This window comes from Coregonus lavaretus (assembly GCF_964263955.1).
Source record: "Coregonus lavaretus genome assembly, chromosome: 5".
NCBI lineage: Eukaryota > Metazoa > Chordata > Actinopteri > Salmoniformes > Salmonidae > Coregonus > Coregonus lavaretus.
Genome location: NC_139992.1, coordinates 9765875 through 9837963, shown reverse-complemented (window position 1 = coordinate 9837963; position 72089 = coordinate 9765875). Strand labels below are relative to the sequence as shown.

The following is a 72089-nucleotide window of genomic DNA, read 5'->3' as shown; positions in this document are numbered from 1 at the left end:
ACAATTTACCAAGAGAGTTTTCATCTATATTTTTCATAGCTGTCTATTTACCACCACAAACCAATGCTGGCATTAAGATTGCACTGAATGAGCTGTATAAGGCCATAAGTCAACAGGAAAACGCTCATCCAGATGCAGCGCTCCTAGTAGCCGGGGACTTTAATGCAGGGAAACTTAAATCCGTTCTACCTAATTTCTACCAGCATGTTAAATGTGCAACCAGAGGAAAAAAAACTCTAGACCACCTTTACTCCACACACAGAGACGCATACAAAGCTCTCCCTCGCCCTCCATTTGGCAAATCTGACCATAACTCTATCCTCCTGATTCCTGCTTATAAGCAAAAACTAAAGCAGGAAGCACCAGTGACTCGGTTAATAAAAAAGTGGTCAGATGATGCAGATGCTAAGCTACAGGACTGTTTTGCTAGCACAGACTGGAACATGTTCCGGGATTCTTCAGATAGCATTGAGGAGTACACCACATCAGTCACTGGCTTCATCAATAAGTGCATCGATGATGTCGTCCCCACAGTGACCGTACGTACATACCCCAACCAGAAGCCATGGATTACAGGAAACATCCGCACTGAGCTAAAGGGTAGAGCTGCCGCTTTCAAGGAGCGGGACTCTAACCCGGACGCTTATAAGAAATCCCGCTATGCCCTCCGACGAACCATCAAACAGGCAAAGAGTCAATACAGGACTAAGATTGAATCGTACTACACTGGCTCTGATGCTCATCGGATGTGGCAGGGCTTGAAAACTATTACAGACTACAAAGGGAAGCACAGCTCGCTTCGAGGCAAGCAACACTGAAGCATGCATGAGAGCACCAGCTGTTCCGGATGACTATGTGATCACGCTCTCCGTAGCCGATGTGAGTAAGACTTTTAAGCAGGTCAACATTCACAAGGCCGCAGGGCCAGACGGATTACCAGGACGTGTACTCCGAGCATGTGCTGACCAACTGGCAAGTGTCTTCACTGACAATTTCAAGCAGACCACCATAGTCCCCGTGCCCAAGGACTCTAAGTTAACCTGCCTAAATGACTACCGACCCGTAGCACTGACGTCTGTAGCCATGAAGTGCTTTGAAAGGCTGGTCATGGCTCACATTAACAGCATTATCCCAGAAACCCTAGACCCACTCCAATTTGCATACCGCCCCAAGAGATCCACAGATGATGCAATCTCTATTGCACTCCACACTGCCCTTTCCCACCTGGACAAGAGGAACACCTACGTGAGAATGCTATTCATTGACTACAGCTCAGCATTCAACACCATAGTGCCCTCAAAGCTCATCACTAAGCTAAGGATCCTGGGACTAAACACCTCCCTCTGCAACTGGATCCTGGACTTCTTGACGGGCCGCCCCCAGGTGGTAAGGGTAGGTAACAACACATCTGCCACACTGATCCTCAACACGGGGGCCCCTCAGTGGTGCGTGCTCAGACCCCTCCTGTACTCCCTGTTCACCCATGACTGCATGGCCAGGCACGACTCCAACACCATCATTAAGTTTGCCGACGACACAACAGTGGTAGGCCTGATCACAGACAACGATGAGACATCCTATAGGGAGGAGGTCAGAGCCTGGCCGTGTGGTGCCTGGATAACAACCTCTCCCTCAACGTGACCAAGACAAAGGAGATGATTGTGGACTACAGGAAAAAAAAGAGGACTGAGCACGCCCCCATTCTCATCGACGGGGCTGTAGTGGAACAGGTTGAGAGCTTCAAGTTCCTTGGTGTCCACATCACCAACGAACTATGATGGTCCAAACACACCAAGACAGTCGTGAAGAGGGCATGACAAAGCCTATTCCCCCTCAGGAGACTGAAAAGATTTGGCATGGGTCCTCAGATCCTCAAAAAATTATACAGCTGCACCATCGAGAGCATCCTGACTGGTTGCATCACCGCCTGGTATGGCAACTGCTTGGCCTCCGACTGCAAGGCACTACAGAGGGTAGTGAGTACGGCCCAGTACATCACTGGGGCCAAGCTTCCTGCCATCCAGGACCTCTATACCAGGCGTTGTCAGAGGAAGGCCCTCAAAATTGTCAAAGACTCCAGCCACCCTAGTCATAGACTGTTCTCTCTGCTACCGCATGGCAAGCGGTACCGGAGTGCAAAGTCTAGGTCCAAAAGACTTCTCAACAGCTTCTACCCCCAAGCCATAAGACTCCTGAACAGCTAATCATGGCTACCCGGACTATTTGCACTGCCCCCCCACCCCATCCGTTTACGCTGCTGCTACTCTGTTAATTATTTATGCAGTATCACTTTAACTCTACCCACATGTACATATTACTTCAACTACCTCAACTAGCCGGTGCCCCCGCACATTGACTCTGCACCGGTACCCCCCTGTATATATAGCCTCCCTACTGTTATTTTATTTTACTTCTGCTCTTTTTTTCTCAACACTTTTTTTGTTGTTGTTTTATTTTTACTTTTTTGTTAAAAATAAATGCACTGTTGGTTAAGGGCTGTAAGTAAGCATTTCACTGTAATGTCTGCACCTGTTGTATTCGGCGCATGTGGCCAATAACATTTGATTTGATTTGATTTGAATAGGTCTCCTGAGGGGGAATAGGCTTTGTCGTGCCCTCTTCACGACTGTCTTGGTGGGTTTGGACCATGATAGTTTGTTGGTGATGTGGACACCAAGGAACTTCAAGCTCCCAACCTGCTCCACTACAGCCCCGTCGATGAGAATGGGGGCGTGCTCGGTCCTCTTTTTCCTTTAGTCCACAATCATCTCCTTTGTCTTGATCACATTGAGGGAGAGGTTGTTATCCTGGCACCACACGGCCAGGTCTCTGACCTCCTCCCTATAGGTTGTCTCATCGTTGTCTGTGATCAGGCCTACCACTGTTGTGTCGTCGGCAAACTTAATGATGGTGTTGGAGTCGTGCCTGGCCATGCAGTCATGGGTGAACAGGGAGTACAGGAGGGGACTGAGCACGCACCCCTGAGGGGCCCCCATGTTGAGGATCAGCGTGGCAGATGTGTTGTTATCTACCCTTACCACCTGGGGGGCGGCCCTTCAGGAAGTCCAGGATCCAGTTGCAGAGGGAGGTGTATATTTACAGGGTCCTTAGCTTAGTGATGAGCTTTGAGGGCACTATGGTGTTGAACGCTGAGCTGTAGTCAATGATTAGCATTCTCACGTAGGTGTTCCTTTTGTCCAGGTGGGAAAGGGCAGTGTGGAGTGCAATAGAGATTGCATCATCTGTGGATCTGTTGGGGCGGTATGCAAATTGGAGTGGGTCTAGGGTTTCTGGGATAAGCATGTCTCCCCTCCCCATCTCCTCTCCTCTCTAGTCTATTCTTCTATTCCAGTATGTCTCCTCTCGTCTCCTCCTCTCTTCTCCTCTCCTCTCCTCTCCTCGCTCCCCTCCCTCTCTTCTCCTTTAGTCTCCTCCTCTCCTCTCCTCTCCTCTCCTCTCCTCTCCTCTCCTCTCCTCTCCTCTCCTCTCCTCTCCTCTCCTCTCCTCTCCTCTCCTCTCCCCCTCTCTCCCCCATTCCTTGATATTGGCAGACCCTGGCCGTGACCCTGCTCTCAGAGGGTCCTCTGGATAAGAACTCCTGGTAAATGTAATACACACTTGTACATCCTGTGAAATAGGACAAATATAAGCACCCACCAAATATGTATTCTCCTCTCTTCTCTTCAATCTCTTTCTCTCCAATTTATTTTTGGTTCCCTCCTCCCTGTTCCTTGTGTGTTCTCTCCTCCCCTGAGCTACAGAGGTCAGGGGTCAGATGTGCTGCATGCTGTTCAGACCCAGGGGGCCACTGAAGGCCTTTCTTTTGTCCCCACTCCCCTCCCCCCCCACAGAGAAACAGGAAGTGTTGTTGTATTTTTTAACAGTTCCTGGAAAGGACTGTCACATTGCTATAAAATAAGTACTATGACATACCATGCCCGTGATTACACTGGCATCCTCTAGCAGCAATTAGGACCTTGAAAGGATGGCGATGGAGCTGAGAGGGAAGAGGAGGGAGTAGGTACAGAAATCACAGGGAAAACAAGGTGAGCCACAGTACATATCCGCCAGGAAACTTTTTATTTAAGTGCTCTGAACGAGAATAGAGGAGGGGGCATTTGTGTGGCTTTGTCAAGCATAGGTACGGCAGTAGACAAAACGTTTCTGTAAGAAAGTAATTTGCAAACGGTCCAATGTGTTTAAATGACTGTTGTTAGATATAAAAATGTGATCACTTTGATGAAGTCTGTTGAAATAATCGTTTCTTTTTCTTTTGGGTAATAACAGGAGACTGGAGAGGGACAAAACGGAACCATAATTTTGCCGAGTTATGTTATGCGACTGAATTTTGTATGAGTCAGAGATTCCAGGTGTTTTTAATCAGTAGTTTAGGAAGGCAAGCAAGCCATCATAGAACACTAAGAGTTATGAAAAATCTTTGATGTAAGATTTGTGTAGTCAAAAGTGACACATAACTCATTCTGCTTCATTCTTGATGTTTCTGTGCACTTTATCCTACTTTAATTATTATTAATAAGCTAAGCTCTGAACAAAGTTTTAATGGGTGTTTGTTTTACAGGTTTTTAACCATCTGGCAATAATCATTGGTTTCCATGAGAACGCTATATCAACAGTGTGTGATGATGTGTTTGTTGAGAAGCCGAGTCATCCCATCGTGTCTGCGGTTTGGGTTTTAATGTAATGGAGAGCAGCAATTAAGCCAGAGCCCAGCAATGCCGCTGTATTGTGGATTCGTGTGAATAATTGGATCTGGGGAGAAAGATGGTGTTGCGTGGTTGTTTTTGCTTGTAAATGATCCCTTTCTTGTGCCAGGCAAGGCAAACAATATTCATTTTGACGCTGCAGCTGCATAACCTGTGGTATGAAACTGTGCTGAAATACGCTATGTTTTATGTGTACTGTAAGTTGCTCTGGATAAGAGCTTCTGATAAAATGTCAAATGTAAATGTAAAATGTTTACTTAATACAATAAGTTGTAGGTGTTAAGCTTGGTCTTCTGCCAGTCTGGGCAAGCCTTTTTCTGACACAATAATAATAATAATAATAATAATAATAATATGCCATTTAGCAGACGCTTTTATCCAAAGCGACTTACAGTCATGTGTGCATACATTTTCACGTATGGGTGGTCCTGGGGATCGAACCCACTACCCTGGCGTTACAAGCACCGTGCTCTACCAATTGAGCTACAGAGGACCAAGCTGCAATATGTCACTTTTTGGGCGACCTGACCAAAATCACATAAAGATTTCAGTTATAGATGTGTCATTCTCATTGAGAGCAAGTCTAAAAAGCAGTAGATCTGTTCTATGTGCGTTATTTCTATGCTTCCCGTTCTTAAGATTTGTTTGTGTGTCTTTTACTTTAGGTTTTGTACACCAGCTTCAAACAGCTGAAAATACAATATCTTTGTTCGTTAATGAAAATATATTTCACAGCGGTTTAGATGGTAAAATGATTCTCTACACTATACATTGCTTGTTTTGTCACATTAACTGAAATTAGGCTAACTATTAGAATTTTTGCAACCAGGAAATCACGGAGAGATTTCTACATATTGCACCTTCAACGGGAAAAAACGACAGGCACAAGCAAGAGTATGAAAGAGTCGCAGGAAGAAAATAAAACCAATCAATCCAGCGAGATTTAAGTGACAAGTGGATTTTGCACCCCTCAAACACAGGAAATAGATTGCTGAAAAAGACAGATCCTCAGGTGGGCGGGGCATGCAGGTTGCTAGTGTAAAGACATTGGGAGATTCTCAATTGGAGGAAGAAAGTCTGTCTTCTCCTTGACTCATCAGTGGTCGTGTGGTCGAGGAGAGTGTAAATTCATTAGTAGGTGAATGGAGAAGTGTCCTCCACTCCTCCATTGACTCCTCTCTCTGAGGATACTAATGAGTATCCTTTTGCCGGCTAGTGCGGAAGTGAATTAAACACATCCCCTTTGAATCAGATGTTGTTTTCTCAACATTTAAAACTATTCACTACTTATACTTTATAAAATGTCTTCACAACCAGGGATTCACTTTTAAGTGCCGATATTGTTTAGATTTAGGTGCAGGCACACTGGGCACAGACGTTAATTCAACATCAGGAGTCCCTGAAAGCTATTGTCATCAAGCATTCAAAGGCATCTGGTGCATGTGTAGGAGCTTTGACAAAGAATGTCACAATGACTATGGAAGAAGGGATTTGTTACAGTTTTGCTACGGGTTCTTGACTGTACTCTACGTAGTTGGTTGCAAAGCACTGTGCCATTTACGTTCAAAAATAAAATAAGTGAGTTGAAACATTTACCACAGTGGTCTGTCTTATCTTGGGTAGAAATATTTTGGAAGGAAGTATGTCTTTCCCCACTGAAGTGTCTTCTGGGTAATAATAATAAGCAGATAATTAGTTTGACTTAACTGAAAGGTCAAGCAGAATGAAGTGCCACAAGATAATCTCCTCAACCCAAATAGTTTCACTCAGGATGGCGAGAGAAACACAGAAACATTTTAGAGGAAAAGGTAATGAATAATATGAAGGAGGTAATGAAATGTGAACTGGAGTAGGAAGTTGCATTCATCATCCTAGTGACATAAGCAGGCAGAGACTACTGTTTTTGTGATATAAAAAGTGTTAAGAAGGAACCAAATACATTATAAAGTAATAGGATAGGACAGACTGAAAGACTACATTTTACTAAGAGCAGACATTTCGGTAATGAGCCCCATCTATCTTTACAATATTAAGTAGGTATACTATAGGATTATTAATTATCACTATTATCACATTATTACATGTCACATCATATTCATGGTTTTATAAATCAGATAAATAAGGGCGATATGGGGACTATGCAGAGCAAAATTCTGTGAAGATTTTGTGCTCCAATGTGTTCTCATCTGTACATCCAAAACTAACAGCTAAAAAGCTCATGGCAGTAGTTATACTATCCTTTCTGAAATTCCAAATAAATTAGGTATCAAGGTACCAAGGCATCATTCTTTGACTTCTGACTGTCCTCTAGTGGACACTTTCAACAAAGTCAGTACGTAAGTATAATGAGCTGTTTTGCTTATGACGTTACCATCCTGCTTCGAGCAAACTGTATGCTGGCCTATGCTCCCACCTAGTGATTTTAAGTTGGAAACACCAAACATATTTGTATAATTCTAACGCCTCATCACACCGACAATGTTTTTTATTTTTGGTACTTCAGAAATACATTAATGTCCATTGGAACGCTGTATTTGCTTTGCAGCATTGCAGTTGCACACTTCCAGATGATGCTGTGTACCGTTTTGCGCAAAGACTCAAAGTGTAATCGAGGCATTATGATGTATGTCCACCAAATGCACTAGAGTTTTGCCTTATTTAGTTTTCGCAGATGACTAGTCCGCATTTTCCTTACTTGATGCACAGGTTCTTCACAAGGCTGCAGAAAGGTTTGCAGCATGGAGAAAGTCATTTTCGATGTCTCTGGGTTTCATGCCGTGTTCGACCGAAGCGCAGATTGCTACCAGGACCTCCATGCTAAAAATGCTGCATGGAAACACACTGCCAATAGGATTGGATTACCTGGTCAGTTGAAAGTGGAAGCTAGGTGCTGTCAATTTCTTAGTTAAGCTATCTAGCAAAGTGGTTAGCTTTGTAGTTAGATAGCTAGCTAACAGGCCGACTGATGAACTTCCGTTCGTACCACCACAGGAGTTGAAAATATTGAACAGCCTAGTGCGGCATACCCAATGCAGTGTTGCGGACTGCTCGATTGACAATGAATGACTTCCGTCGGAACGCAAAGAGTTAACACATCTGGTGGACATGAGGCTTTAAACTCTTAACAGTAGCTTTCATGTCCCCTTCCCGGTTCATAAATGAAAATACCATATTCGCTCTTTTAGGGTCCTTACTGCTGAATAGTGTCTCTTCCAGGTACATATGAGTCAAAATAAGAATAATGGAAGAGATGCAGACCCGCACACTGTCAAAAAAATAATCATAATCCAAAACTGAGGCTTGAATGCAAAATAAAGATGTTTATTAAAACTTAATTCTGCCCCCAAAAAATAATTGTGCAAGAAAGTTCATAAATAAAAGGTGAAAACAAAACACAAACGTTTCGGCCTCAGGCCATCGTCAGTGGAAATCGTCCGAACACACCTGGCTTCTATTTCAAGGATTTGAATCATTACCTAGTACAGTAAAATGCTTGATCTGAATTATATACAAAATATACAAAAGCAGACAAAGAAATATCATCATTTATTGCCTTTACATACACCATGTGAACATTTCCTCAGACAGAATAAATAACACAGGATTATAGGAGTAGGGAGCTAGAGATACCACTAGATGGGGGTATCGAACAACAATAATAGGCAATATACCAGTTACAGAAAATACTTAAACAACAATTCTTCATTCATGCCTGATGGGTGGAGAGTGTTTAAATAGAACATCCACCTGCATTCTGTCTGGAGAAGACAATGTTCAAGATTATCACCCTTACGTGAAAGTTCTATCTTCTGTATAGCACAGGACATGGAGGAGACTGGGTGACCGGCCTCTGAGAAATGATGTGCAATAGGGGATTTAGTCATTTCCAAATCAAAATCAAATCAAATGTATTGGTCACATACACATGGTTAGCAGATGTTATTGCGACTGTAGCGAAATGCTTGTGGTTCTAGTTCCGACAGTGCAGTTATATCTAGCAAGTAATATCTAACAGTTCCACAACAAAAACTTAATACACACAAATCTAAGTAAAGGAATGGAATAAGAATATATAAATATATGGATGCACTCGTGTGTTCTATAATACGTGTTATTGCATGGACAAGAGATAAGGTGTATGACGTTAGAAGAGCTGCATGTGAGGAACAGTTTGATAGGGTATTGTTTGCCAGTGGCAGAGCATGCTAAATACGCTCTCTTTTTTACAGGAATCCCTACAACTATGACCAGTCACCTCGTCCAGTCTTCCATCATTTATTTTCGGGGGACATGAGTGTCAGCCCGAACAATGAAGTCCTTGACATTCCTGGCCCTTTAGTGTGAAATTAGAGGAGGGTCAGAGAAAATATTTTGGCAAGCAGGATCAGCCATGAGCAGGATCAGCCATGAGCGCATTTCAATGTTTTTTAATCGCTCCCTTGATGTCATCACTCAAAGGACAATATGTTGTGGTACAGACACATTCATGTTTAAAAAAAAAAACTTTTATCCCTTCTGGTTGAGGTCTCATCAATGAGAGCATCATCAAGCCATTCTTAAGGGGATGAGCAGGCCTCAAACTGTCTATACATTTTCATAGCCTCAAACTCTGTTTTACCAGTACAAAATGCTTTTCAGTCTCAGAAATTGTGTGAATGGTAATCCCTTCTTCACAAATGTGGGATGTGCACTAGAGGCATGTAGGATACTGTTCTTGTCTGTAGGCTTTGTACACAAAGTGGTGGACAAAGAGCCTGAGTCAAGGCGCACAACGGTGTCAAGGAAGGATATCTCGCTATGACTAATCTCGGCTGTGAACTTGATAGATTGAATCATATCATTAAGGTAAGCGAGAAAATCATCAAACACATTGAGGGGACCCTTCCAAACGAGAAACACATTAGCAAAATATATATTTTTCACATAAGTATATGTTGGGAGAAAGGGTTACTGTGCCGAATGAACTTGTCTTCCAGATAACCCACAAATAGACATGCATAGTCAGGGGAGAAAATGGAGCCCATAGCCGCTCCCTGTTTTTGTAAATAGTAACGGTCTTCAAAGAAAAAAAAGTTTTTGTACTTAAGGACAGTCGCCAGCTCCAACAAAAAAACCTGTAGAGGGTGTTGTGTCCCCTCTCTGTTCCCAAAATAACTTCAAAGCCTCCAGTCCTTTGTCATGTGGTGCATTAGTATATGAAGAAACAACATGTAGGGTAATGAGAGAGATATCCAAATAGTCATCACCAATTTCAAGTTCAGATAGTTGTTTAATGAAATCGCCAGTGTCTCTCAAGTATGAGGGCAATTGCGCCACAATAGGATGTAGGATCCAGTCAACTCAATTGGTAATAGGTTCAGTTAAACTGCCATTACATGCTGTCCAGGGGGCTTCTCTAGTGATTTGTGAACCTTAGGAAGGCAGTACATAAGAGGGACTGAAGGCAGGTCTTTTGCAAGATGTTTAAATCAACAAAAGCCAGACAAAAAGCTACTCTTGCTAGGCTAGCAGACCCCGATTTCTATCAGCTTGTCTCTGCTGCCCCCTGTGTGGTTGACAATGGAAGTACAGACAGCACAGAGTCATCTGAAGTGAATCATGACCTCATCAGCTGTCCTACCTCAGACTTTTCGCTGGTCCTTGGGGAGAAGAATTTGTATTATTATTGGACTCCAGGTAATGCTTTAGCTTTAACACTGGCAAGCGTTTCCATATATTTGTTGTATTATTTAATTATTTGTATCGTTCTTTGTATTATTTAATTTGTATTATTGTATTATTTAATTACAATTTTAATTATAATTATGCGAATGTGGGAAAAAAGAAATGACAACATTTCCAATAAATGAGCAGGATAAAACTTTATTGTTCAATAAAACTTTTCCTCTGTGACAAAGAGGTACCACATAGTCTTATATGTGTTCTACATAAATATACATACAGTAGTGTTTACATCATCTGTAATACCATTGAAATATTTACAATCAGACACATGATTCTACTCTCAAACTGTTCACAGGTGTAATTTACATTAAGATTATGTGTCTAGACGAGTGTGAGTGTGTGTGTGTGTGTTTTAGAAAAGCAGAAAGCTAGGGTTTGTGTCAGCCCGTGCAAAGTTAATCAGTGGAAAGGGCTAGTATTGCTATAATATAACTTCATAAAATGATTAGTAGAAGACATTGCTATGGTTACACGCATTGTCTATGAGACTGTGCTTGTGTCTGCTTCCTGACCTTATAAGTGTATTTCCATGTATCCCTGTGTCTGTCATTGTCTGATTACCAGTGTGTTTCCATGTATCCTTGTGTCTGTCATTGTCTCATTACCAGTGCTTGTGAAGTAAAACGCATGGGCCAATTCGTTCAAAGCGCATTGCTGCCAATTACACCATTAAACACATATCTAGAAATTATTTCACAGCTTTGAATCAGGAATTACTGTAACAGATGCTTAGCAAGAATTCAACTTTACGAGACGTCATCTGGCGACATTTTGGAGAAAACACATCCATACAGTGAAGTAATACAAAATCAATTTTGCTCCTATAACATCAGTTAATATATAGCATCTACAGTATATTCACTTACAATATACAGTATGCACAACTCAGTTGTATGACATCATACACTGTAATTAATACACTGGCATGAGAGCATACGTACAAATTCCATGGAAAATTACAATCTTTTTAACAGCCTCTAAATTCAGCTGATGAGGCAGTTTGTCAGTGTTATTGTGAATGTTACTGTAAACTGCTCTTCTAAGCAGTGAACACAGACATCATTTAACAATGTAAGACCAGGAATGATACTGGTAGTATTATTACCCATTATCAGAGAAAACTCTAGGAAGTATAACATTTCTTTAACTTCCTATTTCTGTGCTTCTTGGGATGGAATTTAAGATCTAAACTCAAAAAAAAAAAGACTTATGCAATTGTCATCTTTGTGGGGTATAGAAAGCTTTTACTTTACAAGTTTACAGTGTATCAACTCAAAGCTGAGCAGAACTCACAGTGCAAAGACTTATATTATGACTTAAATAGAATATTACTAATCTATCACTTAGAAAATAACATAGCACTATTCATCCGTCAAGTATGGCTATTCCTATTGGTTTGCTACATCTAGAAGCCTCTATCTAAACAGTGTATTAAACATTTATACACATTTCATGTTTTGTATTTACAGTCATTTACGTACGGTATACAAGAAACGTGCTGGCATTACTACTATGAGGGGTAAGCGGTAAGAGAAAGGACATTGCCGTTAATGGTGATCCAATGTGCTGTGAAGCAGATCACTGATGAGCCATAGAACTCGAATGTATCCCCATATAAACTATTGTAATTGTGAAACATGGCACATAATCACATCTATTGGCTACTGCATGACATGTTAAGAATTCTAATTTAGCTTAAAAAGTAATGAATACAATTTTACAATACAGTGTTCTGTACGTACTACTTTACCTGAACCAGTTACTTTTGTCTCTAACCTTGCCCCCAGTCTTTCTCTCACTCTCTACTGACATAGATGCATACAGTATATATCATTGTAAACATAAATAAGGTATGCCAAGTGAACAAGCTGGCTAATAATGTTGTCTTTGTTTAGGAATCCGAGCATGTATGGCACTGAAACATATGACTATCACTTATATAGACATGGTTGTGGAGGGATACAGTCATTATTATGACAGGATTTAACCTCTTAAGGATCGGACCCTTTTTTTCAATTTTTTAATTAAAGCTTTCTGCCCATATAAGACATGTCTATGTCCTGGAAAGTTTGCTGTTACTTACAAAGGTCATGCTAATCACATTAGCGCACGTTAGCTCAACCGTCCCGTATACAGGACACCGATCCCGTAGAGGTTAACACTGTTATCTAGAACAAAACAGTATGGTACAGTAAGCATATCTGGAGGAAGAGGTATTACTATAGCTACTGTACCTATCTCTAGTCTGGTTCACAGTGAAACTGTGTGCTCCCATATGGATAGGCTCCGACTTGTGCTTTGTCAAGTAGAAAGGCTGTGTTTCTGTACTTCTAGTGATTGATAGACTTGTGTTCTTTGTTCTCAGCTCTTCAGTGGGACACTGTAATGTCATATTTTGACTTATGCCAACAGTTTGCTTTTCGCCCTCAAACCTGAAGTCAATATAGACTGTGAACTACTTGATCCATGGGCGGCCACACCTCTCTCTCTCTCTCTCTCTCTCTCTCTCTCTCTCTCTCTCTCTCTCTCTCTCTCTCTCTCTCTCTCAAGCCAGAGAGTGGAGGACTGCTGTGGACTGACTGCCCATAGTCCTCTACCATAGGGATAGATACATGTGTGATTTATTACTGTGCCCTCTACTGGCACCAGGGCTGTGTCAGTGGAGAAGCCAGGAGAAGCACTGCAGAGGGCACATTCATTTACAGTATATGACTCCAGCTGTGTGAGCTGCTCACAGACCTACCTACACTGTATATCTCTCTTTATGTATACTGAACAAAAACATAAACGCAACGTGTAAAGTGTTGGCCCCATGTTTCATGAGCTGAAATAAATGTTCCATACGCACAAAGAGCTTATTTCTCTCAAATGTTGTGCACAAATTTGTTTACATCCCTGTTAGTGAGCATTTCTCCTTTGCCAAGAGAATACATCCACCTCACAGATGTGGCATATCAAGAAGCTGATTAAACAGCATGATCATTACACAGGTGCACCTTGTGCTGGGGACAATAAAAGGCCACTCTAAAATGTGCAGTTTTGTCACACAAACCAATGCCACTGATGTGTCAAGTTTTGTGGGAGCATGCAATTGGCATGCTAACTGCAGGAATGTCCACCAGAGCTGTTGCCAGATAATGTAAAGTTAATATCTCTACCATAAGCCGCCTCCAATGTCGTTTTAGATAATTTGGCAGTACCTCCAACTGGCCTTACAACAGCAGAACATGTGTATGGCGTTGGGTGGGCGAGCGGGTTTGCTGATGTCAACGGTGTGAACAGAGTGCCCCATGGTGGCGGTGGGATTATGGTATGAGCAGGCATAAGATACTGACAACTAACACAATTGCATTTTATCGATGGCAATTTGAATGCACAAAAATACAGTGACGAGATCCTGGGGCCCATTATGAGGTCCATTGTTGTTAAGGTATCTGTGACCAACAGATGCATATCTGTATTCCCAGTCATGTGAAATCCATAGATTAGGGCCTAATTTATTTATTTCAATTGACTGATTTTCTTATATGAACTGTAACTCAGTATAATCTTTGACAGTTTTGTGTGTTGCGTTCATATTTTTGTTCAGCGTACTATAGTTACAAAGCTAATCTCAGAGAGCAATAGAGACAGACAGGGCAGAAAGTAGTGGCAGGATTCCACTCCAACCCACACTCTGAACCTGCAGTGGGTCACCCAGACCCATTAGCAACAATGGCAGGGGGTTCAAATAGACATGCCAGACGAACGCCGCTCTCTCTGGTACCAGCCGTTAATGCCAACTCTTCCTTTTCATTTCTTCACCCCTTTCCTCCCCTCCTTCTTTTCGCCATGGGTCTGGATAGTAGTAATGATGTACAGAATGTGTCAGGAGGTAAGGAGAAACAGTTGGAGGGGGTGACTGGATGGGAAATGCTTGATTGAGGGGTTGGCATTCAGAATGACAACATCTTCATGTCTTTCATTGTTTTACCCTCCGAGTCTCTCCAGGCTAGGGCCTGTGTATGTGTGTGTGTGTGCATCTATGTGTGTGTGTGTGTGTGTGTGTGAGAGAGACAGAGAGAGAGATAGAGAGAGAGACACAGAGAAAGAGAGAGAGAGAGAGAGAGAGAGAGAGAGAGAGAGAGAGAGAGAGAGAGAGAGAGAGAGAGAGAGAGAGAGAGAGAGAGAGAGAGAGAGAGAGAGAGAGAGAGAGAGAGAGAGAGAGAGAGAGAGAGAGAGGGGAGGGTTAGGGGTGCAGCAGGTGTAACCTCGGAGCATCCCACCAATCTGGTGATTGGCTCACTCAAAGCGTTCGTAGTTCCTGGTCTGTCTCACCCTGGGTACCATGTCCAGCAGCAGTCTGGAGGGGGGAGAAGAGAGGCATGTCGTGTGATAGAAGAGTAGATAAGATGTGCCATAACACATTAAATGATTAAGTATAAAAAAACTACAATCGTTAATTCAACCATTTTTAAAACAAGCACACATAACATTTCAAAAAGACATACATCCACATGAGTAAAGTCATGGAGGATAACACACATTATAAACTGGGTGGTTTGAACCCTTATTGCTGATTGGCTGACATGGTATGACAAAACAATTATTTTTACTGCTCTAATTACGTTGGTAACCAGTTTATAATAGCAATAAGGCACCTCAGGGGTTTGTGGTATATGGCCAACATACCACGGCTAAGGGCTGTATCCAGGCACTCCGTGTTGCATCGTGCATAAGAACAGTCCTTAGCCGTGGTATATTGGCCATATACCTCACCTCCTCGTGCCTTATTGCTTAAATAAAGTCTGGGACTTGTTTCCATTGTGGTCCTCTTTAACTGTAAGATAAGATAATGACTTTATTATCCCCATGGGGAAATGTGTGTCAATATACAGAATGTGGTCCTATTTATGGCTGATGGGTGTGTAGCATGTGTGTCTGTCATGGTTGGGCTCAATTCCAAATTGAATTTGAATTGAAGTAGTAAACAGGAAACATAATTGCAATTCGAATTTGAATGAAAGGAAATATAATTGAATTCAGTGAAATTCAAATGCCTCTTCTATTCTATAGTAGGTATAGTCTATACAAATATACATCTTGTAAATAAAACATCAAACAGTGAGGGAAGAAAGTATTTGATCCCCTGCTGATTTTGTACGTTTGCCCACTGACAAAGAAATGATCAGTCTATAATTTTAAATGGTAGGTTTATTTGAACAGTGAGAGACAGAATAACAACAAAAAAATACAGAAAAACACATGTCAAAAATGTTTTAAATTGATTTGCATTTTAATGAGGGAAATAAGTATTTGACCCCCTCTCAATCAGAAAGATTTCTGGCTCCCAGGTGTCTTTTATACAGGTAACGAGCTGAGATTAGGAGCACACTCTTAAGTGCTCCTAATCTCAGTTTGTTACCTGTATAAAAGACACCTGTCCACAGAAGCAATCAATCAATCAGATTCCAAACTCTCCACCATGGCCAAGACCAAAGAGCTCTCCAAGGATGTCAGGAACAAGATTGTAGACCTACACAAGGCTGGAATGTGCTACAAGACCATTGCCAAGCAGCTTGGTGAGAAGGTGACAACAGTTGGTGCGATTATTCACAAATGGAAGAAACACAAAATAACTGTCAATCTCCCTCGGCCTGGGGCTCCATGCAAGATCTCACCTCGTGGAGTTGCAATGATCATGAGAACGGTGAGGAATCAGCCCAGAACTACACGGGAGGATCTTGTCAATGATCTCAAGGCAGCTGGGACCATAGTCACCAAGAAAACAATTGGTAACACACTATGTCATGAAGGACTGCAATCCTGCAGCGCCCCCAAGGTTCCCCTGCTCAAGAAAGCACATATACAGGCCAATGTCTGAAGCCAATGAACATCTGAATGATTCAGAGGAGAACTGGGTGAAAGTGTTGTGGTCAGATGAGACCAAAATCGAGCTCTTTGGCATCAACTCAACTCGCCATGTTTGGAGGAGGAGGAATGCTGCCTATGACCCCAAGAACACCACCCCCACCGTCAAACATAGAGGTGGAAACATTATGCTTTGGGGGTGTTTTTCTGCTAAGGGGACAGCACAACTTCAACGCATCAAAGGGACGATGGACGGGGCCATGTACCGTCAAATCTTGGGTGAGAACCTCCTTCCCTCAGCCAGGGCATTGAAAATGGGTCGTGGATGTGTATTCCAACATGACAATGACCCAAAACACACGGCCAAGGCAACAAAGGAGTGGCTCAAGAAGAAGCACATTAAGGTCCTGGAGTGGCCTAGCCAGTCTCCAGACCTTAATCCCATAGAAAATCTGTGGAGGGAGCTGAAGGTTTGAGTTGCCAAATGTCAGCCTCGAAACCTTAATGACTTGGAGAAGATCTGCAAAGAGGAGTTGGACAAAATCCCTCCTGAGATGTGTGCAAACCTGGTGGCCAACTACAAGAAACGTCTGACCTCTGTGATTGCCAACAAGGGTTTTGCCACCAAGTACTAAGTCATGTTTTGCAGAGGGATCAAATACTTATTTCCCTCATTAAAATGCAAATCAATTTATAACATTTCTGACATGCGTTTTTCCGGATTTTGTTGTTGTTATTCTGTCTCTCACTGTTCAAATAAACCTACCATTAAAATGATAGACTGATCATGTCTTTGTCAGTGGGCAAAAATACAAAATCAGCAGGGGATCAAATACTTTTTTCCCTCACTGTATATATATTCTAAGTGATTATATTTCTTTATTTTTGTTAAATATGGGGAAAATACTACATTTCCCAGAATGTATTAGTTTAATCCTGAAGTTGACCCTGAGGCCTTCAAAAAGAAGCCAAACAAAGGGAAATATAATTTGCTATTATTGGCACTAAGGTTAAAAGAGTATATGAACATTGTTTCCAGAAAAAAAGTGATATATTCTTTGGTAACTGGAGGTGTGACCTGTCAGATTCAATGAAACTCATTATTTGACTATTTGAATTGCACAGAATTAAATTCTGTCACCCAAAAAAAAAAACGTTGTTGAATGGGAGTCAATTCCAAAATGAACAATTGATGTCTGTGCATGTGAGTGTGTGAGCATGTCTGTCATGTGACCGTCTGCCATGTGATCGTCTATGAGCATGTCTGTGTGTGCGTGCCTGCAGGCTACACTTCTCTTACTTGACCCCATATGCGAGGATGACAAGTCCGATGATGACGCCGATGGATCCGTCCAGGTACCAGACGTCAGGGTGGTGTCTGAAGACCTCAGCACTGATGAGGATGGAGAAACCCATGATGCCCCCCACCATGGAGTTAAACGCTACAGCCACAGAGAAGACCCACATTAATAACTCACCATGGAGTTAAACGCTACAGCCACAGAGAAGAACCACATTAATAACTCACCATGGAGTTAAACGCTACAGCCACAGAGAATAACCACATTAATAACCACATAAGGGAAGACGGAACATGTTGATTACACAAAGTACATTTAACTTTTCATGTCTGTTAATCATAAAACAGTAACAAATCAGGTTTGTTCTCATTCACCAAGAGTATGAGTGTACAGCCTGTTCCTGACTACCATGACTGTTCCTGACTACCATGACTCTTCCTGACTACCATGACTGTTCCTGACTGTCATGACTGTTCCTGACTGTCATGACTGTTCCTGACCACCATGACTGTTCCTGACCACCATGACTGTTCCTGACCACCATGACTGTTCCTGACTGTCATGACTGTTCCTGACCACCATGACTGTTCCTGACTAACATGACTGTTCCTGACTACCATGACTGTTCCTGACCACCATGACTGTTCCTGACTAACATGACTGTTCCTGACTACGATGACTGTTCCTGACTGTCATGACTGTTCCTGACCACCATGACTGTTCCTGAACACCATGACTGTTCCTGACCATCATGACTGTTCCTGACTGTCATGACTGTTCCTGACTACCATGACTGTTCCTGACTACCATGACTGTTCCTGACTACCATGACTGTTCCTGACTACCATGACTGTTCCTGACTGACATGACTGTTCCTGACTACCATGGCATTCCTTCTTCTTTCACTCTTTAAAAATGATAATATTTGCTGCTACTGTATTCTGAATATCTGGCATCCAGAGCCAGTCAGAACCAAACCTCTTTGATTATTTGTATGCCAGTGCAACTCATCTCCCCCGCACACCAGAAACAGACTGACAGACAGAGACCCTCCCCTAACCAGTCAGTCATCCGCTTCTATCTAGCGTGAAGGGTCTGAGAACAGAACAGCAACATCAGACTTTGGATTGTTGCTTTGTGTGTTGTGAAAACCTGGGGGGGGGGAAGAGTGACAAAGAGAGGGAGGGAACGGGTGTAGAGAGAGAGAGAGAGAGTGATGGTGGGAGGGGGTGAGGCTCTACTTTGATCCTGTGGGAGAGGAGCGTCTACAGCTGAACCACGTACACCAGTCACCCCCCAGCTCTTATTTATTACCATCATTTGTTTTTCTGACTTTCTCCCATTTTTCTCACCTCCCTGGCACAAGGCCTTATATCGCTGCTTTAATTGGCTTCAGTTCAAGTAGGCATGCTGTGCAAGCCTTTGGTCCAGTATTTGTGAGAGTGTGTGTGTGTGTGCACAGTGTGTGTGTGTGTGTGTGTGTGTGTGTGTGTGTGTGTGTGTGTGTGTGTGTGTGTGTGTGTGTGTGTGTGTGTGTGTGTGTGTGTGTGAGTGTGTGTGTGTGTGTTGTGTGTGTGTGTGTGTGTGTGTGTGTGTGTGTGTGTGTGTGTGTGTGTGTGTGTGTGTGTGTGTTTGGATGTATGAGTCTTTCCCAGCCTACCGTCAGTGATGAGGGCTCTACTGGTCAGCACTCTCCCCAGCAGGAACTTCAACACAGCCAGGATGATACACATAATCCCACTGACAATAGACACACTGAAGAGGAAGTCATCCTGAGAGAGAGAGAGAGAGAGAGAGAGAGAGAGAGAGAGAGAGAGAGAGAGAGAGAGAGAGAGAGAGAGAGAGAGAGAGAGAGAGAGAGAGAGAGAGAGAGAGAGAGAGAGAGAGAGAGAGAGAGAGCGAGAGAGAGAGCGAGAGAGAGAGAGAGAGATGAGGGGGAGAGAGAGAGAGAGAGGAGGGGAGAGAGAGAGAGCAAGAGGAGGGAGAGAGAGAGAGAGAGAGAGAGAGAGAGAGAGAGAGAGAGAGAGAGAGAGAGAGAGTGAGAGAAAGATGAGAGGAGAGAGAGTGAGAGATAGAGAGAGAGAGGGGGGGGGAGTGGGGGGGAGAGAGAGAGAGAGAGAGAGAGAGAGAGAGAGAGGGGAGGGGGAGAGAGAGAGAGAGAGAGAGAGAGAGAGAGAGAGAGAGAGAGAGAGAGAGAGAGAATAGAAAGGACAGTCAGTGTGAGATGAGATGAGATGAGATGAGTCAAGGCGTTACAGAGTGCTCTTGTTATGTCCTCAGCAGTGTCATTAATATTAATATGTCCTCAGCCAGCTTGCAGCATGAGCAAGTTGCCTCTCCTCTCCACAAGGTCATTATGTTTAGTCTGGTGCTACACTGCTTCACAAACACATGTTGCCTCCTATCCAGTATTAGGGTTCTATTCAATCTGTGTCGCTAAACGATAGAATAGAAATGTGAAAGTAATTTCCTCTATCTAATATGGAGATATCTTCCCTAACAAGGGAAAATACATTTAAATTCCAATATCGCTGTAACACTGAAGTTCCGCGATACGGATTGAATAGAGCCCTTAGTGAAACAAAAGGTGACAAACAGCTTAGTATAGACACGTGTTGTGCTGATACAATATGCTGTATATCCACTGGAAACCCCAAGGCATTGTTAACTCAAATACCTCTAGTAAGTTGTACTCAAACTCAATGAAAAGTCATTTAAATGTTTATGTGGTTCTGACTCAAAACTAAATGAGAAGTCACACCAACTACATTTTTAAAAAGATATGATAACAAATTAACTTTTTTCCCAGCATGCTCTTCTGCAGGTTGATTTTTTGGAATTGAGTTTAATATCTGTGTTTTTGCATGTACTTCGCTGGTTCTAATCCCCGAGCCGACTAGGTGAAAAATCTGTCGATGTGCCCTTGAGCAAGGCACTTAACCCTAATTGCTCATGTAAGTCGCTATGGATAAGAGCGTCTGCTAAATGACTAAAATGTAAAATGTAAATGTAAATGATTGATTGATTAAATGCTTTTCTACACAAAGATAAAGAATTGTTTTATAAACTAATCCAATCATAAAATTTTTGCACCCATTACTGAAATGGTTTAAATGGCTTAGGTCGTTTCCTCCCACTGTTCTTAACCCTGGCAGTCATTATGAATGCAGGTTGCGGGTGAATACAAATTTCAACTGTTGGATAGCCTAAAGCTGGCTAGATTCCAATAGGAATTACACATCACTATGCAAGCCGGCATAATGTGATTTACAGTTAGGGTTGCAAAATTCAGGTACATTTCCTAGGTTTTTTCAATAAATCCTGGTTGGAAAATTACTGGAAATGTTTTTGGGAAAGTTTGTGGAATTTTGCAACCCTACTTGCAGGCCTGATGTGGCCTGTAAACTATGAATTTCAGGCCACTGTATAAGGCCTTATGATATATGTAATGGTTCAATTATAGTGATACTATTCACCTAGGAACTCACTTGGTGAAGGCCACAGGACTGAAAATGAACGAATTCAACTACTATGTCTCTGTCACTAACAAATACAGTAATTGGTGGTAAATCTACAATTCAATCGAAAAGGCAAGGCACACTGGGAAATTATTGGAGGCGTGGCTTAGTGGGGGCGTTAAATTTAAGTAAACATTACTCAAAAGTGGATCCTCCAAGTGGATGTTCAGGTGCACATGAACACTTGCTACACTGCCGAGATGTTTGTTTAGTTTATTTCCATATTGTAACATGTTCTGTGTCTTGGAGCTCCGTGTCTTGTCTGTCATGTCTGTCCGTAATGCGAGTGTGCGCGACTCCATAAGTAAGACGTTTTGCCGCCTGTTGGCCTGCAGAACTATTGTTATCAAATGTGTATTCATTATTGGAAAGTATTCCCGCTTTGAGGATAAGCCAGGAATGTTTAAGATGCTTATTTAGACGGCATATGTTAATGTGGGTGTAATGAAGATGTCTGTTCATGATTTAATATGCCATATTTGGGGTAAAGAGCTCCATGGTTAATGGTATGGTCCGTAGGGAAGGGCCATAGGTATAAAGGTACCTGTTTCTACTGTGAGCAGGGGTTATGTTTCTAGCTCTGGTATGTGAACTGTGTGGGGAGGCTGTCTATAGCCTGGTTAACCCCAACCTGCTATAGTTGGTTTGACAGGGTAGGCCTGATTGAGGCTTAAGGTTTTGATTTCTGTTCCAACCTGTAATTTAAGAGTCTGTTCATTTTGTAAATACCTTTCGTAAATTATGTAAATATTCATTGGATTTCGTCATTCACCTGGAACCACCTTTCACTGTTAATAAACTGGACACTATTTTGCACCTGATCCTGCTTCCTCCTGCTAATTACTGCCATTAAGGCTGCTCCAACATCCAGTCCCTACGACATAATACATTAAAAAAGTTAAATTATAAATATTTAGGCAATATTGAAGCGTTAGGTTCGAGGTTGAGGAATAGTAGCTCGGATCGGAAAGGAGGCAGAACGCGTGTTAAGCTTTCCTGAATAACTGGGCCTGCTGGGAGCATAGACCTACAGTATGTGGCTACACTATATAGGAGGACTTAAGAGAATGATGACCGGCAACAGACAGCTCATCAGTATCAGAAGTCAAAATACAGCCAGACTGTCCTGTACTGTGCCTTTCTAGACCTTATAAATCTGTCCAGTCGACCCCAAACTGATCCAAATGGAATGAAACATTCAAATAACAGGGCTGTTGCAACATTATTCAAATGGAATTTTCACTGCAGTTTACAGCCTAGAGTAGAATTGTACTCAATTGTACTCACTTGAAAACAATAATGCAATATTCATTGCATTGTGGTGTTGTATGCTAGTCTAGTTGGTTAAATGTACTGTCCCCAAGGCCATACACATTTACTTAACTGTATAACTGATTTTGTATAAAACATTTTTTTATCACAATACAAAATTAAATAAAAGTTGTACCCCTTGTAATAATACTCAACAACCTTTGTACAACAACTAGCAATCTCACCAAGAGATTTTAGCCATTTGGTATTCCCACTTCTGACACTAATGTCTCAAATGGCAGGACAAGGAAGTAAAACCGGATCACTGGCGTGAAAGGCAAACACCCTATGCATCGTGCCAATAGGGTTAACTCACTTGGTAGGAATTGTAGCATGGTTCATATAGCGAGGATAGTGACAGTATAATGGTTTTGGAATGACAGTCACAGGGACCAGGGTTTGAGTCCCAGTCAGGGTACCCCCGCAAATCAACCATATTTGTGTCAGGTGTTGGAGAGCATCATTGAATGTCCCAGATGAATTTTAGTCACAGTACATTTGTGTTAGGCTAGCAGTGTTTCTATACTGCACATATGATGGCAGGGTATGCAAGACAAATGTGCACCCGATTGATACAAATCATCATGATATCATTCTACCAGGTAGGCCTACTTTTTTTTTTTGGGGGGGGGGGGGGGTCTGCAACACTACTAAGCAAGGGGCACCACCAAGCAAGCGGCTCCATGAATACCAAGGAGCTCTCCAAACAGGTCAGGGACAAAGTTGTGGAGAAGTACAGATCAGGGTTGGGTTATAAAAAAATATCCTAAACTTTGAACATCCCACGGAGCACCATTCAATACATTTTTTTAAAATGGAAAGAATATGGCACCACAAAAAACCTGCCAAGAGAGGGCCGCCCACAAAAACTCACGGACCAGGCAAGGAGGGCATTAATCAGAGAGGCAACAAAGAGACCAAATATAACCCTGAAGGAGCTGCAAAGCTCCACAGCGGAGATTGGAGAAATCTGTCCATAGGACCATTTTAAGCCATAAACTCCACAGAGCTGGGCTTTAGAGAAGAGTGGCCAGAACAAAGCCATTGCTTAAAGTAAGCCATGTGGGAGACTCCCCAAACATATGGAAGAAGGTACTCTGGTCAGATGAGACTAAAATTGATATTTTTGGCCATCAAGGAAAACGCTATGTCTGGCGCAAACCCAACACTTCTCATCACCCTGAGAACACCATCCCCACAGTGAAGCACGGTGGTGGCAGCATCATGCTGTGGGGATGCTTTTCATTGGCAGGAACTGGGAAACTGGTCAGAATTGAAGGAATGATGGATGGCGCTAAATACAGGGAAATTCTTGAGGGAAACCTGTTTCAGTCTTCCAGAGATTTAAGACTGGGACGGAGGTTCACCTTCCAGCAGGACAATGAGCCTAAGCATACTGCTAAAGCAACACTCAAGTGGTTTAAGGGGGAACATTTAAATGTCTTGGAATGGCCTAGTCAAAGCCCAGACCTCAATCCAATTGAGAATCTGTGGTATGACTTAAAGATTGCTGTACACCAGCGGAAGCCATCCAACTTGAAGGAGCTGGAGCAGTTTTGCCTTGAAGAATGGGCAAAAATCCCAGTGGCTAGATGTGCCAAGAGACTTGCAGCTGTAATTGCTGCAAAAGATGGCTCTTCAAAGTATTGACTTTGGGGTGGTGAATAGTTATGCACGCTCAAGTTTTCTGTTTTTTTGTGTTATTTCTTGTTTGTTTCACAATAAAAAATGTTTTGCATCTTCAAAGTGGTATGTATGTTGTGTAAATCAAATGATACAAACCCCAAAAAATCAATTTTAATTCCAGGTTGTAAGGCAACAAAATAGGAGAAATGCCAAGGGGGGTGAATACTTTCGCAAGCCACTGTAACCCCTTATTTTTTGCACTAAACAGTCTAAGCCCTGTCTAAGCCGGGGGAGGGGAGGTCTGCTAAGCTATATGGAATTGTTTTAAGAAGGTCATACCAAGGATCATTTTGCTAATTCATTAGAAATGTTAAGACCGCACGCAAGCACGCGTTATTTGATGAAACATTTTATCTGGCCTTACTGCTATTAGCCCATACAAACACATTGAATAACAAAATCACACAACCCCTTCCCAAAGCACCCCAGTACATTTTGAGTGTTCCCTCTTATTCCCCACATCAGAAGCCTTTACCAAGTCAAACTGAGGTCTGGAATCAATACTGAACAACACTACTGGTTGTTCCTCTATCTAATATGGAGATATTTTCCCTTCCCTCTGCATGTTCAGACTCAAACACCTTCTGTCTGTCAGACGGTTGTGAGAGGGAGAGAGAGAGAGAGAGAGAGAGAGAGAGAGAGAGAGAGAGAGAGAGAGAGAGAGAGAGAGAGAGATAAAAGACAGAAGGTGTTTTTCCTTTCTTTCTGTCATATACCCCTGGCTCAAATGAAAGGTCCGCTTCCACACAGCAGTTGGGAAACCAATCTAACTCCTCCATTTGTAATCAGGCTCCAGACTCACTGGCCACTGAGGGAGAGGGAGGGTGGACGTGAGAGGAATCACATCCAGGCAATCCACACACACACACAGCTACCACCGCCTATCCACCATACACTGAATCTTACTAGCACCTGGACCAGTTAATCCTTTCAGGCTGATGGATCGCCTCTCACTGCAGCTCGACCCCAGGGGCAGTTGTGTGTGTGTGTGTGTGTGTGTGTGTGTGTGTGTGTGCACATGCATGTGTGTGTGTATGTGTGTGTATATGTGTGTGTGTGTGTGTGTGTGTGTGTGTGTGTGTGTGTGTGTGTGTGTGTGTGTGTGTGTGTGTGTGTGTGTGTGTGTGTGTGTGTGTGTATGTGTGTGTGTATGTGTGTGTATGTGTGTGTGTGTGTGTGTGTGTGTGTGTGTGTGTGTGTGTGTGTGTGTATGTGTGTGTGTATGTGTGTGTATGTGTGTGTGTGTGTGTGTGTGTGTGTGTGTGTGTGTGTGTGTGTGTGTGTGCACATGCATGTGTGTGTGTACATGCGTGTGTGTGTGTATGTGTGTGTGTGTGTGTGTGTGTGTGTGTGTGTGTGTGTGTGTGTGTGTGTGTGTGTGTGTGTGTGTGTGTGTGTGTGTGTGTGTGTGTGTGTGTGTGTGTGTGTGTGCGTAGCACAATGGACCCCTGGGGTTTGATTTGGCCACAGGCCCAGGCAGGATTACTATAGATGGGCCAACTGAGACTGTTTAGAAGGACATTGGACCTGTATTGATGTGGTTCTGAGTGATTGTTTACAACACTATTTTACAACAGCTGTGGTATATGTGTGGCAGTGGCAGAATAACATTAAGAATTCGTTAACTATGATTGGTGGTGATGGTCGTCTCTGCTCGCTGTAACCCACAGAGTCATACATGGTACCAGGAAATCGTGTTTATTCTGTGAATGTTGGAGTTTATGGAGGTGTAACGGATGTTATCAAGCCACCGGAGGCTTTGAGCCTGGTTGGGAATGTGGACGCGAATTGGAAAACATTTCGGCAGCGCTTTTTGCTGTATATGTCTGCCATTGGAGTTACAAAGGAGCCGGATGAACATTGCTCTCTTTCTTACTATAGCGAGACCACAGGCAATCGAATTATCACATATGGAATCATGTAGTAACACTTAACCAGCATGGCTACCACAGCATTCTGCAGCGATACGCCATCCTATCTGGTTTGGGATTAGTAGGACTATCATTTGTTTTTCAACAGGACAATGACCCAACACACCTCCAAGCTGTGTAAGGGCTATTTTACCAAGAAGGAGAGTGATGGGGTGCTGCATCAGATGACCTGGCCTCCACAATCCCTCGACCTCAACCACATTGAGATGGTTTGGGATGAGTTGGACCGCAGAGTGAAGGAAAAGCAGCCAACAAGAGCTCAGCATATGTGGGAACTCCTTCAAAACTGTTGGAAAAGCATTCCAGGTGAAGCTGGTTGAGAGAATGCCAAGAGTGTGCAAAGCTGTCATCAAGGCAAAGGGTGGCTATTTGAAGAATCTCAAATATAAAATATATTTTTGGTTACTACATGATTCCATATGTGTTATTTCATAGTTTTGATGTCTTCACTACTATTCTACAATGTAGAAAATAGTAAAAATAAAGAAAAACCCTTGAATGAGTAGGTGTTCTAAAACTTTTGACCGGTAGTGTATGAGTATGTGAAGACAGGTCTGTTGGAGCCAGATCTGTTCAATCACTATCTAAACTGGATTATAAACTAGGTGGTTTGAGCCCTGAATGCAGGTATGACAAAAAAAAAGGCAATATACCACACCTCCTCTGGCAATATACCACACCTCCTCTGGCAATATACCACACCTCCTCTGGCAATATACCACACCTCCTCTGGCAATATACCACACCTCCTCTGGCAATATACCACACCTCCTCTGGCAATATACCACACCTCCTCTGGCAATATACCACACCTCCTCTGGCCTTATTGCTTCATTATACAGCAGGGGTTCTCAAACCTTTTGGGTCGGGGACCACTTTTGTGATAGCAAAATCATCAGGGAGCCCCTCACAACTCGAGTGAGATAGAAATAGCATACAAGGAGTTTTCCTATGACTTTGGCAGTGCATGGCTGGACGAACCAAGTCTCGGTCCCTGGGAAGGAACATTTTAAAGGCCCACCTCTTGTCATCGGAGAGTAAATGTTGCAGTTTTCAAGCTAATTTCCTGCAATTCTAAACGCCTCTCTTCTGGTAAAAAACTGTGGGATGAGCATGGAGAAATGTACAGTAACCACTCTCAAATTCATAGACAGAGCTATGGATGCAAGGAATGACCATCCACAATATCAAAATGATCATTTTAACCAAGTTTTGAGGCTATATAGTGTTTGTTTACATTTACGTTGAAGTAAAACAAGCTTATATTTTGGGTTCTGATGGGGTACGACAGTTGAAATTAAGCTCATGAGGCATTTATAAGATATATTCTTCACGAATCAATGGGTATATCATGGTATTCCATACCAAAGTATTCCATGTAGCAACTAAGGATTTTAGCTTTAAATTACAGTGCATTTATTGAAAAATGTCCAATTACAATTGGGGGGAATACAGTGAGTATTAAGTAGAAAAATGTACAATTTGTGTAGCACTGTGAGCCTCCCAGGCCCATGTTGCCCAGGGTTAAGTACATCAAACTCTAAACAATCAACAACACGAAGAGTTATCTATCCAAAACAGAGATGTATGGATAAACCACTCCTCCAATCTTTTTGCCTCTATAACAAAGAACAAACAGAAAGAACATATACATGATCAAATACAAATCTTAGAATCAACTATTAAAGTCTACCAGAACCAACTGGATTGTCCAATTACATTGAATGAACTACAGGACAAAATACAAACCCTCCAACCCAAAAAGGCCTGTGGGGTTGCTGGTATGCTAAATGAAATTATAAAATATACAGACCACAAATTCCAATTGGCTATACTTAAACTCTTTAACATCATCCTCAGCTCTGGCATATTCCCCAATATTTGGAACCAAGGACTGATAACCCCAATCTACAAAAGTGGAGACAAATTTGACCCTAATAACTACATTACATTTACATTTTAGTCATTTAGCAGACGCTCTTATCCAGAGCGACTTACAGGAGCAATTAGGGTTAAGTGCCTTGCTCAAGGGCACATTTACGTCATTTAGCAGACGCTCTTATCCAGAGCGACTCACCAATTGGTGCGTTCACCCTATAGCCAGTGGGATAACCACTTTACAATTTTTTTTGGGGGGGGGGGGGGGGGGGGGGGGTAGAAGGATTACTTTATCCTATCCCAGGTATTCCTTAACTACCGTGGGATATGCGTCAACAGCAACCTTGGGAAAATCCTCTGCGTTATCATTAACAGCAGACTCGTACATTTCCTCAGCGAAAACAATGTACTGAGCAAATGTCAAATTGGCTTTTTACCAAATTACCGTACGACAGACCATGTATTCACCCTGCACACCCTCATTGACAAACAAAACAAAACAAAGGCAAAGTCTTCTCATGCTTTGTTGATTTCAAAAAAGCTTTCGACTCAATTTGGCATTAGGGCCTGCTATACAAATTGATGGAAAGTGGTGTTGGGGGAAAAACATACGACATTATAAAATCCATGTACACAAACATTGGCAAAAAAACACACACATTTATTTCCACAGGGCCGTGGGGTGATACAGGGATGCAGCTTAAGCCCCAACCTCTTCAACATATATATATATGAATTGGCGATGGTACTAGAACAGTCTGCAGCAGCCGGCCTCACCCTACTAGAATCTGAAGTAAAGTGTCTACTGTTTGCTGATGATCTGGTGCTTCTGTCCCCAACCAAGGAGGGCCTACAGCAGCACCTACACTACCGTTCAAACGTTTGGGGTCACTTAGAAATGTCCTTGTTTTTGAAAGAAAAGCAATTTTTTTGTCCATTAAAATAACATAAAATTGATCAGAAATACAGTGTAGACATTGTTAATGTTGTAAATGGCTATTGTAGCTGGAAACGGCAGATTTTAAATGGAATATCTACATAGGCGTACAGAGGCCCATTATCAGCAACCATCAGTCCTGTGTTCCAATGGCACGTTGTGTTTGCTAATCCAAGTTTATCATTTTAAAAGGCTAATTGATCATTAGAAAACCCTTTTGCAATTATGTTAGCACAGCTGAAAACTCTTGTGCTGATTAAAGAAGCAATAAAACTGGCCTTCTTGAGACTATCTGGAGCATCAGGCTCAAAATGGCCAGAAACAAATAACTTTCTTATGAAACATCAGTCTATTCTTGTTCTGAGAAATGAAGGCTATTCCATGCGAGAAATTGCCAAGAAACTGAAGATTTCGTACAACGCTGTGTACTACTCCCTTCACAGAACAGTGCAAACTGGCTCTAACCAGAATAGAAAGAGGAGTGGGAGGCCCCGGTGCACAACTGAGCAAGAGGACAAATACATTAGAGTGTCTAGTTTGAGAAACAGACGCCTCACAGGTCCTCAACTGGCAGCTTCATTAAATAGTACCTGCAAAACACCAGACTCAACGTCAACAGTGAAGAGGCGACTCCGGGATGCTGACCTTCTTGTTGCAAAGAAAAAGCCATATCTCAGACTGGCCAATAAAAATAAAATATTAAGATGGGCAAAAGAACACAGACACTGGACAGAGGAAGATTGGAAAAAAGTGTTATGGACAGACAAATCGAAGTTTGAGGTGTTCGGATCACAAAGAAGAACATTTGTGAGACGCAGATCAAATGAAAAGATGCTGGAGGAGTGCTTGATGCCATCTGTCAAGCATGGTGGAGGCAATGTGATGGCTAGGGGTGTTAAAGTGGTGTTAAAGTGGGAGATTTCTACAGGGTAAAAGGGATCTTGAAGAAGGAAGGCTATCACTCCATTTTGCAATGGCATGCCATACCCTGTGGACGGCGCTTGATTGGAGCCAATTTCCTCCTACAACAGGACAATGACCCAAAGCACAGCTCCAAATGATGCAATAACTATTTAGGGAAGAAGCAGTTAGCTGGTATTCTGTCTATAATGGAGTGGATCTCAACCCTATTGAGCTGTTGTGGGAGCAGCTTGACCGTATGGTACGTAAGAAGTGCCAATCCAACTTGTGGGAGGTGCTTCAGGAAGCATGGGGTGAAATCTCTTTAGATTACCTCAACAAATTGACAACTAGAATGCCAACGGTCTGCAAGGCTGTAATTGCTGCAAATGGAGGATTCTTTGACGAAAGCAAAGTTTGAAGGACACAATTATTATTTAAATTAAAAATCATTATTTCTAACCTTGTCAATGACTACTTGTCCTATTCATTTTGCTATATTTCCTATTCAAACAGTTTTCATGGAAAACAAGGACATTTCTAAGTGACCCAAAACTTTTGAACGGTAGTGTACATCTACATATTACCTCAATTACCTGGATTAACCGGTGCCCCCGCACATTGACTCTGTACCGGTACCCCCTGTATATACCCTCCCTACTGTTATTTTATTTTACTGCTGCTCTTTAATTATTTGTTATTTTTATTTTTTACTTATCTATTTCTTTATTTAACACTTATTTTTCTTAAAACTGCATTGTTGGTTAAGGGCTTGTAAGTAAGCATTTCACTGTAAGGTCTACACCTGTTGTATTCGGCGAATGTGGCAAATTTCATTTCCAGGATTAACCAAGTCACTCCTTTCTCTGCTTCAGCAGGCCTTGCACTTCATCACATGGGCAGGTGAAACAGAGAGAGACAGAGGAAGACCTCTTTGACATCACAAGTACAAAAGGGGGCTATAAAAAGACACCTTCAGGTATATACGGGGGGCCAGTATGAAAATGTATGCACTCACTAACTGTAAGTCGCTCTGGATAAGAGCATCTGCTAAATGACTAAAAATGTAAAAATGTAAAAAAAAATATATAAAACATGGTGAAGACTTTGAGGAAAGATTCTAAAATAACTGATATATCACACTGATGTCTCACTACGGGGTTTTCTGTGTCTGTGTGTGTGTGTGTGTGTGTGTGTGTGTGTGTGTGTGTGTGTGTGTGTGTGTGTGTGTGTGTGTGTGTGTGTGTGCGTGCTTGCGTGCGTTTTGCGTGTCTCTCACCACTTCAGGAAGCAGCTTGGTGGCCAGGTCATGGATGGCTTTTCCCAGAATGCACAGGGATGACAAGATGAAGACCACCCCAAGGACCACACACGCTCTGTGGACATACAGAAACCAAAACATATTACCACATAATGCATACCATTCTATTACCATACTAAACTATTACCATACTATTACCATACCATACCATATTATCTCATTACCATACCATACCATACAATTACATACAATTATAATTACCATATTATTACCATACTATTACCATACCATCTATTAGCATACTATTACCATACCATATCATTACCATACCATTACACTCTTAGAAAAAAGGGTTATTTGCGGGGGGAAAGGGTTCTACAAATAACTGTTTTGATCAGAAGAACCCTTTTTGGAAGACAAGGGTTCTTTGTAAGGCAAAGGGTTCTACCAAGAACCTTTAACATCCTAAGAACCATTTTTGGAAGAAAGGGTTCTTTGATGATTCTTTGGAAGGCAAGGATTCTTTGGAAGGCAAGGGTTCTACATAGAACAATATATAATAATTCCCAGCATGTTCTGTTGCAGGGAGATTTTCAGAATTGTTTGTTTTGCTGTAATATCAGTGTTTTTGCATGTACAGTGCATTGCTTGGTTGATTCATTTTATGCTACACAAAGATAAAAACCATCATTTTCTAAACGAATTAAATCTGTTAATAATTGGATTTATTGCACCCGTTACTGAGATGGTTGGTCCAGTTTAGATGAATGAGGTAGTCTCAATATATAATCTTCCCTACCCTGCAGTCATTCTGAATACAGGTTGCAGGTGATTAACAATTTCACTTGTTGGATATCCTAACTCTGGCTGGACTCCAATAGGAATTACACATCACTTTGCAAGCCAACATAACGTGACTTGCAGGCCTGATGTGGCCTATAAACCAGGAGATTCCTAACAACACTGTGTTAGGGTATAATTAGGCCCACAAAATAAGGCCTTAAGACATACAGTATGTAATGTATTGTCATAAATAATTACATTTAAAGGCTAATAAGGCTGGTGGAACCATTCATAGAAGGTTCTAGGAAGAACCCTCCAAAGATAAAAAGGGTTCTCGGTAGAACCTTTCACAGATGGTTCTAGGAAGAACCTTCAAATGATAAAATGGTTATTGGTAGAACCATTCATAAAGAGTTCTAGGCAGAACCCTTCATAGAGGGTTCTAGGAAGAACCATATAGTGGGAGTTCTTTGAAGAACCCTACATGGTTCTACTTAGCAAATGTAGATTTGATGTGGTAAATGTAGGATGATGTAGTGTGTAGTGTGATACATGCATACATATCAAGTTAACAATTGTATGAATTATCATTCATGGGTTACATGGGTTTACTGAGGGAGGGTTGCTTCCCTTGTCATCATCCAGTAAAAATGGAAGCAAAAATCTTCACTAAAATACATTTTTCAGTTAACAAATTGCCTTGCAGTTTTTTTTTTACTTCACCTCCCCGAGGTACACTTTAATTGCTGTACTGGTTCTCCAGGGACCCAGAGCTGTTTGTGAGTGCTATTTTAACACAGGTTTAATCAGACATAGAGAGGAAGGGGAGATCTGTTCCCTTTAAACAAAAGTGAAAGGTGTAATTTCTCTGGGTTCCTGGCAATGGTTCCAGCAGCAGCTTCACAGTTTAGTGCATCTTTGGCACCGGAGAAAGATGTTGTTTTCTTCCTTCGTCATTACTTCCCCATTTATCTCTGGTTGTGACTGAGAATGAGAATGTCTTTATCCATCCATCCCTTCCCCCCTCCATTCCTGTACTCCCTTCCCACCTCCATTCCTGTACTCCCTTCCTCCCTCCATTCCTGTACTCCCTCCCCCCCTCCCCCCCTCCATTCCTGTACTCCCTTCCTCCCTCCATTCCTGTACTCCCTTCCCCCCTCCATTCCTGTACTCCCTTCCTCCCTCCATTCCTGTACTCCCTTCCCCCCTCCATTCCTGTACTCCCTTCCCCCTCCATTCCTGTACTCCCTTCCCCCTCCATTCCTGTACTCCCTTCCCCCCTCCATTCCTGTACTCCCTTCCTCCCTCCATTCCTGTACTCCCTTCCTCCCTCCATTCCTGTACTCCCTTCCCCCCTCCATTCCTGTACTCCCTTCCCCCTCCATTCCTGTACTCCCATCCCCCTCCATTCCTGTACTCCCATCCCCCTCCATTCCTGTACTCCCTTCCCCCTCCATTCCTGTACTCCCATCCCCCTCCATTCCTGTACTCCCTTCCCCCTCTATTCCTGTACTCCCTTCCCCCCTCCATTCCTGTACTCCCTCCCCCCTCCATTCCTGTACTCCCTTCCTCCCTCCATTCCTGTACTCCCTTCCCCCCTCCATTCCTGTACTCCCATCCCCCTCCATTCCTGTACTCCCATCCCCCTCCATTCCTGTACTCCCTTCCCCCCTCCATTCCTGTACTCCCATCCCCCTCCATTCCTGTACTCCCATCCCCCTCCATTCCTGTACTCCCTTCCCCCCTCCATTCCTGTACTCCCATCCCCCTCCATTCCTGTACTCCCATCCCCCTCCATTCCTGTACTCCCTTCCCCCCTCCATTCCTGTACTCCCATCCCCCTACAGTGGGCAGACACAAGATGGGTGGTAGACGGGCGGCAGTGTCCTTTATCATTGTAGATTCTGCAGTGTTGAGGAAGTAACTGTGAGATGCTGTCGAACCAGGAACAAGATGCGAACTAGGATGAACCCCTGTAACACTGTGGAAGATATACTGCATCCTGTAACACTGTGGAAGTTATACTGTATCCTGTAACACTGTGGAAGATATACTGTATCCTGTAACACTGTGGAAGATATACTGCATCCTGTAACACTGTGGAAGTTATACTGTATCCTGTAACACTGTGGAAGATATACTGTATCCTGTAACACTGTGGAAGATATACTGTATCCTGTAACACTGCGGAAGATATACTGTATCCTGTAACACTGTGGAAGATATACTGTATCCTGTAACACTGTGGAAGATATACTGTATCCTGTAACACTGTGGAAGATATACTGTATCCTGTAACACTGCGGAAAATATACTGTATCCTGTAACACTGTGGAATATATACTGTATCCTGTAACACTGTGGAAGATATACTGTACCTATATTTTACATTTTAGTCATTTAGCAGACGCTCTACCTGGCAGCCTGGACTAAAAATACATTTAACAGCTCAATATGGTCATGTACGAATAGGGCTGTTACGGTGACCATATTACCGCCACACCGGCGGTCACCAGTCAAATTCCATGTGACCGTTTAGTCACGGTAATTAGGCTTCTCCAAGCTCTGATGCTGCTGATGGTCATTAGTAGCCTACCAAATGTGCTAACTGCCTGGTACTCAGCACTCTATTGTCCCTCTAATCATTTAACATTTTAACATTTTAGTCATTTAGCAGACGCTCTTATCCAGAGCGACTTACAGTTAAGTGAGTGCATACATTTAATCACTCTGACATCAATGCAAATGTATTGAAAATCTAATCAAACACTTCATGAGAGCCCATGAGCTCATGTTGCGCAACATTTCTATAGGCTATGCAATTGCGTGAGAAAACAGAGTGATGGCCTCTATTAAAAAGAGGAGGATCCCATCAGCTTTCTATAGGCTATACCTACTATATTTATTTCTCAACTTTCCTAATATTAAGCACATTGCTTCTCTTTACAACAGGAGTATAGCCTAGTTGACATTCGCTATTTAAGTGCATAGATGACATGTATTTTTTCCCCGCCCCTGTTTCGAGACAGGTGCATAATAATGGTCCATTCTAAATCAAAACAAATTTCACACATACATTATTTAGTATATGTAAAGACAAGATTAAATCAAGAATAGTCTGATGGGTGACAATATTAGCCTATCACTCGTGAATTATATATTATAAATTGTGAATGATGCCCAATTTAAAGCAAGAAACAGCGCATGCCTTTTTTTGCGACTTTTTCAAATCATAGTCGCACACCTCATGTAGCCTAGCCCATTGGCCTATATGTTTTGATAAGGTTTGTATCACAACTAAAGTGGCCAAACAACTTCTTAAAATTAGCACATTAATCCACTTTACGACGGATGTAGAGCCTAACTGGCATTCATATGCAGCGCGTGAGTTTCAAGTTTGGGGAAGATCATTTTCACCATAAAAATGCACCTTCATAATAAAAGCATTACATGCATAATCACATTTGCTGTCACTTTTGATAATGGTGTTTTCCTGCTAATGGAACATTCACGTTTATAGCCTACTGCGGTGTGCGCATTGCTGTGCTTATAATGTGAAGAAATAGCCTAATAGTTTAGCAACATTTTAAGCTAAACATTCTGATCTGTTGCATCAGCCTCATTACTTAAAACAGTTTTTTTGATGCTAGTGGTTGTATTAATTTGGGATCTATCGCATCCCACAATTGTCCCAGACAATGTATGGAATATTAATTTCTCGCACAGAATAGAATAGGTCAACTTTGTACTATGGGGGATAGCAGATTGACATAGCCTAGTGCTTTTCCTGTTCGTTAGACCTACTCATGTTGTTGGCTGGCGAAAGTAAATGTAGACAGTTCTTCCGATATCTTCAATATGCGCCTCGGAATTGGATAAGGACGTGGACAGTTGCGTCCCCAATGTGTCTGTCTTCACTTGTAGCCTGTGAGAAAGACCCAATCACGTGAATGTGAGTGAGAGGTGCTTTGGAGCGCACAACAAGGAGAAATGAATTATAATTGTTATATTCAGCCCAAGGGCACAACGGGCACTGGCTGCAAAAGGCCAGCATTTTTTTAGGGGGCCTTACGGCCACACAAAGGAGATGCCGACAGGAAATTTGAGGCATTATCAAGTGCTTGTCAAATTGTGAATGAGAGACTGATGAAGTGTGTACAGCCTGCGCAAAAAAAACAAAGCAGAGCTCATGCCTTTCATGCAACTTTTTTTTCATGCAAAATATATTTTGATTTGTTTAACACTTTTTTGGTTACTACATGATTCCATATGTGTTATTTCATAGTTTAGATGTCTTCACTATTTTTCTATAATGTAGAAAATAGTTTAAAAAAAGAAAAACCCTTGAATGAGTAGGTGTGTCCAAAATGTTGACTGGTACTGTATGTTCAATTGTATTCTTCATACTATAAAATAATATAAAATAACGCCACGGAATTATAAGCAATTATTTTCTGCTAAATGAACTAGTGTAAACCACAATTATATGGCATAGCCAGATCAGAACCTAACATAATGACATAAGGATGGTGTAGGCTATATTACATGGATTTATTAGACTTATTTAACATGTAAATGTTTCAAAGGTCTGCATCAGTGGCTTGTAGGCTATGCGTGGCATACTGCCAAAGCAACACTCGAGTGGTTTAAGGGGAAACATTTAAATGTCTTGGAATGGCCTAGTCATAGGTGAATAGTTATGCACGCTCAAGTTTTCTTTTTTTTGGTCTTATTTGTTGTTTGTTTCACAAAAAAAATTATTTTGCATCTTCAAAGTGGTAGTCATGTTGTGTAAATCAAATGATACAAACCCCCCCAAAAGGCAACAAAATAGGAAAAATGCCAAGGGGGGTGCATACTTTCGAAAGCCACTGTACGAGACACTGATATACAGTAGATTCAAGGAAAATTGAATTTACAAGGCAGGCTTCTGAGGATAATTATCCAGTAGGCTGCAAGGGGAGAACTGTTGCTATGGTGGTAATTATCCAGTAGACTGCTAGGTGAGAACTGTTGCTATGGTGGTAATTATCCAGTAGGCTGCTAGGTGAGAACTGTTGCTATGGTGGTAATTATCCAGTAGGCTGCTAGGTGAGAACTGTTGCTATGGTGGTAATTATCGAGTAGTCTACTAGGTGAGAACTGTTGCTATGGTGGTAATTATCCAGTAGGCTAATAGGTGAGAACTGTTGCTATGGTGGTAATTATCCAGTAGGCTACTAGGTGAGAACTGTTGCTATGGTGGTAATTATCCAGTAGGCTACTAGGTGAGAACTGTTGCTATGGTGGTGTACAGGGAACATTCTAATTGGGAACACCATGCAACGTTCAAAGAGATGAATATACATTTTGTGTCCGTTTTACTCACATGTACTCCCTATGGGCAGAGTGGACAGCTGCTGCGTTGCTATAACGCCACAGCACGATGATTGAAGACAGCACGTCCAACGTGGCGTCAAACTGTAAAGACAGGAATTAGGTCTCCAGTGGGGATGCATCAAATAGTAAAATAACATACATCACATTCAGGAAAACACTGAAGTCTACAGTCCCGCCTTCCATTCCACTATTACCCTAAACTCCCTATATTTTCCACTAGAGTAGCGTGGTTAATGAACTGCAGGATTCTTTACCGTGAGACCAACACATCTATCCCCTGTGGTGTCATTAACAGCCTACTACTCCTAGTACTACTACAGCTCAGCAGTCTGAAGACAGACTCTAGCCTGTAGGCACCATCAGACACACTCTCTATGGTTGTCATTATAACGCCACCCTCTGGTTTCATGCAGCTATAGCTACCAACCAGCACACAATTACTTTGGGATATTAATTCCTTAGAAAAAGTGGGAAAACACACACGTAAACAGTCATGTTTCTTTCTGTTGAAACATAGATGGCACCAACTGGCTTAACAGCTCAGCATTGGTTTATTAATGTCCATGTCCTTCAGTAATCTGTCCTGGTATACCTGACATGGAATTATAGTGTGCTTTAATAGCATTCTAGATACCATTCTTGTTTGTTTTATATTTTAGTTGTATTGTTTGTATATCGTTGAATAAAAGAATTGTGGGGCTTGTCTATCAGTTTATCAGTGTTATGTTATTTGTCATGTTTTGTGTTTTTATGTGGACCCCAGGAAGAGTAGCTGCTGCTTCTGCAAAAGCTAATGGGGATCCAAATAAACAAATAAACTAGAGCTTCCTACTACAGTGTCTGTGCCATATAAATAGAAATGGAATGGATTCTATTTCTATGGTCTGTGGGGTCTGTTCTGTTATCACACAGTGTTCTGATGTGTTCTCATGCTTCCCTGGCTGTTACCAAGGAGACGATGGCAGCATTGCGTCTGAACCCAACCAGCGTTAATAAAATGCACACCATGACTTTATGACTAATTAATATGTATAAATGGAACTCACTGCAAATCCGAAGGCTGATGCGCTGTGTCTCATGAATGAAACAGCTAGAGAGAGAGAGAGAGAGAGGGAGAGAGAGAGAGAGAGAGAGAGAGGAGAGAGAGAGAGAGAGAGAGAGGGGAGAGAGAGATAGAATAAATGAATGCCTGGGGAACAAAAGGCAAAGGATTCTAACAGCAAAAGGATAGATTATAGTAAGATCCATGTAAATATTGCTCTTCCACACAAGCCTGCACACTTGTTATTATGTAAGAGTTCTCTCCCTGGTTGGGAGAAAGATCAGAACACTGATAACCTATTCTGTTTGTACATAATTCATATTATCAGCACACCTACAGTAAGAGGAGCGTTCATTATTCAGAGACTAGCACTGTGCTGTATCTCTGAGCAAAAATGGTATGGATTTGTACAGCTATAATCCTACACAGTGTAGGTTTGAAATGCATGGAGAATAAAAGGTCTGTGAACACATTCCATTTGATTCCTTCTCAATACTGAGTTGTTAGAGTTGAGAATGCAATAGAATAATTATTAATTGAAGCATCTTGTGCATTAGTAGCATTTGACTCATTGGTTATAATAACAAGCTTTATCGTTTCTGATTCTGACCGGATATTCTCTGATTCTCCACATCGTGTTCTGTTCCTTCTGAGCTTGTGAAGCTGAGGGCTTTAAAATGTCCTCTGTGATGCGTTCATTTTCAGGTCGACAGCAGTCCCACAGGACTCCCTGTCGCTAGGAAGATCACCATGGAGACGCCCAGTCTGAGGGCGAACTGAACTGGAGGAGAGTTTGTTTGTCTTCACCAGGGTTTTTATCTCAGTCTCTCCTCTTTCTTTGATCCACCACTCAATGGCTGCCATGGTGGTTATGATGTGTCCTCTCTGGTCTGGGTCTTACAAGTCTTAAAAAGGTTATGTGGCGAAGGGTACCATGGTTACAGACAGACCCACGACGCTTGACGGTACGACGCTCTGGCAGACTGGCACCACATTACAAATACCAACAACCTCTTATCCTTTCTGTCATCACCGTAGGCCAGGTCAATACTAACAATACAAACAGACACCTGGAGGACAGAGTGACAGGTGAGCCTGTAAGTGTGATGGGAGGGAGGGGCTGGTGGGTGATGGGAGGGAGGGGCTGGTGGGTGATGGGAGGGAGGGGCAGGTGGGTGATGGGAGGGAGGGGCAGGTGGGTGATGGGAGGGAGGGTCTGGTGGGTGATGGGAGGGAGGGGCTGGTGGGTGATGGGAGGGAGGAGCAGGTGGGTGATGGGAGGGAGGGGCTGGTGGGTGATGGGAGGGAGGGGCTGGTGGGTGATGGGAGGGAGGGGCAGGTGGGTGATGGGAGGGAGGGGCTGGTGGGTGATAGGAGGGAGGGGCTGGTGGGTGATGGGTGGAGGGGCTGGTGGGTGATGGGAGGGAGGGGCTGGTGGGTGATGGGAGGGAGGGGCTGGTGGGTGATGGGAGGGAGGGGCAGGTGGGTGATGGGAGGGAGGGGCTGGTGGGTGATGGTATTGAGCAATTCTAATGAGTGTAGCCTTAGAGGTTAGTTGAAGAAAGTCGAAGAAACATTGCTCAGTATTTATAGGAGGTGAAAACATCAGAAGACATGAAAACATCAGTCTCGCTTGCCAGACTCATGAGAACAAAAGACATACCACAGTCTGCTAGCTACGACAGCAGAACAGGGGGAAGAAGGATGAGTAGATCTGCTGGCTGTACTGTCAGCATCCAGTCCTCTACAGGGAGCCCTGGCTTAGTGTGTTCCCAGCCCAGGCCGTCTGGAGAGAGGCTGGATCGAGGCACCAGGACGCCAGCCAACACAGCCTGTCAAGGCCTGCCTAGGCTCCACACTCTCCTCTCCAAGACCAGGACTGCATCACAAATGGCACCCTATTCCATATACAGTGCCCTGGTCAAAAGCGGTACACTATATTGGGAATAGGGTGCCGACGTACCCCAGGACGTTAGTCTGCCCTGAAAGCACAGCACCCACACTAGCAGACAGACTCACCATCAGTGGCACTGAACCAGGGATGCATGCTGCCACATAACGTAAGGCACTCCCTCATTACAGATACAGAACCCAGAAGAAGAGGAACAGTATAGCAGATCACTCCAGGGATTCTAATCATTAGCCTTGCCACTGACTGCAGAATTTCTAGCCAGCACATCAGCTAGCCTATAACAACAGCAATTGTATCTTTGTTTCAGCTTAAAGTGGGATCATTAATCTATGTCTTAATCTCCACAGAGAACACACCATGTGAGGTAATGAAGAGGGGCATCAGGAATACAGCAAGAGAGGCTTTCATGCTGGTGAAATGGGTCATATGGACCAAGGTAAGCCTGTAAGTGTGACTGTCTACATTCCAGAGCCATGACCACAACTGATGGGAGGGGGCTGGTGGGTGATGGAAGGGAGGGGGCTGGTGGGTGATGGTATTGAGCCATTCTAATGAGTGTAGCCTTGGTGACGGTAGTTGAAGAAAGTCGAAGAAACACCGCTATTTATAGGTTGTAAAAGACTCTTGAGAAGACATGAAAACATCAGTCTCGCTTAGTTGCCAGAGATAGATCTCTATTCTCTGTTGCTGATATACTGTTAGTAATTGGTTTACCCAGCTTTGCATTCAAAGGCACTCGGCATCTCAGAAAAAAACAGTTCTGTGTCAAAGCTGAGAGAGATACCACAGCACTCAGCTGATACCATAGATTTATCAGGGAGTCAACTAGGCCTGGCAGACAAGCAGCCCTGTAGCTGGGAAAGAAGACACAGATATAGGAAGATACAGATGAGGATGTTGTTATAGATGATAGAGGCTGCTTCCGTTGTTGGCTGCACTATCGACATATTCACATCTGATTAATTGTTACACTGTCAGGGCGTGTGTAGGTGTGGTGTAGGAAATCAGATGCAGGACGCAGACGGTAGGTTCCAAAAGCTGTATTCCGACCCAAAACACAGGCAACAGGGCAACAAAGCCCAACAGCTAAACTACGCCCAAGGCGTGTAGGCAAAATGCGCACAAAACAGGTGCGACAAAATATGTAGTGCACGAAACAAGTGCAAACGAGCTCCAGCGCAGTGGAGAGAAATATGCTCAACCGAGCAAACACAACACTGACGAAAACAATCACACACAACACAAGACAAACACAACGAGAAACTTATAGGACACTAATCACGTAAAACAGAAACAGGTGTGACACAAACAGACAAAAGCAAACGAACATGAAAACATAAATCGGTGGCAGCTAGAATTCCGGAGACGACGAACGCCGAAGCCTGCCCGAACAAGGGAGAGAGGCAGCCTCGGCCGAAACCGTGACAGTACCCCCCCCTTGACGCGCGGCTCCAGACGCGCGCCGACCCCGGCCTTGGGGACGACCCGGAGGCCGCGGCGCAGGGCGCGTCGGATACCCCCGATGGAATTCCGTCAGGAGCGACGGGTCCAAGATGTCTCTCCTCGGCACCCAGCACCGCTCCTCCGGACCGTACCCCTCCCACTCCACTAGATACTGAAGACCCCCTCTCCGACGTCTAGAATCCAAGATGGATCTCACGGTGTACGCCGGTGCCCCCTCGATGTCCAATGGGGGCGGGGGGGTCTCCAAGATCTCATGTTCTTGGAGCGGGCCTGCTACCACCGGCCTGAGAAGGGACACATGGAACGAGGGGTTAATACATTTATACTCCACTGGCAACTGTAATCTATAACAAACCTCGTTCAACCTTCTCAGGACTTTAAATGGCCCTACAAACCGCCGACCCAGTTTCCGACAGGGCAGGCGGAGGGGCAGGTTTCTGGCAGAGAGCCAGACTCGATCTCCAGGTGCGTACACAGGCCCCTCACTGCGGTGTAGGTCGGCGCTCGTCTTCTGTCGACGTATGGCACGCTGCAGATGGACGTGTGCAGCGTTCCACGTCTCCTCCGAGCGCCGCACCCACTCATCCACAGCGGGGGCCTCGATCTGGCTCTCATGCCATGGTGCCAGAACCGGCTGGTACCCTAAAACACACTGAAAAGGGGTTAGTTGGGTGGAGGAGTGGCGAAGAGAGTTCTGTGCCATCTCACCCCAGGGCACATATCTCGCCCACTCCTCCGGCCGGTCCCGGCAGTATGTTCTGAGAAACCTGCCCACATCCTGGTTTACGCGTTCCACCTGCCCATTACTCTCCGGGTGGTAACCCGAGGTGAGACTCACCGAGACCCCCAACCGCTCCATAAAAGCTCTCCAGACTCTGGAGGTGAATTGGGGACCCCGGTCAGCCACAATGTCCTCGGGCACCCCGTAGTGCCGGAACACATGCGTGAATAGTGCTTCGGCGGTTTGTAGGGCAGTAGGAAGACCCGGCATGGGGAGCAAACGACAGGCCTTAGAGAACCGATCCACAACGACCAGGAGTGTAGTATTCCCTTGAGAGAGGGGAAGGTCAGTTATAAAATCCACCGAGAGGTGGGACCATGGTCGTTGTGGAACGGGCAGGGGTAGTAACTTACCCCTAGGCAGATGTCTAGGCGCCTTACACTGGGCGCACACCGAGCAGGAGGAAACATAAACCCTCACATCCCTGGCCAACGTAGGCCACCAATATTTGGCACTAAGACAGTGCACTGTCCGGCCGATACCCGGATGTCCAGAGGAGGGTGACGTGTGAGCCCAATAGATCAATCGATCCCGACACTCGAGCGGAACATACTTCCGACCCTCCGGGCATTGTGGTGGACTAGGGTCGGTGCGTAATGCCCGCTCGAGCTCAGAATCGAGCTCCCACACCACCGGTGCCACTAGACACGACTCCGGCAGTATGGGAGTGGGCTCCACGGACCTCTCCTCCCCGTCATACCGCCGAGACAGTGCATCTGCCTTACCGTTTTGTGACCCAGGGATGTAGGTGATCTTAAAAGAGAAACGGGTCAAAAACATACTCCATCTAGCCTGTCGAGGGTTCAGCCTCCTCGCTGCCCGGATGTACTCCAGGTTACGGTGGTCCGTCAAAATGAGGAAAGGGTGTTGAGCCCCCTCAAGCCAGTGCCTCCACACCTTAAGGGCTTGGACCACAGCTAACAGCTCCCTGTCCCCTACGTCATAATTTCGCTCCGCCGGGCTGAGCTTCTTAGAATAGAAGGCAACGGGGCGGAGTTTAGGTGGCGCGCCTGACCGTTGGGACAGCACGGCGCCAATACCGGCTTCAGACGCGTCCACCTCTACCTGAAATGGTAAAGAGGGATCCGGATGCGCCAGCACCGGAGCCGAGGTGAACAGGTCCTTCAGCTTCTTAAAAGCCCTGTCCGCCTCGACTGACCACTGCAGACGCACCGGGCCCCCCTTTAAGAGAGACGTGATGGGAGCTGCCACCTGCCCAAAACCCCGGATAAACCTCCGGTAGTAATTCGCAAACCCCAAAAACTGCTGCACCTCTTTCACAGTGGTTGGTGTTTGCCAATTACTCACGGCTGACACTCGGTCTACCTCCATCTTCACCCCTGACGCAGACAACTGATACCCCAAGAAGGAAATCGACTCCTGGAAAAACAGACACTTCTCTGCCTTCACATACAGGTCGTGCTCCACCAGCCTCCGCAACACTCTGCGCACCAGGGCCACATGCTCGACACGGGTAGGTGAGTACACGAGGATGTCATCTATGTACACCACCACTCCCTGTCCCTGCATGTCCCTGAAGATCTCATCCACGAATGATTGGAAAACTGACGGAGCATTCATCAACCCGTATGGCATGACGAGATACTCGTAATGGCCCGAGGTGGTACTAAAGGCTGTTTTCCATTCATCATCCTTCCTGATGCGCACCAAGTTGTACGCGCTCCTGAGATCTAATTTCGTGAAGAAACGCGCCCCATGCAACGACTCAGTCATGGTCGCAATCAGCGGGAGTGGATAACTATACTTCACCGTAATCTGATTGAGACCACGGTAGTCGATGCACGGACGCAACCCCCCATCCTTCTTCTTCACGAAAAAGAAACTCGAGGACGCGGGGGAAGTGGACGGCCGTATGTATCCTTGTCTCAGTGATTCGTCTATGTAAACCTCCATAGCTTTCTTCTCCTCCTGAGACAGAGGATACACATGACTCCGTGGGAGCGCAGCTCCTGCCTGAAGGTCTATCGCACAATCCCCCTGCCTATGGGGTGGCAATCGCGTCGCCCTCGCCTTACTAAACGCGATAGCCAGATCCCCATACTCAGGTGGAATGTGCAATGCGGGCACCTGGTTTGGACTTTCCACCGAGGTAGCCCCTAAGGAAACGCCCAAACATCTACCCACACACTGAGCAGACCACTCCTTCAGAGCCCTCTCCTGCCACGAAATAACGGGGTTATGGGTACTTAACCAGGGCATGCCCAGCACCACCGGATACGCAGGAGAGTCAATCAGAAACAGTTGTATTATCTCCTGATGACTCCCCTGCGCACACATCCTAAGTGGCGCCGTGACCTCCCTGATTAAGCCCGTACCCAACGGACGACTATCTAGGGCGTGAACGGGAAAAGGAACTTCCACAGGGAGAAGGGGAAACCCTAACTCTAAACAAAACTTCTTATCAATGAAATTCCCAGCCGCGCCTGAATCTACCAGCGCCTTACACTGGGAATGAGGTGCCACCTGCGGAAAACACACAGGTATACAAAAATGGGCAACAGTGAGCTCTGGGTGAGTGGGGCGCCTACTCACCTGGAGGGAATCCCCAGTGCGGGACCTGTCGTCATCTCCCCGAGGAGGCCATCCCCAGCACCTAGCCGCGGTGTGTCCTCCCCGACCACAGTTGGTGCAGTGGATGGACCCCCCACTCTGCCGACTCCTCCTACCTCTAGCGCCAGCGCCCCCGAGCTCCATAGGACACGGCTCGGGTGCGCTGGAGGATGGAATGGACGGACCCCCCTCAGGACGTCCGCGGGTAGCCAATAGGTTATCCAACCTAATTGACATGTCGACCAGCTGGTCGAAAGTGAGACTGGCGTCCCGACAGGCCAGCTCCCGACGGACGTCCTCTCTGAGGCTACATCGGTAGAGATCGATGAGGGCCCGATCATTCCACCCTGCATCTGCCGCTAGAGTACGGAATTCGAGTGCGAATTCCTGGGCACTCCTCCTCCCCTGCCTAAGGAAGACCAGACGCTCCCCCGCCGCTTTCCCCTCCGGGGGATGGTCGAACACCGCCCTAAAGCGGCGGGAGAACTCGGTGTAGGTAATGGTCGTGGCGTCGATCTTCCTCCACTCCGCGTTGGCCCACTCCAACGCTTTACCGGCCAGGCAGGAGATTAGGGCGGACACGCTCTCATGCCCTGAAGGTGCCGGATGGACTGTGGCCAGGTACAGCTCGACCTGGAGCAAGAACCCCTGACACCCAGCCGCTGTCCCGTCGTAAGCCCTCGGGAGAGATAGACGGACTCCTCGATGTTCCGGTGCTGGAACGGGCGGGCTGGCCGATGGTGCTGGCTGGGCGGGCGGTGGTGGAGGCGAACCCCAGCCTCGGAGTGTGGAAATAACCTCCTGCAGGGCGTTCCCCATCTGCAGGAGTTGCTCCTGCTGATCCCGAACCTGGGCTTCCAGTCTTGTCTGGGCTGCTTCTGCTCCTGCTGATTCCATGGGTGGTGTGTGATTCTGTCAGGGCGTGTGTAGGTGTGGTGTAGGAAATCAGATGCAGGACGCAGACGGTAGGTTCCAAAAGCTGTATTCCGACCCAAAACACAGGCAACAGGGCAACAAAGCCCAACAGCTAAACTACGCCCAAGGCGTGTAGGCAAAATGCGCACAAAACAGGTGCGACAAAATATGTAGTGCACGAAACAAGTGCAAACGAGCTCCAGCGCAGTGGAGAGAAATATGCTCAACCGAGCAAACACAACACTGACGAAAACAATCACACACAACACAAGACAAACACAACGAGAAACTTATAGGACACTAATCACGTAAAACAGAAACAGGTGTGACACAAACAGACAAAAGCAAACGAACATGAAAACATAAATCGGTGGCAGCTAGAATTCCGGAGACGACGAACGCCGAAGCCTGCCCGAACAAGGGAGAGAGGCAGCCTCGGCCGAAACCGTGACATACACACACTGTATACATCATCTTCTGTGGAAAACATACAGGAGGGTTTTGAATCTAATTTATTCTGTTGTATTCTGTAGAAAATTGAGTGAACAGTCTTTTCTTTACAGGCATCAGTTTAATTGGACAGTGACTCCTCACCTCTCTGTCTCCACAGTATCAAAGTTAAATTGTGTAACTCTTCCCTCTCTTCTCTGTCTCGTCATCGACCGTCCCCTCTCTATATGGTATAGACCACATGTGTCAAACTCATTCCACGGAGGGCCGAGTGGCTGCGGGTTTTCACTCCTCCCTTGTCCTTGATTGATGAATTAAGGTCACTAATTAGTAAGGAACTCCCCACACCTGGTTGTCTAGGGCTTAATTGAAAGGAAAAACCAAAATCCTGCAGACACTAGGCCCTCCATGGAATGAGTTTGACACCCCTGGTATAGACGGTATACCGGGGTATTTGGAAATAGCCACACAATGGTTTTCAATACCGTCAATACCGTTGAAACTTTCGGCTTTCTGCAGTGTTAGAGAAGTCAAAGCCCATTGGATGAGTTATTTGTACAGCTGTCACTATCTTCATTTCCTTTTTTCTCCTCTCTGTTCTGGCCCGTCTTCTCCGAGCAGAGCAGGCAGGCCCGTTGCCCTAGCGACTCCAGACTCCACACAGACACAGCGTGTAGCCTACACATGCTGCTCCAGAGCCAGTACTGCATAGCAGCAGGAAGTCGTGGTGCTGAGGAGGCTGCACCCCCACAGCTGCAAACTACTTCCCGGAGCTCTAACAATACTGATATTCCTTCAGACAAGCATGCGCCAAAACTTTGTTCATTTGCACAATGTCTCTCGTTCACATTTGCTTGTAAATGTCCAAACTCACCAAAGATGACATCCGGTGTCTTCCACTATGAGCTGGATTGCCTGTCTTTGCAATTAGTTTATATTTGTTTGTGCACGTTAGCATATTTAGCTAGCAGCCTCCTTTGAAATTCGCTATTACTTGTGCTAATTTTGTTAGCATTTTGGTAATAGATGCCCCATGGGCTCCTTTGCATTTTCTGGCACCCCCTTGTGTACTAAGCCGGTAATACGGTATATTCTGGTATGAGAGTAGGACGGTATGACAATATGAAAATCTGGATACCGCCCAACCCTACACTACAGCAACTGATCTCACGTCAGTCCCCACTGCTTACCCACAACAGGGAGAGGAGCTGTAGAACTGAGAGCAAGTGGCTTGGTGGAAAGATGCCCTGATGAAGGCAGCTTGCTGTCTAATGTACTCTCTTGTATCTGAACGATAGAGTGTGCAGCTACCCTCTTTTTCTTTCTTGGTGAAAGACAACCGTTCTCCTCCTATTAGAAATAACTCTGCATCCTAGAGAGTGATTCTGGTTTGGTACCCAGTCCTAGGTACTTTTAATGAACCCTAGGGTAAATCCCTAGAGAGGATCAATACTAATTCCATGAGAACAAAATTCATTTCTGTCAGACCTGTCACAGAAAGCAAGGTGACAAGCATCATGTCGCTCCCCTTTAACTTTAAACACCAACTCACCCTCCTCTTCATTGAAAACCCATAATCCCCGTTGCTATGACAAATAGTCACAGGAATAATTTGCGGCTATCAAAACGTTTTATTACATCCCCTTTCCCCCTCCCAGCGGAGAGACCCAGATTCCTGGGTGTGACATTGAGTTACAGGGCGGAGTGATGCCAGTAAGGAGGGGAGTAGAGGTGAGGGGCGGGGCGGGGATGATCAGTAAGGAGGGTAGTAGAGGTGAGGGGCGAGGGTGATCAGTAAGGAGGGGAGTAGAGGTGAGGGGCGAGGGTGATCAGTAAGGAGGGGAGTAGAGGTGAGGGGCGAGGGTGATCAGTAAGGAAGGAGAAGAGGTGAGGAGCGGGGGTGATCAGTAAGGAGGGGAGTAGAGGTGAAGGACGAGGGTGATCAGTAAGGAGGGGAGTAGAGGTGAGAGGTGAGGGTGATCAGTAAGGAGGGGAGTAGAGGTGAGAGGTGAGGGTGATCAGAAAGGAGGGGAGTAGAGGTGAGGGGTGGGGCGGGGATGATCAGTAAGGAGGGTAGTAGAGGTGAGGGGCGAGGGTGATCAGTAAGGAGGGGAGTAGAGGTGAGGGGCGGGCTGATCAGTAAGGAAGGAGAAGAGGTGAGGAGCGGGGGTGATCAGTAAGGAGGGGAGTAGAGGTGAGGGGCGAGGGTGATCAGTAAGGAGGGGAGTAGAGGTGAGGGGCGAGGGTGATCAGTAAGGAGGGGAGTAGAGGTGAGAGGTGAGGGTGATCAGAAAGGAGGGGAGTAGAGGTGAGGGGCGGGGAGTGACCCACCACCAAGCACTCCTGTAATGCCAGTCAATGATCCTGGGAGAGTCCAACTGAATTGGGGAGGGTCATCTGCAATCTGCCTCCATACAGCATCTCTAATCTTACACTAAACAAAAATAATAAACGCAACATGTAAAGTGTTGGTCCCATGTTTCATGAGCTGAAATAAAAGATCCCAGAAACATTCCATACGCACAAAAAGCTTATTTCTCTCAAATGTTGTGCACAAATTTGTTTACATCCCTGTTAGTGAGCATTTCTCCTTTGCCAAGATAATCCATCCACCTCACAGGTGTGGCATATCAAGAAGCTGATTAAACAGCATGATCATTACACAGGTGCACCTTGTGCTGGGGACAATTCAAGGCCACTCTAAAATGTGCAGTTTTGTCACATAACACAATGCCACAGATGTCTCAAGTTTTGAGGGAGCGTGCAATTGGCATTGTGAATGTCCACCAGAGCTGTTGCCAGATTATTGAATGTTCATTTCTCTACCATAAGCCGCCTCCAACGTCGTTTTAGAGAATTTGGCAGTACGTCCAATCGGCCTCACAACCGTCATGTGGGCGAGCGGTTTGCTGATGTCAACATTGTGAACAGAGTGCCCCATGGTGGCGGTGGGGTTATGGTATGGGCAGGCATAAGCTACGGATAACGAACACAATTGCATTTTATCGATGGCAATTTTGTTCAGTATAGATGGATGCAGTGCTGTCAGAGACCAATACATAAACCCCACTCTGAGTGTAGAGAGAACAGAGAGAGAGAGAGAAAGCGAGAGAGAGAGATATCTTGAGAATGCAGCAGTAATTGGTTTTGTGATTTCAATGGCTATCAATGAATATGTGAAATGAAATAATCTGCTTGGCAAAAGCTTCAGTGCCAGTGATATTACATGGGAGAATATGAACAATGCTTCCATGAACTCATCCACTTTGCCATGGAGAGACTGTTAGCTAGCATGGTTGTTCCATCAGTCAGGCTAATGATGATGCTCTGAGGTTGATTCCTATAGTATAGGGCTATTACACTGTATCTCACTGATAACATCCTATACCATTTTAATCTATAGTAGTTTAAATGGTCCATAGGTTGTTATTGGTTAACTATTGGTGGTTTAGAGAAAACGATTAAAGGAGTCTGGAAATTAGAGTGATGCCATCAAGAATGTAACACGCTTCACCATAGTGAGTGCCACTGTGATTCCAGGAAAACACACGGTATTACCAGTCCATTGAAATAATGAGGAGAAAAAAACTATCATCCAGCTCAGAGGAAGACTTTCAAACTTTCGTGGAAATGGGAATGCTCTAGAAATCACTGGCAGGCAACTCCAAACGATGAATATTCAGATCCCTGAGGTGTGTGTGTGTGTGTGTGTGTGTGTGTGTGTGTGTGTGTGTGTGTGTGTTGTGTGTGCTTCTGTGTGTACTAGTGCACGTCTGCATGTACTACATAAGAGTGAGGTTGAGAAAAAAGGGTTGTTAAGAGGTTACAGTGAGGGAAAAAAGTATTTGATCCCCTGCTGATTTTGTACGTTTGCCCACTGACAAAGACATGATCAGTCTATAATTTTAATGGTAGGTTTATTTGAACAGTGAGAGACAGAATAACAACAACAAAAATCCAGAAAAACGCATGTCAAAAATGTTATAAATTGATTTGCATTTTAATGAGGGAAATAAGTATTTGACCCCTCTACAAAACATGACTTAGTACTTGGTGGCAAAACCCTTGTTGGCAATCACAGAGGTCAGACGTTTCTTGTAGTTGGCCACCAGGTTTGCACACATCTCAGGAGGGATGTTGTCCCACTCCTCTTTGCAGATCTTCTCCAAGTCATTAAGGTTTCGAGCATGACGTTTGGCAACTCGAACCTTCAGCTCCCTCCACAGATTTTCTATGGGATTGAGGTCTGGAGACTGGCTAGGCCACTCCAGGACCTTAATGTGCTTCTTCTTGAGCCACTCCTTTGTTGCCTTGGCCGTGTGTTTTGGGTCATTGTCATGCTGGAATACCCATCCACAACCCATTTTCAATGCCCTGGCTGAGGGAAGGAGGTTCTCACCCAAGATTTGACGGTACATGGCCCCGTCCATCGTCCCTTTGATGCGGTGAAGTTGTCCTGTCCCCTTAGCAGAAAAACACCCCCAAAGCATAATGTTTCCACCTTCATGTTTGACGGTGGGGATGGTGTTCTTGGGGTCATAGGCAGCATTCCTCCTCCTCCAAACACGGCGAGTTGAGTTGATGCCAAAGAGCTCCATTTTGGTCTCATCTGACCACAACACTTTCACCCAGTTCTCCTCTGAATCATTCAGATGTTCATTGGCAAACTTCAGACGGGCCTGTATATGTGCTTTCTTGAGCAGGGGGACCTTGCGGGCGCTGCAGGATTTCAGTCCTTCACGGCGTAGTGTGTTACCAATTGTTTTCTTGGTGACTATGGTCCCAGCTGCCTTGAGATCATTGACAAGATCCTCCCGTGTAGTTCTGGGCTGATTCCTCACCGTTCTCATGATAATTGCAACTGCACGAGGTGAGATCTTGCATGGAGCCCCAGGCCGAGGGAGATTGACAGGTCTTTTGTGTTTCTTCCATTTGCGAATAATCGCACCAACTGTTGTCACCTTCTCACCAAGCTGCTTGGCGATGGTCTTGTAGCCCATTCCAGCCTTGTGTAGGTCTACAATCTTGTCCCTGACATCCTTGGAGAGCTCTTTGGTCTTGGCCATGGTGGAGAGTTTGGAATCTGATTGATTGATTGCTTCTGTGGACAGGTGTCTTTTATACAGGTAACACACTGAGATTAGGAGAACTCCCTTTAAGAGTGTGCTCCTAATCTCAGCTCGTTACCTGTATATGTGACAGGTTAAAGGACATATTCATAGCCTGTTATACACTAAAAAGTATTAGTAAGTTCATGGTATGTAAGGATCTTAAAATATCTAAGGTTAAAAAGATCATGCATTCAGTACTAGTTCATAGAGATTGATAAAATTCATAATTGTGTTAAAATCCGTCAAGTGTACAAAGGGTAAATATTGTAAGAGGAATGTGTAAACGTTATATTGACTACTTTATTTTGTGGTGCCTAATTTAAGAGTAAAAGTGTTAATCTGTGATCTACTAAATGCTCTTAATCTATGAGCCTGAGATCGATTGCTCTGGTCTCCACCCAACTTTCTGGGGAAATCGCTGTCTTTTTCCTCATTATACTAAAGTTTTCAGTGAGGAAACATAACTGCATCACTCTCGTGATTATTTCTCCCATTTTTTCAGGTACGTTATTGATATAAAACGAGTTAATTTGAATGTAATAACTTGCTAACATGTCAAGAGAGTTTAAGGTATGTGTTAGTAACATCTTGAGTAAGTTAGAGTTAAGTTGAAGAGAGTAATAGGTGCGTGTGTGAGTGAAACCTGCTTGGTTGCAGCGAAGAATAGCTACGTACTGAGAGTAGCTGCCATTTTATGTGAATTGTGAATGAACATGTGCGCTGTTAATAATATATTTTGGGGTTATTTGTATAATGTGTTTCGAATACTTTGTTGACATGGTTGATAAATGTAGTTATGGGTTACTGAGCTAAAGCTACTTTGTGTTTGACAGTTATATTGAAACATTTGTATATGTTTTAGTGAATTACAGTTTATGCTGTTGTGACTTGAATAAGCTTTGTACCCTACAAAACTCTGGTTCCTGTAGATCTGTTGTTCTGTAAAATGTGGTATTTTTGTAAAAGGATTATACTAAAGTTTTCAGTGAGGAAACATAACTGCATCACTCTCGTGATTATTTCTCCCCTTTTTTTCAGGGGCGTAACATATAAAAGACACCTGGGAGCCAGAAATCTTTCTGATTGAGAGTGGGTCAAATACTTATTTCCCTCATTAAATGCAAATCAATTTATAACATTCTTGACATGCGTTTTTCTGGATTTTTTTGTTGTTATTCTGTCTCTCACTGTTCAAATAAACCTACCATTAAAATTATAGACTGATCATTTCTTTGTCAGTGGGCAAAGGTACAAAATCAGCAGGGGATCAAATACTTTTTCCCCTCACTGTAGCTAGTGTTATTCTTTTACTTTATTTGCTCAGAATAATTGATTATTGTACTGCGATGTTGAGGGAGCTAGCACACAAGCATTTCACTGCACCTTTTATACCTGCAGTGAACTGTGTACGTGATAATTACCATTTGATTTGACTTGATGTGATTTAGTCCTTTATCTTGGTCCGTTAGCTAATTGTCTCATGTTGATAAAGATAACTAAAACCCCTGGTGCAGCAGCAGCTTGTTGAAACAAAGCCCCTGGCTTCCGGTTCTTTCCTTCTTAATTAACATGCTCTTATAGCTAGGACCTCAGCCTCCCACTGCAGACCGCTCAGACCGCTCCCCATCCTCCCAAATCACCACCTCTGTCCTCCCCTTCACAGAGCCTCAGACCACTCCTCTTCACTGCGGCCCAATTTAAAAGTAGACACATCCGACATGGCTTTCTCCCACTGCTGAGTTGCCATATGTTGCGTTTAATAATTCAGGCCCTACAGCGGTAGGTGGCTCCGCTCCAGCTGAGAGGACAGCTTCAGTCCACAGCCTGCAGAACCAGGGGAGGAACCCACCTCCCTCTCTCCCCTTACCTCTCCCTCCTCCCTCTGCCTCCCCTTCCCTATCCCCCCCCCCCCCCCCCCCCATCTCCCCCCGCCTCCCCCTCCCTCTCGCGCCACAGTCTACACTGGCTCCCCAAGCCTCCCCTTTGCCTGCAGCACCTGCCAGGCCCTCTCCCACATCGATTTCAGTGCAAACAATCGATTCCTTTAGTAAGGGAAGTGCCACCTGGGATTCGGCTGCCTGCCACTGAGGCTTCTGTTGTTATGATGACAATTTGTGCCAAACAAAGTGGGATGCAGGGGCCTGGACTAACGCATGGCTCAAATACACATTACAGGAGACAGTCCTTGGTGGTATCAAAATTGACCCACAACAACAAAAAGGACATGGAAAGTGGTACAAATGTTATATTCTGAGGTAAAACGGTCTCTACAGTGTCAGTACATATGACATACAGTATTTTCTTCACAGCTCTGAGTAACATCATACTGTGTGCTGAAGGACATCTCAGAACATTCTCTCAGGAAACACCACGAGCGTCGTTTGAAAACACAGCAGAACAACAGCATCACCTTTCAAAGTCCCCCAGGTTGTTTTGTTCACTGACTGTCTGCAAAGGCTTATAGCACCTCATTACAATAAATACAAACTCACTTGCCGTTGACTCCAGTACTAATTAAATCCTGTGGGATTGCGTCTGCCTACTGTAGTCTACCACATCTACTGCATACAGCTCACAGCGTTAGCTTTAGTTTTGGCTGAGGAGAAATACCTGCTTTGTGTTCTCTTATTGAAAATCCATGGAGTAAGCTGGCAAATTACGGTTATATCCATTTGAAAAGCATTTTTGCACTACTGAAGATCTGCCGGTGGAGAACTGAGTCCAATCTACAGCATCTGACTGATGTCATTTACATTGAGCTGTGGGAGGGCGCAGTGAGAAGCCAACAGAGGAACAGCTTCATTGGGAGAATTCAGGACAAATATGATGGAGAGAAATAATTGAGGTGTGTTTTCTCAGTCAGGTTTTTTACCATCAAAGCCCTGAAAGACAGACCTTGACTGTCAGAACTTTCGGAAACAATGTCAATAGAGGGTTAGAGATCTAACGATGTTACCACCACTGCCAATGGTTACAGCTAAGATTACCACGTTCCCCTGGGCACACACTGGTTGAATCAATTTTGCTTCCAAATGACGTTGAACCAATGTGGAATAGACGTTGAATTGACCTCTGTGCCCAGTGGGATAGTTTAGTTTCAACTTTAAGATAACTAGGGGAGAGGGCTGAATAAGAGTGGGCTTTCTTCAAACAGTCACAGTTTAGGACATATGACCTGTATAAATTAAAGTGTTTTGTTGAGGCTTACAGTGGGATAGTTTAACGGAAAATCACTGGTATAAATCCCTGGGTGTCACGTCTCCTCCCGTTGCTCCCCTCCGGCGCTCTGATTCGCCGGTCTACTGAGCCACCGGTCTGAGCGCACCACCTCGGCAAACACAGGAATGGAAACCCAACGCACCCTAATCACCTCCAGCGCACCTGCACCTCATCTCATCACCACCACTATATAGCCCTGGACTGTTCAGTCGTTGTTGTGTGTAATTGTTAGCGTCGTGTCGTTTACGCGCTCTTTGTTATTCTCTTTCTCATTGTTAAGTAAACCTTTACCTTGTTAATTCCTGCGTCTGCGTCCTGCCTCTTCGTATACTCAGTACTCGTCACACTGGGGAATTCAACTTTAAGATAACTAGGGGTGAGGGCAGAATAAGAGTGGGGCTTTCTTCAAACAAAAGCACACATAGTACAGTCACAGTTTAGGACGTATGATCTGTATGTGTTAAAGTGTTTTGAGGCTTACAGCGGCACGGAAAGTCTGATGTTGATGTTACCGTGGAATGACTTAATACCACACACACAAAGAAACACACAGACTGTATATTAAATACACAAACACATTCAACTCTCCCTTGCAGCTAATTCAATTTAGCCAACAACACATTGGAGGCCAAATAACATTACAACAGTTTACTAAACAAATGTATTATTAGCTTTCAAATCTTTGAGGACTCGTATTCGCCAGTGGCAAGAATTTGCACTGCCGCAGCCTGATATCAAGCAGTTTATGATTCATTATCCTGGATTACTGAAGAGTAATTAAAAAGTCTGGATATATAAAGAAAAAAGCCTGAGTGATGGAAACCTCTGAAGACATTAGACAGGATGAGAACAGGATATCAGGGCTCTACAGTGCAACCATTCTACTAGCATTTGCGCCTAAATATTTTGCTGTGCGACCTGGAATTTTAGTTTAGGAGCACCGGTGTGCCTAGAAAAATCCAGGATTCTATCTTAATATCTAAAATATTTTTCATTGTGCTTCTAAATGTGTCTTCTGTGCGCCTACATTTTTCAATTTAGGCGCACATGGGCTCCTTGTAATGTATACGGATATATCCGTTTGGCTCATATGTTGAGGCCATTGAGTGCAGAGCTGTGTCTGACAGCTGGCTGGTGCCTGCCTTGTTGTGGCTGTCTTGTTGTGTGAAAAGATACGCTTTGTAACCAGCGCTACCTTGGCATATCTAATCTGGCCTGATAGATTGAGGTCACTACAGTAGCCTAGTGCCATCTCCTCTCAGCTCCATGAAGGTTCCACGGTGCCTCTTGAGACCAGGCTGACTAACTGGGACTGGCTGTGGATTCACCTGAACTCTTTTTTCATGTATAACATGATTCACCTGAGCTCTGATTACACACCAACCGACCAGCAGTGGTCCTCCATACTGCACCTGCTCCATCCTAACCCTCACTTTACAACCACACAAACACACACACATACAGGAATACATACAGTGGGGGAAAAAAGTATTTAGTCAGCCAACAATTGTGCAAGTTCTCCCACTTAAAAAGATGAGAGAGGCCTGTAATTTTCATCATAGGTACACGTCAACTATGACAGACAAATTGAGAAAAAAAATCCAGAAAATCACATTGTAGGATTTTTTATGAATTTATTTGCAAATTATGGTGGAAAATAAGTATTTGGTCACCTACAAACAAGCAAGATTTCTGGCTCTCACAGACCTGTAACTTCTTCTTTAAGAGGCTCCTCTGTCCTCCACTCGTTACCTGTATTAATGGCACCTGTTTGAACTTGTTATCAGTATAAAAGACACCTGTTCACAACCTCAAACAGTCACACTCCAAACTCCACTATGGCCAAGACCAAAGAGCTGTCAAAGGACACCAGAAACAAAATTGTAGACCTGCACGAGCCTGGGAAGACTGAATCTGCAATAGGTAAGCAGCTTGGTTTGAAGAAATCAACTGTGGGAGCAATTATTAGAAAATGGAAGACATAAAAGACCACTGATAATCTCCCTCGATCTGGGGCTCCACGCAAGATCTCACCCCGTGGGGTCAAAATGATCACAAGAACGGTGAGCAAAAATCCCAGAACCACACGGGGGAACCTAGTGAATGACCTGCAGAGAGCTGGGACCAAAGTAACAAAGCCTACCATCAGTAACACACTACGCCGCCAGGGACTCAAATCCTGCAGTGCAAGACGTGTCCCCCTGCTTAAGCCAGTACATGTCCAGGCCCGTCTGAAGTTTGCAAGAGTGCATTTGGATGATCCAGAAGAGGATTGGGAGAATGTCATATGGTCAGATGAAACTAAAATAGAACTTTTTGGTAAAAACTCAACTCGTCGTGTTTGGAGGACAAAGAATGCTGAGTTGCATCCAAAGAACACCGTACCTACTGTGAAGCATGAGGGTGGAAACATCATGCTTTGGGGCTGTTTTTCTGCAAAGGGACCAGGACGACTGATCCGTGTAAAGGAAAGAATGAATGGGGCCATGTATCGTGAGATTTTGAGTGAAAACCTCCTTCCATCAGCAAGGGCATTGGAGATGAAACGTGGCTGGGTCTTTCAGCATGACAATGATCCCAAACACACCGCCCGGGCAACGAAGGAGTGGCTTCGTAAGAAGCATTTCAAGGTCCTGGAGTGGCCTAGCCAGTCTCCAGATCTCAACCCCATAGAAAATCTTTGGAGGGAGTTGAAAGTCTGTGTTGCCCAGCGACAGCCCCAAAACATCACTGCTCTAGAGGAGATCTGCATGCAGGAATGGGCCAAAATACCAGCAACAGTGTGTGAAAACCTTGTGAAGACTTACAGAAAACGTTTGACCTGTGTCATTGCCAACAAAGGGTATATAACAAAGTATTGAGAAACTTTTGTTATTGACCAAATACTTATTTTCCACCATAATTTGCAAATAAATTCATAAAAAATCCTACAATGTGATTTTCTGGATTTTTTTTTCTCATTTTGTCTGTCATAGTTGACGTGTACCTATGATGAAAATTACAGGCCTCTCTCATCTTTTTAAGTGGGAGAACTTGCACAATTGGTGGCTGACTAAATACTTTTTTTCCCCACTGTACACACATTCAAGCACACACGCAAACACGCAAACACACACACAACACCAATTTCCCTCTCAGCTCAGCTTCAAATGCAGCAGGGCTACTCGGCAGGTGAATCTGTTGTGTAGTGTGAGGGATGAAAAGGCAGTAGCCTTTCTGGCAATAGGTCTTAAAAAAAAAACAGGTAATCAGTCTGATGGAGAAGGATATATTTGTAGCATCACTCTACGGCTCTTTCTCCACAGTGTTTGCAGCATCACTCTACGGCTCTTTCTCCACAGGGTTTGCAGCATCACTCTACGGCTCTTTCTCCACAGGGTTTGCAGCATCACTCTACGGCTCTTTCTCCACAGGGTTTGCAGCATCACTCTACGGCTCTTTCTCCACAGGGTTTGCAGCATCACTCTACGGCTCTTTCTCCACAGGGTTTGCAGCATCACTCTACGGCTCTTTCTCCACAGGGTTTGTAGCATCACTACGGCTCTTTCTCCACAGGGTTTGCAGCATCACTCTACGGCTCTTTCTCCACAGGGTTTGCAGCATCACTCTACGGCTCTTTCTCCACAGGGTTTGCAGCATCACTCTACGGCTCTTTCTCCACAGGGTTTGCAGCATCACTCTACGGCTCTTTCTCCACAGGGTTTGCAGCATCACTCTACGGCTCTTTCTCCACAGGGTTTGCAGCATCACTCTACGGCTCTTTCTCCACAGGGTTTGCACCCCCCCCCTCTCTCTGCCACTTTATTATTGTCCCTCCTCAGTCCCTTGTTGAGATTCTGATGGGTTTGACTCTTCACTTTCCCTCACCCACTCGAGGGCAAAAAACAGCATCTGGTTACCGGCTGGCTGACGCCCGGCTGACAGTTATACAGAGGGCAGCGGCCCTTGAAGAAGTTTAGACAGTTCCCGTCTGCCAGCTCTCTGCAGTAGTGCTCCTCTTCAGCTCCCCACAGAGAGCCTCTGGTGAGTTTCTTCATTCTATAACAACACATGTGGGTTGTAGAACATCTCACAGAGAGAGTCCAGTGTGTGCTGTGCAATCTCTCGCTCTCTCCCTCTTCTATCACTTTCTCTCTCTCTCTCTCTTTCTCTCCCTCTCTTTGTCTCTCGCTCCTTCCTAGAAATCCCAGGCTCTCTCTATCTACTGCCCACAGACACATTGACTGCTTGTCTGTTCCTGCTCAATAGTCTTAACAAGATTGAGTTAAACTGAGCAATGATTGTACTGATAAACAATAGGGGTGTTACGGAACCCTGAAGTGGCTAGTAGTTCACTGCATTCCTGGAAGGTTCATTCTTACTACATGTTGACCAGGAACATATAGCCTACATGTTGACTAGGAACATATAGCCTACATGTTGACCAGGAACATATAGCCTACATGTTGACCAGGAACATATAGCCTACATGTTGACCAGGAACATATAGCCTACATGTTGACCAGGAACATATAGCCTACATTGTTGACCAGAAACATATAGTCTACATGTTGACCAGGATCATATAGCCTACATGTTGACCAGGTACAAATAGCCTATATGTTGACCAGGTACATATAAAATATATGCTGAACACAGGTGTTCACAGCTCTGGTCACTGGGTCACTATACTAGACTCAGGTGTTCACAGCTCTGGTCACTGGGTCACTATACTAGACTCAGGTGTTCACAGTTCTGGTCACTGGGCCACTATATTCAGGACTTTTTTTTAATGTAAAAATGTTTGACCATTAAAAATCATATTTTCCCTAACCCCTAACCCTAATCTTTAACCTAACCCTAACCCTAACTCCCAAAACCCTAACCCTAACCCTAACTCCCAAAACCCTAACCTTAAATCTAACCCAAAACCTAACCCTAACCCCAAAACCCTAAACCTAACCCTTAAACTTCAAATAGCATTTGAACAAATTCAGGACCTGAAAAATGTCCTTGCTTTTCAAAAAAAGTATTGTTTTCCTACCTTTTCAGGACATTAAGGTGAATTGTTAGGAGATTGGGGTTCTCATAATGTAGGAAAACACACACACGCACACGCACACGCACACACCCTTCACTCCCCTTTATTTGTCTGTTACTACAAAACATGATTAATGCTGCTTAATATTATCTCCTCTATTAGCTCCAGATGAGTGAAATAAGAAGACTATCAGCACCAAGTATCAGTCCTTCCTGGATCTATCCTATCCTGGATATCTGTCACGATCGTTATATGGAGTAGACCAAGGCGCAGCGTGATGAACGAACATATTTAATCTTTATTATCTTTAGTGATAATCAGAACAACAAAACAACAAAACGAAACGTGCAGTCCTACGGTATAACACAACCAACAAGGAACAAACCAAACGGAAACAAGATCCCACAAACACTATGGGAAAACAGACTGTTTAAATATGGTTCCCAATCAGAGACAACCAGCCACAGCTGACACTCGTTGCCTCTGATTGAGAACCACACTGGCCAACATAGAAATACAATACTAGAACACGACATAGAAACACAAACACATAGAAACTACACACCCTGGCTCAAAATATAGAGTCCCCAGAGCCAGGGTGTGACAGTACCCCCCCCCCAAAGGCGCGGACTGCGACCGCGCCTCAACAAAACCCAAACAGGGGAGGGCTGGGTGGGCATTCCTCCTCGGAGGCGGTTCCGGCTCCGGGCTTGCCCACCACCCTCCAATAATCCCCCCGTAACGCCCCTGGTCCGGTCTGGCCCCGCTGGCTGGAGCTGGACTGGACATCGAAGGAGCGGATTGCTTAAGCTCCGGTGTGGAGCAGCTGACCGGTACCTGATCAGGCACCGGTGACCCAGGCACGGGTTGTGCCGGACTGACGACGCGCACCCCTGGCTTGGTGCGTAGAGCAGCAACGGGCCGGACCGGGCTGACGATGCGCACCCCTAGCTTGGTGCGTGGAGCAGGAACGGGCCGGACCGGGCTGACGATGCGCACCCCTGGCTTGGTGCGTGGAGCAGGAACGGGCCGGACCGGGCTGACGATGCGCACCCCTGGTTTGGTGCGTGGAGCAGCAACGGGCCGGACCGGGCTGACGATACGCACCCCTGGCTTGGTGCGTGGAGCAGGAACGGGCCTTACCAGGCTGATGACTCGCACCCCAGGCTTGGTGCGAGTGGCAGTAACAGGCCGGGCCGGGCTGGCGACGCGCACCGTAGGCTTGGTGCGAGAGGCAGGAACAGGCCGGGCCGGGCTGGCGACGCGCACCGTAGGCTTGGTGCGTGGAGCAGGAACATGCCGGGCAGGGCTGGCGACGCGCATCGTAGGCTTGGTGCGAGTGGCAGGAACAGGCCGGGCCGGGCTGGCGACGCGCACCGTAGGCTTGGTGCGTGGAGCAGGAACAGGCCGGGCCGGGCTGGCGACGCGCACCGTAGGCTTGGTGCGTGGAGCAGGAACAGGCCGGGCCGGGCTGGCGACGCGCACCGTAGGCTTGGTGCGTGGAGCAGGAACAGGCCGGGCCGGGCTGGCGACGCGCACCGTAGGCTTGGTGCGAGTGGCAGGAACAGGCCGGGCCGGGCTGGCGACGTGCACCGTAGGCTTGGTGCGGGGAGCAGGAACAGGCCGGGCCGGGCTGGCGACGCGCACCGTAGGCTTGGTGCGAGGGACAGGAACAGGCTGGGCCGGGCTGGCGACGCGCACCCTAGGCTTGGTGCGAGTGGCAGGAACAGGTCGGGCCGGACTGGCGACGCGCACCATTAACTTAGTGCGGGGAGCAGGAACGGGCCGGACCGGACTGGTGACGCACACCACTTGCTTGGTGTGAGGAGCGGGACTGGGTTTCGTCATAACCCTCCGCTCCCTCAGCTGCCTACCTAGTTCCTCTCGCCGTGCCTCTATTCTCACCTTCTCCCTTATCGCCTCCAGTAACTCTACCCTCTGCACCACTAACTCCTGCTCCCTCTGCACCAATAGCCCCCTTAACCTGGTGGCCTCCTCACCTAACCTCCTAATACGCCCTGTAGCTGCCTCCTGCTGCCCTGTCGCCCATGCCGTGTGCCCCCCCCTAAAAAATTTTTGGGGTTGCCTCTCGTCCGTCCGACGACGACACTGTTGACGCCGTTGCTCCTCTCTCCGTCGCGCCTCTACCGTCTCCCTCCATGGACGGCGATCCATCCCGGCCTGGATTTCCTCCCAGGTCCAGGACCCCTGCCCGTCCAATATTTGCTCCCACGTCCAGGCTGCCTGCTCCTGGACACGCTGCTTGGTCCTGGTATGGTGGGATCTTCTGTCACGATCGTTATATGGAGTAGACCAAGGCGCAGCGTGATGAACGAACATATTTAATCTTTATTATCTTTAGTGATAATCAGAACAACAAAACAACAAAACGAAACGTGCAGTCCTACGGTATAACACAACCAACAAGGAACAAACCAAACGGAAACAAGATCCCACAAACACTATGGGAAAACAGACTGTTTAAATATGGTTCCCAATCAGAGACAACCAGCCACAGCTGACACTCGTTGCCTCTGATTGAGAACCACACTGGCCAACATAGAAATACAATACTAGAACACGACATAGAAACACAAACACATAGAAACTACACACCCTGGCTCAAAATATAGAGTCCCCAGAGCCAGGGTGTGACAATATCAGTCCTTCCTGGATCTATCCTATCCTGGATATCAGTCCTTCCTGGATCTATCCTATCCTGGATATCAGTCCTTCCTGGATCTATCCTATCCTGGATATCGGTCATTCCTGGATCTATCCTATCCTGGATATTGGTAATTCCTAGATTTATATAACTGCATCCTGCCAGCCAGCCAGGCAATCAACAAGATTTCTATAGCCTCATTCAGCTCTTGAGGCACGATTGCAACATTCCGCACGGTGTTTATCGACACAGTGAATTCTCTGTCTGGACTCTGTCCAGGTCCCTAGGGAGGTCTGGGAGACAAGGCTGCTTCGCAATCCATCAGCCTAGACAACTGAATAGCAGAAAGCTGCTTACAATGTCTTTCCTTAGGGCGATTAGGGAGATATGAGCAGTCAGTCTGACCCATTGGGCATAGGAGGGGTGGGGGAAGAGGTTTGCCTGTGATTCACTGAAGAACAAGATCTTTTACATTTACATTTACATTTTAGTCATTTAGCAGACGCTCTTATCCAGAGCGACTTACAGGAGCAATTAGGGTTAAGTGCCTTGCTCAAGGGCACATTTACGTCATTTAGCAGACGCTCTTATCCAGAGCGACTCACCAATTGGTGCGTTCACCCTATACCCTATTTTAAAATGTTGATTTGATTTTTTGACAGGACACAGTCAGACTGAATAGCCCATGGTGGGGTACAGGCCCAAAGTCACCAATCAAACTAAGGTTTTACAGTAATAGTTCACTCCAAGATAAAGGATTGGCAGATACTAGCAGAAGATAACTCCAGTACATTGGTAATCCTGAATAGTCCCCAAACAATGTAATGGATCTCTCAGTAGAACCAATGTTTCAGTCAATAGACCTTCATCAGTGGCCAGGTCGTGGGTGCCAGCTTCGTGCCAGCTTCGGGAGCAGGCAGCGCAGAGCCTCTCCTGAGGAGGGGTGTGTCTGGGTTAGTCCAGAGGAGGAGGGAGGATGGTTGGTCTAAACATGCTGGTCTGCATCATCCTTTTATTTTTAGACTGAGGGGAGCTTTGGGGCCTGCTGCTGCTCTGGCTTTTAGTGGCAAGAAACAACGTAAGAATACATTAACGTGGTTAGTCACTTGGGTTTCCATAGCAGCTGAACCAGCAGTGTGTTTCTCTACTGACGTCTTGATTCAGGGCCTCGTCCTAAGGTGTGTCCTAAAATGGCCGCCGACATGTCCCCGTCCCCCACGACCATCATTATCTACACAATTTGGGAGAATATTGACGTAACATAGCTAAATAAACAGTGCTCTATTAAGATGTGTCATTCATTCACGAGATTGAGAGAGATATACGTGTTTCCGAGGGGGAGAAAATCAAACTGTATTAGGAGCTGTTATTCTAATCCGTATTAGGATTGATTGATTGATTGATTTATTTATTTATTTATTTATTTATTTATTCTTTGATTGATATTAGGACGGCGGCCATCGTTGGAACTCCCAGACTTTCTCCTCTAATCAAAGAGCAGCCTTGTGGCGCTGGGTGCTGGGGGCCTGACTGCAGTGGTGGGTTAATAGATGGGATTCACCTGAGTTCAGCACTGGGGCTTAACATGGTTAGACTGGTCTCTAATGGGACAGAAGGGTCGATAGCTGTCTGGACAGCACTGGACAGACCTGCTCAGGTTACTGGTCTCTGGGCAGTCTGGTCTGTTGATGGGGGAAATATGCAATGAAAAAAAGCCAAGGGCAGATCTTCTGGGGCCAGAAACAGTCATCCACCTGACCTTTAAGGCCCATACAATTGTGAAAATACTGTGACTGGATATCACAATTCTCACACAAAAACAGAATGCATTGAACAAATGATTTTCCTACAGTCACCATTAAACCTTAGCAATACCACATGTAGCAAAGGTATGTTAAATGGATGTCCTTGGTGGACATGTCTTCACATAACCACACAAAAGAAGGCTTCTTGAAAGGTGAAAAATAGAGAGCTCTATGTGTGAGGTTCTCTGTGAGACTCTCACAGAATGATTGGATATATACAAAGTGGGGGCCTCGTTGTTGTCTTGCATTCTGATCGAGCCTGGCCTACCTTCCAGAGATACTGATTCAGAGTAACACTGGGTAATACATGGGATTCATTTCCTGGGAAAATTGAAGATGGAGATTTGCCTTTTGTTTTGGGTTTCACTTTAAATCAATTCACACACACGCATAGTATACACATGCACACCTCAGAGGCTGAATTGATCAGCTCGTAAATAATGTGCAGTTTTGCAAAACAAATTAGGTCTCAGTCAGACTAATGCATAATGAAATCTAGACTTAATGTGGGTGAGGTACTGTATGTTTCAAGAAAGTTTATCAAGAAAATAAAATGATGTTCTTTAGGCATTCATTACCATTTACTGAGGTAAATAAATAATATTCCTATTAATCTGCACCAGTCTGTCTTTCTGAAAGATTCGTCCTCTGAGCTAACTATGCTATGTTGAATTAATGTAGTTAATATTATATGCAAAGACAGACAGCGAACGTTGCATTTGTGTAAATAAGTAATGTAAATGTCAAACTGCATATCAATGTTTCATACATTCTTCCAAGAATAAAATTCCTTAGAAGGGTTTTTACAACACACACTCCCTAGTCTCTACTCCCAGTAGAGGTGCAAATCTTCAGTCTTGCTATTTATATCATCAACAAATACAGTGGCCTTTGCCAGCAGGTTGGCATTTATTGTCATGAATCTTGCCCTGGAGGCAGCTCTGCAGAAATCACTCAGTTCTGCCTCCAGGGCAAGATTCATGACAATAAATGTCAACCTGCCCTTCACTTTGGCTTTATGTGAATCATATCGACTGACTCTGCTCTTTTGTACCAGTTCATATCAACAACACACAGTGGCCTGTAGTGCTAATAGGAGTATCATATTGTCTGACTCTCAGCAGACTGACCCTGCTCTTTTGAATCAATTTAGGGCTTCCGAGTGGCGCAGTGGTCTAAGGCACTGCATCTCAGTCCTAGAGGCATCACTACAGACCCTGGTTTGATTCCATAGGGCAGTGCACAATTGGCCCAGCGTTGTTCGGGTTAGGGGAGGCCCGGGGTACGCTGTCATCATAAATAAGAATTTGTTTTTAACTGACTTATCTAGTTAAATAAAGGATAAATACATTCAGGGAAGCCAGTGGAAAACATGATTTGAGGATGTTTTGGCACTATTTCATCTTGGGTCAACCAACCATTTCACTGAGATTAGACAGAGAGCCAAATGTTTCCCCTCAGATGGGTGTATCAGCTCTGTGTCAGTCGTTTTTTAGGTTAGTGGCTGTGGCCTTGCTAAGGGAAGCCAGTGGAAGACTGACTGAGTGAAATGGTTGGTTGACCCAAGATGAAAAAGTGCCAAAACAACCTAAAATCAGGGCTAAATTCAAGGCTAAACCACTATGGATTGCTTTAGAGTGTGGCAGACAGGTTCATTGGTCGCTGGTTGAGCAGACTCAGACACCATGGCTTTGCTCCCTATACAGTGGGGGAAAAAACGATTTAGTCAGCCACCAATTGTGCAAGTTCTCCCACTTAAAAAGATGAGAGAGGCCTGTAATTTTCATCATAGGTACACATCAACTATGACAGACAAATTGAGAAAAAAAAATCCAGAAAATCACATTGTAGGATTTTTAATGAATTTATTTGCAAATTATGGTGGAAAATAAGTATTTGGTCACCTACAAACAAGCAAGATTTCTGGCTCTCACATACCTGTAACTTCTTCTTTAAGTGGCTCCTCTGTCCTCCACTCGTTACCTGTATTAATGGCACCTGTTTGAACTTGTTATCAGTATAAAAGACACCTGTCCACAACCTCAAACAGCCACACTCCAAACTCCACTATGGCCAAGACCAAAGAGCTGTCAAAGGACACCAGAAACAAAATTGTAGACCTGCACCAGGCTGGGAAGACTGAATCTGCAATAGCTAAGCAGCTTGGTTTGAAGAAATCAACTGTGGGAGCAATTATTAGGAAATGGAAGACATACAAGACCACTGATAATCTCCCTCGATCTGGGGCTCCACGTAAGATCTCACCCCGTGGGGTCATAATGATCACAAGAACGGTGAGCAAAAATCTCAGAACCACACGGGGGGACCTAGTGAATGACCTGCAGAGAGCTGGGACCAAAGTAACAAAGCCTACCATCAGTAACACACTACGCCGCCAGGGACTCAAATCCTGCAGTGCCAGACGTGTCCCCCTGCTTAAGCCAGTACATGTCCAGGCCCGTCTGAAGTTTGCTAGAGTGCATTTGGATGATCCAGAAGACGATTGGGAGAATGTCATATGGTCAGATGAAACCAAAATAGAACTTTTTGGTAAAAACTCAACTCGTCGTGTTTGGAGGACAAAGAATGCTGAGTTGCATCCAAAGAACACCATACCTACTGTGAAGCATGGGGGTGGAAACATCATGCTTTGGGGCTGTTTTTCTGCAAAGGGACCAGGACGACTGATCCGTGTAAAGGAAAGAATGAATGGGGCCATGTATCGTGAGATTTTGAGTGAAAACCTAATTCCATCAGCAAGGGCATTGAAGATGAAACGTGGCTGGGTCTTTCAGCATGACAATGATCCCAAACACACCGCCCGGGCAACGAAGGAGTGGCTTCGTAAGAAGCATTTCAAGGTCCTGGAGTGGCCTAGCCAGTCTCCAGATCTCAACCCCATAGAAAATCTTTGGAGGGAGTTGAAAGTCCGTGTTGCCCAGCGACAGCCCCAAAACATCACTGCTCTAGAGGAGATCTGCATGGAGGAATGGGCCAAAATACCAGCAACAGTGTGTGAAAACCTTGTGAAGACTTACAGAAAAAGTTTTACCTGTGTCATTGCCAACAAAGGGTATATAACAAAGTATTGAGAAACTTTTGTTATTGATCAAATACTTATTTTCCACCATAATTTGCAAATAAATTCATAAAAAATCCTACAATGTGATTTTCTGGATTATTTTTTCTCATTTTGTCTGTCATAGTTGACGTGTACCTATGATGAAAATTACAGGCCTCTCTCATCTTTTTAAGTGGGAAAACTTGCACAATTGGTGGCTGACTAAATACTTTTTCCCCCCACTGTATAGTGCACTACTTTTGACCAGAGCCATATCAGAATAGGGTGCCATTTGGTATGTGGCCATATTTCTACAGTGATATTATTAATTACTCTTATTGTAGAACAGTAGTCGATTCAGAATGTCTCAGTGTTAATAAGCGCAACACAAAATAAGGTGGGAGATGTGTTGAGACGTCAATGCTACTGTGATTCATACAGTAACAGTACATTGTAGGCATGCACACACACACTAAATCACACCAGCGCTGTCTAATTCATCCTCCTAATGTTGGAAATGACTATTTCATTTCCCTTTGGATGATAGAAATCAAAAGCTATTTCCATGTGAAAATGTTATGGGATTTACTCCATTGGTTTTGTTGGTAGGCCTACATTATGCACAGATAGTCACAATAGCCTATTGGCTACTGTCTAAAACTGTAAGGGTACAGCTTCAGTGTTCACTGTAAACGCGCGCCGGAAATTGCACAAAATTCTCACAACGTTCAAGTTTCCACTCACAAGACAAAACATTTGCTCAGTGCCCAAAAACATTGGAGGGAACATTGAACACAACACTTCGGTTATGTATCGCGCCGTAGAGAACACACACGGGGAGTAGCTAAATAAATGTATCATTATGAAATGCTTTACAGTATCTTTAAATCAACTGACGAACGCAGAGGACAGGCTATAAATGCAAATTAACCGTTTATTAGCGATGTTTGGCCATTTCCAAAGCAAGCTTTCATGTTGAACATAACATATAGCCTGTTAGAGTCCAAAATTGTCTTGTTATATAGTTATAGATGTAATTATGGTGGTCTAACTATCAGATCTGCAATACACCATATCTGATCCAGTCATGTCAGTGAGCATCAAAGAGTCTAATATCCTAAATGGCTGATTCTGACTTTTACATTTTCCTGCTGCCCAGAAAAACTGCTGAAGTGGTGAAAGTGAAAGATTATTCCAGTGGATGATGGAGGATGGGACTCCCATTTTGATACCAGAGCCACACCTATCCTGTCAGCCCAAGGTAGTTTCATTATCTCCCTCGGCAACAGCAAAAAACAGTGGCCCCCCCACTCCACACCGATTGGCTGTTCAACTCAATCATAGGTGTAGAGCAGCCAATCAGTCACTTGGAGAAGTTTGAGACATTGTTTCATCACAAACCCTTGTGTTCCACACACCCATAAGGCTTTCACACAAACAAACCTCAAGCTGCACATTCCTCACTGAAAAATGCATGATGTCTGACTCATCATGGCAACATGTATTTTTATTATATTGTTACTTTTCAATACTCTGCCCTTAATTTTGAAGGGGGGGGGGGGGGGGGGGGTGAAAACTGAGAGACAGAGGGAATGAAAGTAGCCTTTGCCAGGTCTCATCTTGTCTTTTTTAAGTCTCATCTTGTCTCCGCTGTCTAATAGTCTCTGTCTCGTCTCAGATCTGAACAAGGCCCAGACAAGGAGGGAGGGCTGAGAGGAGAGAGGGCTGAGAGGAGAGATGGCTGTGAGGAGAGAGGGCTGAGAGGAGAGAGGGATGAGAGGAGGGAGGGCTGAGAGGAGAGAGGGCTGAGAGGAGAGAGGGCTGAGAGGAGAGAGGGCTGTGAGGAGAGATGGATGAGAGGAGAGAGGGATGAGAGGAGAGATGGATGAGAGGAGAGATGGCTGAGAGGAGAGAGGGATGAGAGGACAAAGGGATGAGAGGAGAGATGGCTGAGAGGAGAGAGGGATGAGAGGAGAGAGGGCTGTGAGGAGAGATGGATGAGAGGAGAGAGGGATGAGAGGAGAGAGGGCTGAGAGGAGAGAGGGCTGAGAGGAGAGATGGCTGAGAGGAGAGAGGGATGAGAGGAGAGAGGGCTGAGAGGAGAGAGGGCTGAGAGGAGAGATGGCTGTGAGGAGAGAGGGCTGTGAGAAGAGAGGGCTGAGAGGAGAGATGGCTGTGAGGAGAGAGGGCTGTGAGGAGAGAGGGCTGAGAGGAGAGATGGCTGAGAGGAGAGAGGGATGAGAGGAGAGAGGGCTGAGAGGAGAGATGGCTGAGAGGAGAGAGGGATGAGAGGAGAGAGGGATGAGAGGAGAGAGGGATGAGAGGAGAGAGGGCTGAGAGGAGAGAGGGATGAGAGGAGAGAGGGCTGTGAGGAGAGAGGGCTGAGAGGAGAGATGGCTGAGAGGAGAGAGGGATGAGAGGAGAGATGGATGAGAGGAGAGAGGGCTGTGAGGAGAGAGGGATGAGAGGAGAGATGGCTGAGAGGAGAGAGGGATGAGAGGAGAGAGGGATGAGAGGAGAGAGGGCTGAGAGGAGAGAGGGCTGAGAGGAGAGAGGGATGAGAGGAGAGAGGGATGAGAGGAGAGAGGGATGAGAGGAGAGAGGAATGAGAGGAGAGAGGAATGAGAGGAGAGAGGGATGAGATGAGAGATGGATGAAAGTGACAGTCAGAGAGGAAAAGAAGAAAGGTTAGAGAAGTAAAAGAAGGAGTAACAATTCCATTCTGTCAAATATCAAACACAAGCCCTGCATTTCAAAGAATCACAGTCAACAACATGTAAGAATGTTCTGACGCTCGTCGGATGTGGCAGGGCTTGAAAACTATTACAGACTACAAAGGGAAGCACAGCCGCGAGCTGCCCAGTGACACAAGCCTACCAGACGAGCTAAACCACTTCTATGCTCGCTTCGAGGCAAGCAACACTGAAGCATGCATGAGAGCACCAGCTGTTCCGGATGACTATGTGATCACGCTCTCCGTAGCCGATGTGAGTAAGACTTTTAAGCAGGTCAACATTCACAAGGCCGCAGGGCCAGACGGATTACCAGGACGTGTACTCCGAGCATGTGCTGACCAACTGGCAAGTGTCTTCACTGACATTTTCAACATGTCCCTGACTGAGTCTGTTATACCAACATGTTTCAAGCAGACCACCATAGTCCCCGTGCCCAAGGACTCTAAGATAACCTGCCTAAATGACTACCGACCCGTAGCACTGACGTCTGTAGCCATGAAGTGCTTTGAAAGGCTGGTCATGGCTCACATCAACAGCATTATCCCAGAAACCCTAGACCCACTCCAATTTGCATACCGCCCCAACAGATCCACAGATGATGCAATCTCTATTGCACTCCACACTGCCCTTTCCCACCTGGACAAGAGGAACACCTACGTGAGAATGCTATTCATTGACTACAGCTCAGCATTCAACACCATAGTGCCCTCTAAGCTCATCACTAAGCTAAGGATCCTGGGACTAAACACCTCCCTCTGCAACTGGATCCTGGACTTCCTGACGGGCCGCCCCCAGGTGGTAAGGGTAGGTAACAACACATCTGCCACAATGATCCTCAACACGGGGGCCCCTCAGGGGTGCGTGCTCAGTCCCCTCCTGTACTCTCTGTTCACCCATGACTGCATGGCCAGGCACGACTCCAACACCATCATTAAGTTTGCCGACGACACAACAGTGGTAGGCCTGATCACCGACAACGATGAGACAGCCTATAGGGAGGAGGTCAGAGACCTGGCCGTGTGGTGCCAGGACAACAACCTCTCCCTCAACGTGACCAAGACAAAGGAGATGATTGTGGACTACAGGAAAAAAAAGAGGACTGAGCACGCCCCCATTCTCATCGACGGGGCTGTAGTGGAACAGGTTGAGAGCTTCAAGTTCCTTGGTGTCCACATCACCAACAAACTATCATGGTCCAAACACACCAAGACAGTCGTGAAGAGGGCACGACAAAGCCTATTCCCCCTCAGGAGACTGAAAATATTTGGCATGGGTCCTCAGATCCTCAAAAAATTCTACAGCTGCACCATCGAGAGCATCCTGACTGGTTGCATCACCGCCTGGTCTGGTAACTGCTTGGCCTCCGACCGCAAGGCACTACAGAGGGTAGTGCGTACGGCCCAGTACATCACTGGGGCCAAGCTTCCTGCCATCCAGGACCTCTATACCAGGCGGTGTCAGAGGAAGGCCCTCAAAATTGTCAAAGACTCCAGCCACCCTAGTCATAGACTGTTCTCTCTGCTACCGCACGGCAAGCGGTACCGGAGTGCCAAGTCTAGGTCCAAAAGACTTCTCAACAGCTTCTACCCCCAAGCCATAAGACTCCTGAACAGCTAATCATGGCTACTCGGACTATTTGCACTGCCCCCCCACCCCATCCTTTTTACGCTGCTGCTACTCTGTTAATTATTTATGCATAGTCACTTTAACTCTACCCACATGTACATATTACTTCAACTACCTCAACTAGCCGGTGCCCCCGCACATTGACTCTGCACCGGTACCCCCCTGTATATATAGCCTCCCTACTCTTACTTTATTTTACCTCTGCTCTTTTTTTTCTCAACACTTTTTTTGTTGTTGTTTTATTTTTACTTTTTTTGTTAAAAATAAATGCACTGTTGGTTAAGGGCTGTAAGTAAGCGTTTCACTGTAATGTCTACACCTGTTGCATGTGACCAATACAATTTGATTTGATTTTGAAGAATGGTCATTTCAAATGAACTGTACCACAGGGCAGATAAATCACACCACAACAATGACCTCACAGCAACAGACAACAGCCACATGATCTTCTGCCTAGCCATGGTCTGACATTGATCTGAAGTTCATCTGATCATGGGCTTGTCATGATCAACATGCATCACAAAAGATA

The 72089-nt window shown here is 45.0% G+C and overlaps 1 protein-coding gene across 1 annotated transcript; it reads right to left on the bottom strand.

Annotated features, from left to right (window-relative positions):
• Positions 1–14729: 14729 nt before the first annotated feature.
• LOC311128798 (transmembrane protein 163a-like) lies at positions 14730–39089 on the bottom strand (the record flags this gene model as incomplete). Its single annotated transcript, XM_084161031.1, has 7 exons — positions 14730–14790; positions 17599–17740; positions 19260–19371; positions 31040–31136; positions 37173–37264; positions 38230–38273; positions 38948–39089. 7 exons carry the CDS (start codon positions 39087–39089, stop codon positions 14730–14732), a joined length of 690 nt encoding a protein of 229 aa, XP_084017157.1.
• Between the last annotated feature and the right edge of the window lie 33000 nt (positions 39090–72089).